The following is a 72,089-nucleotide window of genomic DNA, read 5'->3' as shown; positions in this document are numbered from 1 at the left end:
ATAGAAGGCAGACCTGTGAAAATGTAGCCCATCTATTAGGACATCTGGGGGGAGTTGGCTCCAAATAGGGCTATTCACCAAAGAAAACAATGATCGATGGAGTCAAGGAACTATTTAAACAGTTTTTCATGGAGACACACACTTTGCGGAACAGATTTTGAAATATACACAAAACTTGGGAATTGGAGGCAGACTGATCGGCTTTACTTATCTGGTTTTGCTTTTGTTTGTTTATTTTTTTCTACTTACTACCTGTGTAATCTAGAGTTGGTTACTTAATCCTTGTGAGTCTTAGTTTCTTATTCACAAGATGTGTAAATGAATAATGTGTAAATTAATTCACAAGATGTGTAATATTAATAATATGTACTGTGTTTCATTATTGTATAGATGAAATAATATACTGTATATAGAGATTCAGTTTTTACAGGGATGACACAACGAATACATTAGCAGTTGTGCCCTCTGCCCCTTTGCCCATCTCAAGACAAACCCACTGAATATCTGGCTAAACATTGTCCCCTCACCCCATTGTGATATTGGTTTATTTAAGTTTCTTCTAGACATCTAGTAGAGTCTGAACTCAGTAAATTAGTATCATCCTTACCATCACCTTGTAGATGAATGACCTAAAAACTCAGTGACACTATGTGAGATCAAAGAGTTTGAATTTTCAAAAAGAGTGACTTTTAGTTCTCATCTTTTTAACCCACTGTTCTGTCCATGTTAGCCTCTTGTCTTCTAAGAGCTGAAGGAATTTCTGTTAGTTCTTCCTTATTGGGGATACATTTTGTTCTGTCTCTGGTGGTGCCTGGGCGTTTGTCCATCTTCAAAATATATATGTGAATTTCACAAGAAAAACTCAGAGCATCGTAGGCTCCATCAGGGCTATGTTTACCCCAAGTCAATTTAAGAGTCTATGGGAGAAGCATCTAAGTGATAAAATGCACTAGAAATTCCCATGCCATACTATATCATCCTTACATCAACTAATTATTTTTGTATTTTATTGATTGGTAAAGCAAGTTACACACTTAATATGATGGAGAAAAAAGAGTTGGCCCTAGATCTCTCAGATTACAAAGTTCATAATAGCAGACCATAACTATCACTAAACTGAGTCTGTGCTGGAAAGACAAACTTTATTAATTTCTAATAAATTATAATCAGTACATTCCCCATAAGAAATTCTGTCTGGCTTATCAGAGCTCCTAGTACAGTTAGATAATAAAAATAAAAATAACCATTATATCGTTTCAGTCAGTGCTCAAAGATGTGATTCATGGATTATAAAGATAGAATAGGAATACTATATACATCTACACTCTAGTTTAAATAGATTTTTACACAACTAACTTAAATAGATATCTATATCCATAATTTTATATAGATATCTACACCTCTAAACTTACATAGATATCTACATTCCAACATTTATGTCAATATCTATCTTTCTAACTTTTATCTACTTCCTATGCTCATATAGAATTTATACCTGTAACTTAGATATTTATGCCCTTAACTTAAATAGCTATCTACAACTTTAGCGCTATAAAGCTGTCCACAATCCTAAACCTATATAGATAGCTACACCTCTAAATTTATATAGGTAGCTATGCTCCAAACTTAAATAGATATCAATGCTCTTAATCATATAGATGTCAACATCTAATTTAATTTATAACTCTCTAATTACATAGACATTTATATCTCTAAACTTAAATAAATATCTATATATCTCATTTATGTAAATAGCTGTACCACTAACCTTATATTAATATTTTTCTAATAGAACACTATTTATACAAATTAAAATTGGGAACAAATTCAGTGGCAAGAACTATGTTTCCCTACTATAGTGTTCTTTTATTAGAAGACAGATATTATCATTGAAGGGAGCTATGCTGTCATTAAAAAAAATGAAAAAACAGTCAGGACTTTTTTCCTAAAGCTCATAATTTCTATCTGCACAACTTTAATCCCATTTGCCCATCTGCTTGGTCCAGATGGAATATGTTGCTCTTCTACTACCATCTGTGTTAGAAATTGACTGATATTACTCAGATTAATAATTAGATGAAGATATATAAGAGGTTTTAAAAAATAACCTTGTGAATATGATGGCTTTGTTGGGGATCAGTTTTGATTTGTGACATAATTAAATACAGTACAGACTCTCTATTGAATTTGAGTAATTACTTATCAGAAAAGGAAGATAGAAATGGTTCTGTGTCTCCCAGAAAAGAGGAAGGAATCTCAGGAGGCTCTCCTGGCCATGGAGTTTCCCTCCTTCTCCCCACCTCCCCCTCCTCACCTTCAAAATAAATTTATTGGAAGAAAATTGAATTGCCTTTTCAATCTTAAGAGCCACAGGCTCTAGATCTGTGCATAACTATACAGGTTACTGATAGAGTAAGGGAGTGGGGTAAAAACAGGGATGGGTGGATCATTAATATGCATAATTTGTGCAAAAAGAAGCAGCAAACTAGCTAACTAACTGTCACTTAAAGTCCTGTCTGTGTACTCAATAAAGGTTCCAAAGTTGGCTTTCCCTGGAACATCTCAGTAACTGAGCAATGTCATTAGGAACCCAGGACCCCCCTTGTTGTCATGTGGCCATCAAAGTATGCCTGCTCTTGTTTCTAGGCTGGTGCACTTGTGTCCTCAAAGTGACTGGCTGCAATATCTACTTCAGGTGTTTTCAAACAGCTTTATGTGAGGGAAAGCTATTCTCAACTATTGTTTCCCTGATAATGAGCAAAAATTTTTCCCACAAGCTTGTCAGCAGACTCACCTCACATTTTATTGTCCAGAAGGGGTTGCTTGCTTACTGTCAAGCAGCTTGCTTTTAGCACTGGTGTGATTGGCCTGAGCCAATCATGATTCACCTCAAAAAGTCGAGCCTCCAAGAAAGTCCCTTGGACTGATAACTTGAGTTTGTGGACTATTTGAGAGAGAAAGAGCTTTTTTTTGTGGATAGGCACTATGCCTGTCCCCCCGAATTCACACATTGAAATCTAACCCCCAATGTGATAGTATTAGAAGGTGGGGTCATTGGCAGATGATTAGGTCGTGAGGGTGAAGCCTTTGTGATAGGATTCATGCCATTATAAGAAAAGACAGGCCATCTAAGCACCCAGTAAAAAGGTGACCATCTGCAAACCGTGATACTCATTCTCACCAGGAAGCAGATTGGCTGGCACCTTAATCTTGGACTTCAAAACTGGGAAAAAAGTGATTGTAGTTTAAGTTCCTCAGCCTACGTTATTTTTATTGCAGCAGCTCAAACTAAGATACATGACCAGAACCATCAGAAGGAAGGCTAGATGGTCCCTTCATGTCCTCAGAAGCACATATGTCACTTCCCCCTGAACTCCAACCTTTCCTTTTAGTTCGTACTAAAGTTTTAGTTCTTAAAAGTCCCGTGGTATCTCTGAGGATTGTATCCTGCTATCCCTTACTTACTTCCTGATTAGCCTTCCAAAACCATGCATTCCAGTTCCAACAATGAAGTTAGCATGAGGCCAAGCCACTGAGACAAATTCTAGATCTTAGGTGACAACAGAATTTACACCGTTTTCTTGCATTTTGGACTTTTGTCTTCTTTCCAGGTACCAATATATATGGTAAAGAAAAACCTGTAGATTGGAAGAAGAGAGTAGAAAACCCTCTACAAGTTTCTATGGCAACATAAAGATGTCACATCTTGACTTCATAAATTAAATTACATAGGCTACTGGAAGGTTTGAAAAAGCTCTGTTACTATCACTCGTTTTTCAGATGGTCTCCTATGAAATAAATCAATTTGGTATATTGGAGACAGGTAAAATCAGAGCTAAATAATTTCTGTCTTGAATTATTTTGAGTTTTATTACCAAGACATGACTAAGGGAGACTTTTTTCATTCTTTGGCTGTAGCTCTGGAAGATCCCATCAATAAGTTAGTATTTCATGCCAACAATACATTATTTGGACAGCTGCATACTTCCAATTTCTTCCTATTTAAATATCCTTTCATTAAATCAGAGTGCATCAAGGCAAATGTTTCAATTGAGCACTAAAGATTTTAACAAGAGTGTTCAACACCTGGTAATCTTTTGCAGGAAGAAGGTACACCAAGAAAAAGGCAGTGTGAAAACAGAGAGGAGATGAAAAGTGACGTTGGATTGACACCCGGAAATGACTTTTTTAAGTATCTGAAACTAAATTATTGCACCTGATCTTTATGGAAGACTATATGAATGAATGCATGACTTATAGGACTTATAAGCTTTTGGAGCTGAAGAGATCTGAGAACTCATGTCTTTGATTTCCCTATATTTTATAGATTAATAAATCAAAGCATAGAGTGCTTGAGATAACTTATAAAAGATTATTCACGCATTTTTTGACAGAACCATGTCTAGAACCTTGAAGACTTAATAAGCATGCTTTCCACAATACTATACTACATCTGAATAAGAAAATTGATGAACCACTAAATAGATTTTATTTCTCCCTTGTTAGGATATTCTGCAACACTTGCAGAAATGATGAACTTTTCCACATGGCCCATGCTTAGTCCTTTCTGATGCAACAAGCCCACTCATCTGAAACAGCATTAGTAATTTGAAGATAGTTATAGTTTCTTACTCATTCACCTCTTCTCTGAGCTAAGTCACCCCAATAAATCATTGTCACAGGCAGTGGCTGTATTTCTTCCCTTTTTCATTCCATGAAAACCAGACCTATTATTTTACAGGATCCTAAAATAGGTTCTCCCCTTGCTCAATGCAGTTGGCATCCTGCAGGGCAGAGACTATTTACAACAATGGATTAATAGTAGTATATTTTCTCTTTGTATTCATATCCATCTGTGTTTCGGCTTCCAAATTAAGAGATTCACACCTGTTTTACATTCATAGTTGATGATAAGGACTAAGAATACTCACCCACAGGTGACTAACCTCTCCTTCTTGGCCAAGAAAATACTACACTTCCCCTCCCATTTTCGTTTGGTGTAGCCATGTGACTAATTCCAGCTCGTGAAGTTGAGTGAGCATGTGCTATATCATTTCTGGATGCAAACATTTCACAGCGTATGTATTACCCTTCCACACTGTTTTCCTTTGTCATGTCAACCAGGGGATCATACAGGTTCCAGATGGTAAAGGCACAGGGTAATGGAGTTGCTATCTCCCTGGGTCTCTGAGAAGGTGGATGGTCTAGAGGGCTGCTGCCTTCTGTGGCAGATTTTGCATGAGTGGGAAGTGAAGCTTTGAGATTAGGAAGCTCTTTGTCTCTTCAGCATTATTTAGCTTATCCTGACTAATAAGCTTTAGTCAGATAACAACCTTCTTCCAAGATGCTTTTAATATTCACGTTTGGGAGAGTAAAGTTTGGTCATTCATTTATCTAGTCACACTCATCTATGAAATCTATTTGATTCTAAGAATTTTGCTAAGTACCAGGAACCTTGAGATGAACAGAACCCAAAATTGACCTGTAGTACTTCACAGTTTGGTACAGAAAACAAACAAAAGTATAATGGAGAGATAGATGCTAAAAATGAGGCATGTACTCAGCACCCTTGTTGAACCAAGAACAGATCTAACTCTGCATGGAAAGTCAATGGGGCTTTATCCAAGAGTTGACATTTGAGCTAAAAATGGAATGAACATGAACTCACCTGTTGGGCAAAAGTTGGTTGACGACAAACCACAGAGAGGAAATAGCATGTGCAGTGGCACAGGGTGATAAAACAACATATTTTAGCAAATTTTCATGGCCTGGTTAAAATGAAGGACAATCATTAGAGATGAAGTTAGAACAAGAGGCAAGGGCCAGATCATGGAGGGATTTTGTGTCATTCCATGAGTTTGGGTTTTGGTTCTACAGATCTGTGTTGGTAAACAGGCTTTACCATGTCTGCAATCTACAACAAATTGCAACAGCTCCCTGAAGCTCTGGGCCAAGATGGATTCAGAATGTGTTTATACTTAATTTGTAAAGTCCACCATGGGAGAACAGAGTAGTATCATACATGATCAAATCTTTGCAATGAATTAGCATCAATCCAGTACACATAGGAGTAATTCACTAACTGAAGACCATACAAATACCCAGGGGTTCCATTTTGTTTTTTTGTTTGTTTTGTTTGTTTGTTTGTTTCATGAAAAAAAAAAACAATAACCAAACACACACACACACACACACACACACGCACAGAATTCTGTAACTGTTACATCAATGAGAGTGTGAAATGGAATTCAGAGATGAAATCAGCAGATAGAATACATCTTTCTAAAACCAATAAATAAAAAGAATATAATCCTTTAGGGGTCTGTAAGATGTTTCTCCCTTTTTTTTGGCTGTGCAAAGAGGAAATTATTAATCTCAAAAAATAATAAATTAAAACAGGAAGCTTCAAATAAGAGCATGGGGAAACTACATTGTCTCCAAATTCCAGCATTCAGGAGTAAGTGTCATTAACAATTGGAGGTCTTCATTGTAGATAGCATTCCATGTGTAAACACAGGTAAAAGATTGAGAGATGAATGTTTTGGGAATCAATGTGTTGGGGATGCAAATCTTCTGAGTATGAAATTATATTATTGGCTATTTCATATTTATTTACAGGAAGTGCTACTACTTTATGGGGCATTCTTGGATGGAAAAACCTAATGGCTACCATGGAGGCAAGGAAACTAATTGTCACAGACTGAAGCTGTGGGTTCAGACAATATACCCATAACAGAGTCAAAAATTGTGTTTGTAGGATTTGCTTTTTGTTCAGGGTTACACAGCTGACGGAGACCATAACATATGCTTGACCTACGGTAATGTTGACTGTGTGGTACATATCTTTGTTCTCCCCATTAGTTTGAGGTTTATCTTCACATATAGAGAATTTCTTTCTGAAAGGCAGAAGAAACAGCTGTCTCGGGAAATCATGTCTTTATCAACAGATTGTTAAACCCTAAGAAACTGAGATACCATATTGCTATCATGTGTTTCCCTTTACAAACATAATCTGTAAATATTGATTCTAAAAAAAAAAAATATGAATTACTTGAGTTGACCAATGATTTGATTAGATCACATAATAAGTATACTTCTCTGATTTTTACATTTTGTAAATCGTTTGGGATGTTATTATTCTGATTGCATTCTAATAAATCTTACTGGGTTCTCAGTTTAATCTTGTCTTCATGAAAAGTGAGTTCCAAATCTTCTCATACATCTGGAAATCTGAAACTAGAGTGCACAGAAACTGGGAAGTCAAAAACAGAGATAAAGAAAAAGAGAAGAATGCCCCAGGATCTATCCTGGCAACCAGAAAGCTCAGAGACTGTTGATTTTATATATAAAACTACTATTACAAGAATGGTTCCCACCAGAGCATTACAACACCTGAAGAAAAAAGAAATCCAATGCTTAGAGATTTCAAAGAAAATTATATTTAATTGACAACATTTTCCAAACAATCAATAGCTTACTGTCATAATTTGCTATTAAATCTCATATGGCTCTAAGCAAACCATAGTCAGTTGAGTTATAATGTTGCATAAAGGCTAAATGAAAGCAATTATTATCTATTTTAATATAGAACTATAAAGTCACATAGACTAAAAAACGTTTGATAGTTCATATTCTAAAGAGTGTCAGAGGAAGCATAAGAGCAAAGTGGCTAGAAGGGAGTGTCAGGGTGAATGAAACCGGCTTGCCATGACTTGCTTTTGTGCATTCCCCATAGGCATCTTCCTTTAAAAGGGCCAGGGAAGGAGGTGCCAATCAAAGGCTACATTTCCTTTTGCATATGACATCTTCCCTTAAGAGAATAATTCTGGATTACTTGAAAGAACTATCGGCTAACTAATAAGAGGGACATACTCTATCACATATTTTACCATTTAACACAAAAAGCTGCAAGATTCTTGGCATGGATTTACTGCTGCTAGCATCTCTTATGGTCTACAATATGACACAAATTTACTTTTCCAATGCAACTTGAGTAAATATATGTCTGGTGGGAAATATTTTATCTGATGGGCATCTCAATGAAAAATTTTACTTCTAAAGTGGGAGGAACTTAAAGTGGTCAAGAAATATAGCTATAATAAAATATATATTCTAGGGAAACAGTGAAGAAACAGCCCCAGAAAAGAGAAAATCTAGAATAGAATAATTTATGCTTACAAATAAAAAACATGATGAGAGTCTTAATAGATTTGTTTATTTGGAAGCTATAAATGCCGAGAGGGTTTTTTTTTTCTTTTGGCACTTCTATATTTTTGTTTGAGGATAGAAATATTAACAGTAATGGGGTGAATCACAGAGGCAAGAAAAGCCCACAGTCACAGACCTGTGAACTGTATACAGGCATATAAACTTCACAGTAAAAATTCAAGGAGTGTGCACTCTGAGATGAAAAATGATAAATTTAACCTCAAGGTTTGATTGGCTTCAAATTGATGGTATGAAAGGAAAGAGAAACACCATAACAGAGACTAGATACAAAGTCCTAGCCATCCTAGTGCCTAATCCGTAATTCAGATGGCTGGGAAATTGACTCCCCAGATTCACAGCACTCACTGGAGTGCAATTAATTTATGGTGTGGCCCCACCCTGCTAGGTAGGTGCAGGTGTATGTTCTCCCGAGCCAAATTTCCCATTCAGAGGAATCTTTAAGGTCACAAAAGCTACACTCCTGGACTGAAGAGGAAATTGGGCAAGCACTCAGGGGATAAAAGAAAACCAATGGAGGAAAATAACAGATATCCTTCCAAATGATTGAATTTCCAATCAGTTTCTGCTTGTGCAGCTGTACAATATTCTACTCACATTTTCAAAGACTTTTCACAGAAACACTAGGAATCCAGCTCAGTGTAGCTATTTAAAAAGAATATGATACTAACCATGATGACAATTATGATGACAGAAATTAGTATGATACTACTCAGAATTTTACATTTTAATCAAACTTTTGGCATTCAAGACAGATTTTAAATTATTGTTTTATTTCATTTTACAATAGTCCTATTTGGGAGGTAATCTCCAAACAAATTATTCTAGGAAAATCAACTTACTAAAGGCCAGAAATTAAGTCTTTGAAATCTGAGAGTAGCAAAGCATCCAATGGATTATGCTACATTATGTCTCATCAAAATGGTTCCTATCAGCAGAGCTAGAAAGACAGATTTATCAATTTAAACAAATAATGTATTAACAATCTGGTGTATGCAAGTCACTGTGCCAAGCCATAAATATGTAGGAATACATAAGAAATAGTTCATCTCATCATAGCCAATAGGGAGATAACTATGTAAACAAATGGATTAAAATACAATATTAATTTTTATGATGGCTAAGGTATAAGTTATAGAGGTAATGCAGGAGGGAGTGATGGTCACTCTGTCAGAGTGGAGGAAGACTCACACAACATTTTCTGGGGATAACAGTGCTTTAGAATGCCATTTAATGTTTTGAAATCTTTATAAGCCGTGGAGACTGATAAATTTTCTATCTGATAACTCACTGAAGTTTAGTAAAAGTTACAACGCAACTCAATAAACAAGTATTAAATCCCGCCTTACGCCAGACACTATAAATGCCGCGTGTAGTGCACGCCTCCATGAAGATTATGGAACGGGAGGAGATACAAACGTATAGGAGCAAGTTTTCAAAATATTATGGCAATGCTCTGATAAGGAGTAACACAATGTGCTCAGTTGCTCAGTAACTTTAGTCTATAAACAACTTGACCTGAGAGATCATGCAGAATGGGGGGTAGAGGAGCTTCTGAGAGGATGATATCTGAGCGGAGTACTGACTCTGTAATAGGATATAGCCAGGGAAAGAGAATGGGGTGCTTGGTTGGAAGGGGAAGAAGATGGCAGAGTGTGGTGGTTGTAAAGGAAACACTCCAGACAAGAGAAACATAATGTGCCGGAGGTACAGCAAAACAGAAGCTCTATGGTGTAAATAAGGCTGGAGGAATTAAGGCTTGGTGGGTTATATGGCCAAGGAAGGACACAGTCACCTTAGTGTTTCCAAAAAAGCTCACTTGTTGTTTTTGAAATTTGTTTTGAAAGGAACAATACTTGAAACAGGGCAGCAGAGAGACGTCTATTTTAGAGATCCAGGTAAGAAGCAATGAGGACCTGAGTAAGACAGAAGTAGAAGGCAGTGAGAGGAAGAGCAGGTCCAAGAAATATCTTGATGATAAATTGATAGGATGCCTTTATTGTTGTGGGAAGGTGAGAGTTTATGGCCTAGCTAACTTGATGGTTTCATATGGCAGGAATTTAATGGAACAATAGCATTATTTCCTTGCTTTTTAATGGAACAATAACATTATTTCCTTGCTTTTTAATGGAACAATAGCATCATTTCCTTGCTCCATCTACAGAGCATAATTATAAAGGTGCTGTGTTTCATCTTCTGTAGCCAAAAAATCAATATATGTATGTGTATCTATGACTTTAAACTCTCTCTCTGTATATCTCTCTCTCTTCATATTATCTATTATCTATCTATATCTATCTATCTATCTATCTATCTATCTATCTATCTATCTATCTCCTATCTATATCTATCTATCTCAATCTCTATATCTGCCACTCAAAGCTTTGCTTTATTGCCACTCAAACAAAAAGGCAATTCTAACAGGCATTATTAAGAAGTTTTAAGCACTGGGGCATTAGTCTAAAGGTTTTCACTTCCTTGATAATATAAGGTAATCATAGTTTCAGAAGATTTGCTAGTTTTTGTTTTAGTTATTTGAATATTTCTCCTTTCTCTTTTAAAAACATTCCAGAAGGCTCTGAAAAAGAGGAAAGTCATTTATAAGATAGGAAGTATCCTTGCTCATCATTGATCACTTCAATAATAGTCTCACGCATTTTATTGATATTTATTTAAAAGTTGTGCTAGTTCAGGGGTGCCTGGGTAGCTCAGTCAGTTGAGCATCCAACTTCAGCTCTGGTCATGGTCTCAGAGTTCATGAGTTTGAGCTCCCATATCCTGCTCTGTGCTGACAGCACAGTGCCTGGAGCCTGCTTTGGATTCTGTGTCTGCCTCTCTCCTTGTCCATCTCCCAATTGTTCTCTCTCTGTCAAAAACAAACATTAAAAAAAAGTTGTGCTAGTTCATATTCCCCTGGGAAGCAGATGGTGTGACAGAATTAAGAGTGCAAGAGACTTTCTGGTACAAAACACAGTGAGGAGAAGCATAATTGGGCAAGTGAAGCTTGCGAAATGATGTGCAAAACTACTATCTGTGGAAGAAAAGGATGGTAGGAAATCAGAGGGGGGACCCCACTGTGCAGCAGAAGAGTCCTACTTAGGACAGAAATGGCCAGACTCTCATATCTCCATACTCTCTACTCAAGGGCTGCCCAAGGAGAGTCTTGCTTGAGATATAATGCTGGGGGGATTCTTGCAACATAACAACTGTTCTTTCCTTGAGGGAGCTCCAAATGAAGGATCACTTGACTTCTGTTATCCACCCAACACTAAGTGGTCCACATCTCCAAACACATTTGGGGAGCAAGTTTCCCCAGCTTATCAGTAAGACTTTTTTTCTTTTTCTTTTTTTTTTTTCCCCCTCAGGAGGACTTTGAAAAGAAAAGTTGGTGGGATGAATGACATTCTCAACACTGCACTTGGTCACATGGCCTGAACTTGTACTCTTTCACTCCCTCCCTACACTACACTCTGGACATATTGTCTCTGTTGGTCTTGGAGGCTTGCCTAGTGGTGTGAGCCATACCCTCATCGGGGGGGCAGCCTGAGTCTCTGGTAACCATTCTAGTTTATTTCAGCAACAGAACCACAAGGGGCACTCCAGTGCATAGGTACTGCTTCCTGCCTTCCTAGGGTATCAGCAGCCCTACCTCCGCCCAGGTAATCAGGGTCAATTACCTTGTCATGATGGTGACTCCTCTTCTTACCCAAAAAAATCTGGTGATGTCAACTGGCCATGTCCTTTTGTCTTTCCTCTTTTTTTTCTTGGATAGACTTGCTAGAAGTTGATCAACTTTACTGATCTTTTCAAAGAACCAGATAGTTCATTAATTTTCTCTGTTGTTGTCTTGTTTTTAATTCTATTGATTTCTGATCCTTTTCATTCCCCTTGCTCTGCTTGCTACAGATTAAATTTGCTCTTCGTGTTCTAGTATTCTGAAGTGAAAGCTTAGGATTTTGATTTTAGGTTTTCCTTATTTCTATTATGTACATTTAATACTATCAGTCTCCCTCTAAGTACTACTTTAGATGTATACCACAAATTTTATTCAATTGTATTTTATTTTAATCTAACTCAAAATATTATTTAAATCTCTTCTAAAAATCTTCCTCTACCAATGGATTTAGTGGAGGCATGTCTAATTATCAAATTGTTGGGTATTTTCTAGTTACCTTTCTGTTAGGATTTCTGATTTAATTCCGCTGTGGTCTGAGAACAGACTTTGCTCCATTTCTTCTCTTTTGCCCTTGTTGAAATGTGTTTTGTGGCCCAGAATATGTTCCATGTGAGCTTAGAAGAAGGCGTATTCTGCTGGTTTGGGATGGTCAATTCCAAAGATGTCAATTTAATGTAGTCTATTAATAGTGTTATTCAAATCATCTATTTGCTTTTTATTGAATTTCTGCTTGATTGATCACTTAGTGACAGAGATATATTGAGGTCTTCAATTATTCCTCCTTTCAGTTCTATCTGGTTTTGCCTTGTGTATTTTGATACTTTATTGTGGAGCGCATACATGTTTAGGGTTTTTATGTGTTCTTGGAGACTTGATTTACTTATGTATGATTATGTAATCATTTTCTGTATCTCTTACAGTCTTCCTCGTTCTGAAGCATGCTTTAGATGAAATTAATATAACTGCTTCAGCTTACTTTTGATTAGCATTACTGTGGTATATTTTATCCTTCCTTCTACTTTCACCTTATCTGAGTCTGTATGTTTAAGGCAGTTTATTTCTTGCAGACAACATGTTGTTGATCTTTTTTTTTTTTTCAACGTTTTTTTCTTATTTATTTTTGGGACAGAGAGAGACAGAGCATGAACGGGGGAGGGGCAGAGAGAGAGGGAGACACAGAATCGGAAACAGGCTCCAGGCTCCAAGCCATCAGCCCAGAGTCTGACGCGGGGCTCGAACTCACGGACCGCGAGATCGTGACCTGGCTGAAGTCGGGTGCTTGACCGACTGCGCCACCCAGGCGCCCCGTTGATCTTTTTTAAGTCACTGTGACAATTTGTCTTTTAATTGATAGGTTGCGACATCTGGCATTTAACGTGATTATTTATCTAGTTAGATAATATCTACTGTCTCTGAAACTGTTTCCTATTTGTTGCATTTGTTCCTTCTGAAATGGTTGATAATTATTTTCAAGGGTTAAAATGCAGTATGTCATTTTCTATTGATGAGAATGGTACCCTGCTGCTTTTTCTGTATAAATGCTGTCATAAATGATGATGTTCAAAACTGTTCTTCCTACTCACCTGAAAGCTTCTGATGGTAGGGTGACTGCATTATTGAATATCAGTGATGGCTAGCTGAGTCCCTGTCAATTAGCAAGTTCCTAGTAAGTGTTTATTGGAAAAGAAATGAAAATATAAGTAACAAATTCTGGGAGGATAGCATGAGGAAAGTAACAAAAATATAAAGACGAGATGAGAATCAACATTAGTAACAATAATAATGTTTTAAAATAAAACACTTGCTATATACTATACAATATGATACATGGCATACAAGAATTATCCTTAAGTCACTACAAAAAACCTTAATAAATCATAAAAACATATAAGTGAGGAATGTAAGAGTTTTAAAAATGTTAACCAACCTTCTCAGGAGTTCACAGCTCGTAACTTTCAGGACCAAGACCCTGTCTAAGGTTTTCTAGGCCTCCAAAGATCAAACTATATTTCCACCAAAGACATGCTCCCAGATGCTAACATCAGATTGCTCACAAGGCTGTGATTAACCAGACATCTATCCTTAAACCCCTTACTAACTCCTCAGTTTAAGTGCACAGGTTTTGTAACGAAGCCACAGTTACCAAAGAATAAGCTTCCCATACTAATTCAGGGATTTGCTTTCAAGACAGCTCTCGCCTCTAAGTTTTAGTTGTTTTCCTGAAATCATTCTTTCCTTTATTTGTCACCAGCAACCCGCTTCACCCTCGAGGAGTGACACAATGCACCTCAAATATATTACTGTACATGAAATTCACCCTTCTGATGCTTTTTGGAAAAAAAATGTGTGTGTATAAATATTGGGCCAGGCATAAAATATTTGCTCAGATAGCCAAGTGGGTAGAATATTTATTTCTAGAAGGGGAATAACAGTAGGCAGGAAGAAGACATAGAAGGTGTCTCCCATGAAAGTCTTCATTCATATCACATAAAAGTGGCCAGAAACAGAATAAACTCTTTATAGAAATAAGTAGAGGGAGAAATGTGCTAATATATTTATCTGAGAATTGTAGACTACAGCAATGTGCTGGGATCTTCCTGTCCATCAGCAGATTTTGACTTTCTGTGGGGAAACATATGGATGTGTAACGGTGAGGAACAGACTAGGGGAGAACTTCTGGGCTTGTCTAATCTTGGGATCACATCTGTGGTAAGAAGGGAAGAGAAGAACTGTACTGAATGCAAAAGTATTGGAACTAACATAATTGCCCACACTTATTTGTTGTGGTTTTGGGGCTTGTTACTGCATTTCTTACCACCTCAGAATTTTTCTTACCTGGAATATGGGGAAAACAGCACTTTCAAGGTGGCTGTAAGGGATTATTGAGGTAACGCATGAGAACTGCCTAGCACAGAGATCGGTGCTTTCTGTGCCAGTGTTTTTTCTTCTTAATATTGGGGAACATTTTTTTCAAAACAAAGACTGTATGGTATTAATGCTGGAATAGCACTTATTTTCAATGCACTATCCTTTTGAGTGATTAATATGTACTCTGCAATGTTGTACAGGGAGCCCCAAAGATTTCCCCCAGTGATTCCCAGTTCCTGGTACTCATGCCCTTGCTCAATACCTTCCCAAGGAGGATGGCCTCTATCCAGTGACTGTCATCTAGTGAATGGAACACAGCAAAAATGATGAAATGCCACTTTCAGTGTTAGGTTATAAAAGACTGTGACTTCCATATTGCTTATCCTCCCTCCCTCATTAGCTAGTTGGTTACAAAGGAAGCCAGACGCCATGTTGTGAGCTGCCCTCGGGTGAGGCCTCTGGTCAATAGCCAATGCTGAACTGATGGTCTCCCCCAGTAGTCTGTGGAGAATCAAATCTTTCCAAGGAGGCAAGGAGGCAAGGAAGCAAGGAAGCAAGGAATTCAAGTCAGCAACGAAAAGGATACTTCTTGAAATCTAGTTTTGCAATAACTGAAGTTCCAACCAACACCTTGATTGCAGCTTTGTGAGAGACCCTGAGACAGATTCATTCAGCTAAGCTGTGCCCCAGTTCCTGACCCACAGATGAGTGAGATAACTTATACATGCTCTTTTCAGCCACTACATTTTGGAATATTTTTTTACACAATAATAAATAATTAAGTCAACTCTTCCTGGCATCATGAAGACGTAAGGGAAATTGAAGATCCTAATAAATCAACAGATATGTTCAAATGTCTATCATGACTCTGAAATGTTGCCAGACCACATTTCTAGTCATATATATTCTTTATGCTCCAGATGCTAAAATATACCAGGATCTGAAACTGATGGAGCATCAGTACTCCTGGTAGAAGTATGGCTGGTTGCAATGATAGAAGACACAGTAACATATTATATGTTATATGAAGTTTGGCAATTGACTTTAGATAATTATTATATATTCAATTTCTTTTTGTTTGAAGCCTTCTAAATTATTTTGATTTTGCTGTTTGTTTTATTTTATTTGATGCTTTGCTTTCTTTCCTTTCTTTCTTAATCCCTTCATTGAAAATGATTGACATGTGAAAAGCTGTCTGTAGCTAATGTGCACAACTCAGTGAGTTTGGGAATATGTCTACACCCATGAAAATATCACCAAAATCAAGGTCATAAACATCCATCACCTCCCAACATTTCCTTCCCTTAGCATTATTTTTTGTGTGCCCTGGAAAAACACATAACAAAGTGGTAGCAAATTTTAAGTACATAATAGTATTATTAGTTATAGTCACTAAACCGTATAGTGGATATCCAGAATTTAACTGTCTTTTTTAAAACTTGTCAATAAAAAGTCACCAAAGTTGATCCTACATATAAATATCAAGTCAAAGAATAAAAACACTTTTGACAAAAACGATAGATTCTCATTCAACCCACATAGGCAGATTACTTTGATGGTTTGTATGGGAGTATATGAGTGTGTATGTGTGTGTGTGTGCACGTGTGTGCATGCTTAATTCTGGTGGCAATCACTATGGCTCTAAATAACAATCTTGTATCTCATTTCTTACTTGTTAACATTAGAAAATAACTATTGACTCTTGGATTTAAAAGAAAATTGTTCTCATATAAGATTATTATACAACAGTGCTTTATATTACGTTAGAAAGTATTATTCTTATAATTATTACTTTAGCTGCTTTATTTATTGTCCTTGTCACTTAAAAAAATATGATAACTTAGGGGCGCCTGGGTGGCTCAGTGGGTTGAGCGTCTGACTTCAGCTCAGGTCATGATCTCACTGGGTTTGTGATTTTGAGCCCTGCATCGGGCTCTGTGTAACACCTCAGAGCCTGGAACCTCCTTTGGATTCTGTGTGTCCTCTCTCTGCCCCTCCCATGCTCATGCTCTGTCTCTCTCTGCCTCTCAATAATAAATAAATGTTAAAAAAAATGTTTTAATATGATAACTTACCATTAACCTAGAAAAATACTAAAGATTTCCTTTTTTATAAAACATAAGAGCAGGCTGGGGAAATCCACAGAGAATTAAAGGGTTTCCCAAACAAACAAAAACTATAGAGATTTAGGAGATATATCTTTCACTTTTGGACATTATAAAATAGCTGTGCTAAAGCGATAGTTTTATATCATTCACTTGATTATTTCCTTACTTTTCTTTATAGTTTTTCCACTTATTTGTCCACCTGTCTACCTCTAAATAATATAACTTAGCTTTACAAATGTCTTCACTCCATATAAATACTGTATGTGATTTTTCAAGGCTTGCTTATTTGTTTATTTATTTATTTATTGTAAATGTTTATTTAAAGAGAGAGACTGCATGTGTGCACATGTGCATAAGTGGGAGCAGCGGCAGAGAGAGAGAGGGAGAGAGAGAATCCCAAGCAAGCTCCATGCTGTCAGTGCAGAGCCTGACGCTGGGCTCAATCTCACCAAGTAAGAGATCATGATGTGAGTAGAATTCAACAGTCTGACACTCAGCCAACTGAGCCACCCAGGTGCTTCATCATTGTTGTTGGTTTTTTTTTTTTGCTTTTTGTTTTTTGTTTTTATTTAAAGGGCAAGATCCATCCACGTTGTTGCAAGTAGCTTGGGTTCTTTTTTGTTTTTATTATTTAATTTGTATGTACACACCACAATTTATCCTTTACATTCTTAAAGTACATGTAGATGGATAGTTTCAGGATCTGGATGCTATGCCCCTATCAACATTTTTGCATACGTATCTTGGTGTTCAAAGTCATAAGTTTCAGTAGGATATTACCTAGCAATTGAATTGCTGGCTGATAAAGCATATGTACGTTCAGTCATAATATGTAGTGCCAAACTATAAGTCGTAATGGTTGAATCGATTTACACTCTCACCAGAAGTGCCTAGGAATTTTATTGCTATACAAAACCTCAATAATTGATATTACCAGAATTTATCTTATTATTTAAAAAATATGTTGCCAATCGGTATGCAGTGTTATTTAATTGTAATTGTAATTTTTATTTCTCTAATTATTAATGTGCCTGAACACTTTCCCATGCATTTATTGTCTGCATTACAGAAGTTCACAAAGGGAGCTCTCCCTTTGGCAAATGTCTATTGATACCATTTTAAGTCTTTTGTCCATGTAAACCTCTCTCTATATATATTTTTCTTTCGTAACAACATTCAGAATCATTTTTATTTTGTGTATGCCAGATTATTACTTCTAATGAAGTCTATAATTTATCTATCTTTTCCTTTTTGCTGTATACCACCACTTGGGCATATACACAGTGTTTATGCACATCTGTCTATTCAGGACTCTTCTTCCTGTTGCACTGATTAATTTCTTTATTCCTGTGCCAATACTATTTTCTTTTAATTACTATGGCTTTGCTAGGGATGTTAATATTTGGTAGGGCAATTCATCCATTTTGTTATTTTTCAAGAATATTATGTTTATTTTGGTACCTTGTATTTCAATGTAAATTACAGAATCTGCTTTGCAGATCTACACAGCCACATAAATAAAAAATCCTTATTGCTTTTTATTGGAACTTCATTGAGTCAATAAATCATGAGCAGATAATTGCCTTCTATTCAATAATAATGTATGCAATCTACCAACAATGCACATCTCTCACTTATTTAGATTATATTTAATATTTGATATTCACTATCACTCATGTTTCTCTCAGTCATATTGTTATTTTTAATGAAATATTGCTTAGTACTTGACATTTTTATGCTATTATAGGTGATACACACATATCTAAATGTTTATTATCTAACTTATAAAGGCTATGTATAAAATTACTTTTTACACTTTGATTTTTATTTATTCGAACAACTAAACTCTGCTTGATTTTAATAATGTAACCATTATTCCTTTGGACTTACTACATATGGTAAATTACTTTATATGCAAATAAAAATAGTTTTTTTTTTTCTTTACTGACATTTACCTTTTGTCTTTTTCATCTATCTATCTATCTATCTGTCATCTATCTATCATCTATCTGTTTTATTCAAAATACATACCCTTTGGGCATTCCAATTGAATCTGTATAGGATATTTCATTGCTTATTACATATATATATATATATATATATATATACATATGTACATTTATATACGTATATACATATGTATATACATATATACACATACACACATATACATATATATATACATACATACATATATACATATATATGTATATATATATAAACACACACATATGGGAGAGAATATATTGTCTAGCTACAGTTGACCCTTGAATAAATGTTTAAACTGTGTGGGTCCACTTCTATTTTTTTTTTTTTTTGGTTTGTTTATACAGTATTTACAATACAGTAAATGCATTTTCTTTTCCTTATGATTTTCTTAATACCATTTTCTTTTCTTTAGCTTACTTTATTAAAAGAATACAACATATAATACATAGACCATGCAAGGTATGTGTTAATTGACTACTTCTATTATTGGTAAGGCTCCCAGTTAACACTAAAGTGTTAGTAGTTAAGTTTTGGGGAACTCAAAAAATCTACTGTGGATTTTGGACTGCATGAGGGTCGTTGCCACTAAACCCCATGTTGTTCAAGGTTCAATGTATTTTTATTTAATTATTTCTTATGTTCTTGCTCCCTATTCTCTAAATGCCTTAAGGTATTTACAAATGTATGTCTCTTTATGTATCTTCATTTTGTCTTATTTCCTATGACAGTTTTTCCTTCTGCTAGCCTCCTATTTCCTTTTTCCTCAAGTCCAACACCACCTTTGTCCCCATTGCTTTTACTTTCTCTTTCACACACACTTTCTGATACTTCTGCGTGATTGTGATTTCAATGAACTTGTATGTTTATAGAAATTTCTCCGCACTAACGTTCATCCTTTGCTTAATTTTGCAATGCTTTCACATTTTTAAGTATAATACCTTTGTATTGATACTTTACAAAATATTGTCAAAGGAATATTTTCAATTATTTGGAGTTTGCACCATCAGTGCTCTGCAGCCCATTTCGGTGCTTTGGGGGTCAGGGCACCCTATGGATTTCACAGCCCTGAAGATCTCCCTTCTGCCTGACACCAGACTCATTCCTCCAACACAGCACCTCAGTGAGATTTCAGCAGTAATCTGTGGTTTCATATTGTGTCCATGAGGGTTTCTGCCACACTACTTTCCTCACCCACGAAGCCACTGCCCACTTCAAATAGGACATGCAGCCAGTAACTTCAAGGACACTTCCAGCCCTCAGAGTGTACTCTTGCCAACTGCTACATCTTCTAGAGGCTTTCATTAGGGCTCTTCTAGTCTTCCCCTTCCCTAAACTTGTCCCTTGTGTCTCCTGCTGGATTTCTAAATTGCTAATTCTTGCCTTGGTTCCAGTTATCTTAGGCATGATGTTGTGTTTCAGTGTGAGCCCTCCTTTAGGGTTTTCATGCCGGGTTCTTAGCTGTTCTTGTCCTTTCTTTGGTTTCTGCAAACCCCACTCTGCAACTTGCCACTAAAAATAGGGTGGGTGTTATTTTTAATTCTCTATCTATCTATCTATCTATCATCTTTTGTTTGAATTTTGGTCACATTCCCAGGAAGAGAAACATAGACAGGCTACATGCTGCTTCCACCTTTATACCACAGTTGTGATTTAATAACAAAAAAACCCAAAACTCACAATTTCTCTTGTTTTTCTTGATATGTTTGCATTCCTCTAAGTCATTTTTATGACACAGTGTTTTTCAAGTACTTTACAAAATCGCACTGTGGATCCTCACAAATGGCTTTATTGTCTTTCATCAAATCTTTTCAGTATTAGTGGTATTCAGGACAATTTCACATCCTGTTTCATTTTCTTCCTCATCTCTATTTTTTCTAACTCTTCACCCTTGTGGGCAAGATTGTCACCACATCCTTTTCTTTCTTTTTTTCTTTCTTTATTTCTTTTCTTTTCTTTTTTTATTTTGAGAGAGAGAGAGAGAGAGAGAGAGAGAGAGACCACATGATCGGAGGAGAGGCAGAGGAAAAGAGAATCTTTTTTTTTTTAATGTATTTCTTTAAGTATTTTGAGAAACAGAAGCAGAGACAGAGGGAGAGAGACAGTCCCAAGCAGGCTCTGCACTGGAATCATGAACTCATGACCCTGGGATCATGACCTGAGCTGAAATCAAGAGTCATACTCACCCAACTGAGCCACCCAGGCACCCCTCTCTGACTTTCTTTATCCTGTCTGTCCTGCTCCTCATGACTCCCTGTAACTTCAGTATATTTTCCTAGAGGAGGTGTAGGTGAAGGGAAACCGGGTCACTGCAATAAATAGATTAGAACATTCATATTCATCCAATTTGTTTCTGTTTTACAGTCGATGCTTAGTGAATCAGGCAATGACAATCATTAAGGACATGCTAATGTGTAGCTCCTTGTTCATTCTGGTCTCCATTATCTAATGACAGTATTCAAAAGGAGGTCTTGGCATATCCAAATGTATTTAATAAGCAGATTAAAGGCAAAGATTCAGGTTGTGATTTATTTATTATTTTTTTAAATGTCTTTGCTATACTAGATTGGTAGCTCATGAGGCAGCTTTAGCCTCTTCTAGAATATATTTAGAAGAGGAGTGCCTGGGTGGCTCTTCCCATTAAGCGTCCAACTTTGGTTCAGGTCATGAAGTCAAGGTTCCTGGGTTTGAGCCCCACATCCGCTTCTGTGCTGACAGCTCAGAGCATGGAGCCTGCTTAGGATTCTGTGTCTCCCTTTCTCTCTACCACCCCCCACTCACACATGCTCTGTCTCTGTCTGTCAAAAATGAATGAATGTTTTTTTTTAAAAAAGAATATTTTTAGAAGAGAACATCTGCTCCCTTCATGGCCTTCCTGTCTTTAAAAGACCCAAGACTGAAACAACTTTTACCAACAAGAATTTAATTACAAATGCTGAATTCTAAGAAACCCCAGGCCTATTTTTGTTTTTTTTTTTATTTTTATTCTCCTAAGTTTGTTTAACCCAGTCCTTCAGAGCCATCATGTGTACTTTTGCAGTCTTCTGGGTTCCTTCACACTCTCAATTTGATCTCTTCAGCTTTTTGAACGCCTTAAATATTTCTCGCTCCATCGGTATTCTTCCCTTTTCCACCAGTGCTGCCTCACCTGCTTGGATGGACCAACTCCCATAAGATTCCACAGAATCTAATCCCCTTTCCTCTCTTTATTATATTATAATTTCTGTTCATCTTTTGTTTTTTGCCTGTATATCATGGTATAGCTCCAATCATATAAAATCCATAGAAACTGCCTTAGCTTAGAAAGCTCCATCTATTTTTTTAAAGTTTTTATTTAATTTCCCAACTAGTTAACTTACAGTGGAATCTTAGTTTCAAGTGTAAAATTTAGTGATTTATCACTTACATATAACACCCAGTGCTCAACACAAGTGCCCTCTTTTTTTTTTTTTTTTTTTTTTTAGGATGTTTTCTTTATTTATTTTGAAAGAGACAGAAAAAGAGAGCGAACGGGGAGAGAGAGAATCCCAACTAGACTCCATTCTCTCAGCACAGAGCTCAACGTGGGGTTCCACCTCACAAACTGAGATGATGCCCTGAGCCAAGTTCAAGAAGCTTAACCAACTGAGGCACCCAGGCACCAACAAGTGCTCTCCTTGATCTTCATCACCCATCTAGCACATTCCCTGCCCACCTCCCTTCCAGTAACCATCAATTTGTTCTTTGTAGTTAAGAGTCTGTATTATGATTTCCCTCTCTTTTCTTTCCCTCACCATATTCATTTGTTTCTTAAATTCCACTTATTAATGAAATCATATGGTATTTGTCTTTCTCTGACTTAAATTGCTTAGCATACTACACTCTAGCTCCATCCATATTGTTGCAAATGGCAAGACTTCATTCTTTTTTATGGTTGAGTAATATTTCATAATCTATCTATCTATCTATCTATCTATCATCTATGTCTATATCTATCTCTATCTCTATCTCTATGTATATCTATCTTTATGTATATGTATATCTATATCATCTATATCTGTACCCATATCTATATCTATGTATCTATGTATCTAGAAGAAATATCCAATTTCTTCTTTGTCCATTTATCAGTCAATGGACATTTGACATTTGTGCTCCTTCCATAATTTGATTATTGTTGATAATAAAAGATGAACAGAAATTACAATATAATAAAGAGAGGAAAAGGCATTAGATTCTATACAATCTTATGGCAGTTGGCCCAGCCAAGAAGGTGAGGCAGCATTGGTGGAAAAAGGAAGACTATCTATGGAGGCAGAAATAGTTAAGGGGTTCAAAAGCTGAAGAGATCAACTTGAGAGTGTGAAGGAACCCAGAAGACTGCAAAAGTACACAAAATGACTCTGAAGGGCTGGGGTGCATGTATCAATTTGAATTGGTATTTTGTATCCTTTGGGTAAATACCCTAGTAGTTCAATTGCAGGGCTATAGGGTAGTTCTATTTTTGACTTTTTGAAGAACCTCAATACTATTTTCCAGAAGGGATGGGCCAGTTTGCATTCCCACCCACAGTGTAAGATGGTTCCCCTTTCTCCACATCCTTGCCAATGCTTATTGCTTCCTGTGTTGTTGATTTTAGCTGTTCTGAAAGGTGTGAGGTGCTACTGTAGTTTTGATTTCTACTTACCAGATAATGAATGATGTTGAGTATCTTTCCATGTCTCTGTTAGCCATCTGTACATCTTCTTTGTAAAAACATCTATTCATGTCTTTTGCCCATTTTTTGTAACTGGATGATCTGTTTTTTTTGGTTTTGACTTTTAAAAACTCTATTTTTACATACATGAATACTTGTAACCTCCTAATCACTGCATGGTTGCTCCCCAGTCTGAAGATCCAACTCACTTGTGTTTGGAATAATGCTGTTGATGCTTGCTTGTATTTTTGGAGCAGTTCAAGAAATTGTTTTCTTGAGATAGGCCTGGATTGCAATGTATTGTCCTCTCAGGACTGCCTTCGCTGCATCCCAAAGCATTTGGATTGTTGTATTTTCATTTTCCTTTGTTTCCATATATATTTTTTTAATTTCTTCTCTAATTGCCTGGTTGACCCATTCATTCTTTAGTAGGGTGTTCTTTAACCTCCATGCTTTTGGAGTTTTTCCAGACTTTCCCTTGTGGTTAATTCCAAGTTTCATAGCATTGTGGTCTGAAAGTGTGCATGGTATGATCTCAATTCTTTTATACTTATGAAGGGCTGTTTTGTAACCCAATATATGATCTATCTTGGAGAAAGCTCCATGTGCACTCGAAAAGAAAGTATATTCTGTTGCTTTGGGATGCAGAGTTCTAAATATATCAGTCAGGTCCATCTGATCCAATGTGTCATTCAGGGCCCTTGTTTCTTATTGATCCTGTGTTTGGATGATCTATCCATTGCTGTCAGTGGGGTTTTAAAGTCTCCTGAAATTACCAAATTCTTATAAATAAGGTTGCTTATGTTTGTGATTAATTGTTTTATATATTTTGGGGTTCCCGTATTCGGTGCATAGACATTTATAATTGTTAGCTCTTCCTGATGGATATGCCCTGTAATTATTATATAATTCCCTTCTTCATCTCTTGTAACAGCGTTTAATTCAAAGTCTAGTTTCTCTGATATAAGTAGGGCTACTGCAGATTTCTTTTGACTTCCAGTAGCATGATAGATAGTTCTCCATCCCCTCACTTTCAATCTGATGCTGTCCTCAAGAAACAAGAAAAATCCCAAATACAAAATCTAACAGCACACATAAAGGAAATAGCAGCAGAACAGCAAAGACACCCCAAACCTAGCAGAAGAAGAAAAATAATAAAGATCAGCACAGAAATAAACAACATAGACTCTAAGGAAACTGTAGAGCAGATCAGTGAAACAAAGAGTTGCTTTTTGAAAAAATAAAATTGATAAACCTCTAGCCAGGCTTTTCAAAAAGAAAAGGGAGATGACCCAAATAGATAAAATTATGAATGAAAAATGGAATTATTACAAACAATCCCTCAGAAATGCAAGCAATTATCAGAGAATACTATGAAAAATTATATGCCAACAAACTGGACAACATGGAAGAAATGAACAAATTCCTAAGCATCCACACACTTCCAAAACTCAGACAGGAAGAAATAGAAAACTTAAACAGACCAACAACTAGCCAAGAAATTGAATCAGTTATCAAAAATCTCCCAACAAATAAGAGTCCAGGACCAGATGGCTTCCCAGGAGAATTCTACCAGACATTTAAAGCAGAGATACTACCTACTTCCTCAAGCTGTTACAAAAAATAGAAAGGGAAAGAAAACTTCCAGATTCATTCTATGAAGCCAGCATTCCTGGCTTCCTAAGCCAGGACAGACACCCAGAAAAAAAAGAGAACTATAGGCCAATACCCTTGATGAATATGGATGCAAACATTCTCAATAAGATACTAGCAAATCGAATTCAACAGCATATAAAAAGAATTATTCACCATGATCGAGTGGGATTCATTCATGGGCTGCAGGGCTGGTTCAACATTCACAAATCAATCAATGTGATACATCACATTAATAAAAGAAAAGATAAGAATCATATGATCCTGTCAACGATGCAGAAAATGCATTTGACAAAATTCAGCATCCTTTCTTAATAAAAACCCTTGAGAAAGTTGGGATAGAAGGAACATAGAAGCCATTTATGTAAAGCCCACAGCTAATATCATTCTCAATGGGGAAAAACTGAGAGCTTTCCCCCTGAGATCAGGAACACGACAGGGATGTCCACTCTCACAGCTGTTGTTTAACATAGTGTTGGAAGTTCTAGCATCAGCAATCAGACAATAAAAGGAAATCAAAGGCATCAAAATGGCAAAGATGAAGTCAAGCTTTCACTTTTTGCAGAAGACATGATATTATACATGGAAAACTCAATAGACTTCACCAAAAGTCTGCTAGAACTGATACATGAATTCAGCAAAGTCACAGGATACAAAATCAATGTACAGAAATCAGTTGCATTCTTACACACTAATGATGAAGCAACAGGAAGACAAATAAAGAAACTGATCCCATTCACAATTGCACCAAGAAGCATAAAATACCTAGGAATAAACCTAACCAAAGATGTAAAAGATCTGTATGCTGAAAACTATAGAAAGCTTATGAGGGAAATTGAAGAAGATGCATTGGAAAATGGAGAAATGGAAAAACATTCCCTGCTCATGGATTGGAAGAATAAATATTGTTAAAATGCCAATACTTCCCGGGGTGCCTGGGTGGCTCAGTCAGCTAAGCGTCTGACTTCGGCTCAGGTCATGATCTCGCAGTTCGTGAGTTCGAGCCCCGCATTGGGCTCTGTGCTGACTGTTCAGAGCCTGGAGCCTGTTTCAGATTCTGTGTCTCCCCCTCTCTCTCTGATCCTCCCCCTTTCATGCTCTGTCTCTCTCTGTCTCAAAAGTAAATAAACGTTAAAAAAAATTTTAAAAAAATGCCAATACTTCCCAAAGCAATCTATACATTCAATGCAATCCCAATCAAAACTGCACCAGCATTCTTCTCGAAGCTAGAACAAACAATCTTGAAATTTGTATGGAACCACAAAAGACCCCGAATAGCCAAAGTAATATTGAAGAAGAAGACCAAAGCAGGAGGCATCACAATCCCAGACTTTGGCCTCTACTACAAAGCTGTAATCATCAAGACAGCATGGTATTGGCACAAAAACAGACACATAGACCAATGGAATAGAATAGACACATCAGAATTGGACCCACAAAAGTATGGCAACTAATCTTTGACCAAGCAGGAAAAAATATCCAATGGGAAAAAGACAGTCTCTTTAACAAATGGTGCGGGGAGAACTGGACAACAACATGCAGAAGAATGAAACTAGACCACTTTCTCACACCATTCACAAAAATAAACTCAAAATGGGTGAAGGACCTGAATGTGAGACAGGAAACCATCAAAACCCTAGAGGAGAAAGCAGGAAAAAGCCTCTCTGACCTCAGCCGCAGCAATTTCTTACTTGACTCATCTCCAAAGGCAAGGGAATTAAATGCAAAAATGAACTATTGGGACCTGATGAAGATAAAAAGCTTCTGCACAGCAAAGGAAACAACCAACAAAACTAAAAGGCAATAGACGGAATGGGTAAAGATATTTGCAAATGACCTATCAGACAAAGGGCTAGTATCCAAAATCTGTAAATAATTCACCAAACTCCACACCTGAAAAACAAATAATACAGTCAAGAAATGGGCAGAAAACACGAATAGACCCTTCTCTAAAGAAGACATCCAGATGGGCAACAAGCACATGAAAAGATGCACAACATGGCTCCTCATCAGGGAAATACAAATCAAAACCACACTGAGATACAACCTCACACCAGTCAGAGTGGCTAAAATGAACAAATCAGGAGACTATAGATGCTGAAGAGGATGTAGAGAAATCGGAACCCTCTTGCACTGTTGGTGGGAATGCAAACTGGTGCAGCTGCTCTGGAAAACAGTGTGGAGGTTCCTCAAAAAATTAAAAATAGATCTACCCTATGACCCACCAATAGCACTGCTAGGAATTTACCCAAGGGATACAGGACTGCTGATGCACAGGGGCACTTGTCCCCCAATGTTTATAGCAGCACTTTCAACGATAGCCAATTTATGGAAAGAGCCTAAATGTCCATCAACTGATGAATGGATAAAGAAATTGTGGTGTATATACACAATGGAGTACTATGTGGCAATGAGAAAGAATGAAATATGGCCCTTTGTAGCAACGTGGATGGAACTGGAGAGTGTTATGCTAAGGGAAATAAGTCATACAGAGAAAGACAGATACCATATGTTTTCACTCTTATGTGGATCCTGAGAAATTTAACAGAAGACCATTGGGGAGGGAAAGGAAAAAAAAAGGTAGAGAGGGAGAGAACCAAACCATAAGAGACTCTTAAAAACTGAGAATAAACTGAGGGTTGATGAGGAATGGGAGGGTGGGGAGGGTGGGTGATGGGCATTGAGGAGGGCACCTGTTGGGATGAGCACTGGGTGTTGTATGGAAACCAATTTGACAATAAATTTCATATTTAAAAAAAAGAAACATGTTTTCATACTTTGTAGATGTTGACCACTTAATCCACCAAGGTGACCATTGACAGTTTTCTTAAAAAATTACCATTTTAGGGGTGGAGACAGCCACTTTGAATATCAAGGACTCATTTAGTTACAGTAAACTCATCTAAATGTGACTTAGATAAAAATGGGAATTTAATGAGTTACTTAATTAAAAGTTCCAGGATCTTTACAGGGTCCCAAATGATGGCATCAGAAATTTCTTTTTGTTTTTTAATTTTTTTAACATTTATTCATTTTTGAAAGGCAGAGAGAGACAGAACACGAATGGGGGAGGGGTTGAGACACAGGGAGACACAGAAACAGAAGCAGGCTCCAGGCTCCGAGCTATCAGCACAGAGCACGATGTGGTGCTTGAACTCAAGGACCACGAGATCCTGACCTGAGCCAAAGTCGGCTGCTTAACCAACTCAGCCACTCAGGTGCCTGCATCAGAAATTTCTTTATCAAAATCAATATCAGGGTGTTTAAGTGTAGTAATCAGTATTAACTGTTGGCTTCCCAAGTGATTCTGACAGAAATAGTTCAAACTTTACAGAAGTTTTCAGACCAGCCTTTGGAAACAGTTGAACTAAAAAAGTATATATCTAAAGCCCTTGTGTTTGTACTTGTGTTTTTATCTAGGCTGATCATGTTATCATTGTTTTTAGACTGAAAGTGCTTTAATGTTAGTAGTGGTGTCTTATAATTCTATATATTAGGCAGTTCACAACATTGGGCACCAAAAGAGGAGCTCAGTGAATATTTGATCTATTTTCCAATGTCTCCATAGCATACTGTTAAGGATAATTGAGCAAACTGATAGGCTGAGGTGTCAAAACTGGGGTGCCTGGGTGGCTCAGTTTATTAAGCACCCAACTGAAGCTCAGCCCATGATCTCACGGTTCATGAGTTCAAGCCTTCCATTATGCACTGTGCTAACAGTGCAGAACCTGCTTGGATCCTCTGTCTCCTTCTCTCTTTGCCCAACCCCCCAAATAAATAAACATTAAAAATAAATTTTTATAAGTGTCAAAATAAAAAGCCACTCCTGTTTCTTTATTAGTGTGGGTCCTTCCTGGGGTTGGTGGGAGAATACACATTTCCTGAGGAGCATTTAGTGGTAATGTTCAAACTTTGAGCAATGAGTATATAGTGTCTAAGAAAAAAGATCTGATCTGTAAATGGGTGGAATTATTCTTCTTTTACATCTGTCTCCCAGTTAGTTTCACAGTTTTTCACATTTAAGTAAATTTCTTTCAATCATCTAAATAAAGTCTTGATAGATGTGAATTTCAAATTGAATATTGCATATAGCCTCCATTAGCACTTAAAAAATGTGTCAGCAGAACTATAGTAAGTATTTACTTCCCCCAACCCTTTTTTCCCCAGGTTTTCAGAGTACTTTCTAAGCACTAGGCTGAACACTCTGGGTTTATGAGAGGAAGATGGTGACATGGGGATTTCTTTTCTCTTGTAACTCCATAGAAATGAGTGGCATTCCAAGAATCTAATTATAACTTGAGTCTTTCGAAATGCTTTATCACTATTGTTTTGAGTGTGAAGCTATAAAATAAAGGGAGTAAACAAGGATGTATTGAGGTCATATCATGTGTCAAGCCATTCTCATAAATTATTTTGTTTAATTTAAGGAATCTGAGATCTAATATCTTTAGATACAGCTTATCTTAAGTCTTGCTGTTTATAGTCCAAATGAAACTTTTTCACGAGTTATCATTTTTTATACATTGTATTTTTATGCTTTGTCTTCTATAATAGTAAAAAAAGGGGGGAGGGAACTGATGTAGAAATTAATAATGAAAGAAATGACTCTCAACAATTATCCTAGATAATGACCCTAGATAACTGTTTTAGTATTTGGTATATATATTCTATGCACAAGATACTTGCACAATTAATACAATGTTACATGTATGATTTTCTATCCTTATAATTAACATTATGTCACCAGCATTATTTTATGCAAAATGATGCTATGTGTGCTATCAATCTACATGTCTGTCCTAACTCATGGTCAAGAACTGGTATCTAGTTGAAATTTGAAATACAACTGTCCTTTATCTTCATAACATGGAGCTGAGACAGAAATTCCAAAATATTTCTCTTCAAGTTAATACTAATTTGTATAGATGGATCTGTTGTTAAATCAATCTATCCTCTTGAATGGGGTACACAGAGAGTACAAATCTTAGAATGAAGCCATATATAGAAACCAGAGAAGAGAATCGATTAGATTACCAGTGGATCAGGGGCAGATCCTATTTTCTTTCTTCTAACCAACTATGTGACCATCTGTCATTTAAGAAAATGCTGAACTAAACATTGGATGTTTAATTCATTTAATTCCTGAGATTTTATATTAGATGATCATGATTATGATGATTTTTAAAGCATATGAGTGATATGTATTTAATATAGGAACGTGATAACATGAGATCTTTGAAATAATTTGGGGGTTGGAAGAGATTAAATTAATGTCTTATTTTCCATGCAATTGTCTACGAACTCTTTTTAATACTTTTGTAAGTTGCTTCTAATAAGATGCTTGTATTCTTTGGTACTTACTATAGTTTTCATTCCTGTTGGAACTGGAGAATTTAAAAATGATGCAGTATTTGAAAAATAAATGTTAGCAAGCACTTAGCAAATAATTCCTATCTACTTACCTACTCCACTAGGCCCGTAGGCTGTTACCTTACTTTATCATCGGGCCCTAACATTAAGCCAAATTGAAGTGCCCACTGTTTGCACTCTTGAGTTTCCTGAAAATAAGTCCTCAGCAGCTATGTGGTTCTCAGAAGCAGATCCCTCATTGACCAGTCTGCATCACCCCTACTTGGTCCCAGTTTGTCCACTGTCATGTCTCCAGAGTGCAAATTATTGGTTCTCCAGCCTGGGCTGTGACCTCTGCTTTGTCCCCTTTGGATTTGCTGTCATTCTGACCTGCCCTAGACACTTGTGTATTGCACTGGGAGTTTTTCTATTTCCCAAATGTCATGTGTCTCCTTGTCCCAGTGGAGGTTCTTCTGTGAGTATTGAGGCCTCTGGGTCCCATCCTTGCAGCAGCTACCACAACCCCTCCATGAAAGATTTCGAGGAAATATTATGGATCTCCCATGTAGATTAATAAAAATAATCAATGCAAATATATTTTTTTTCTAATCTCTTTGGCTAGCAGTTGGTCAGGTTCATTACTTTCCTTCTGCAGTTACACTTAAAGTCCCCTGAAATCACACAGCAGCAACTCTTTGCCTTGCACAGATCATAATGTCATAACTTCCCAAATATAATCCTCCCAAGGCACAATTTGCCAGATCAAATATATCTACAGATCTTCCTTCCTGATTAATTATAAGTTTCAGTTCAGCTCCTGATGTCCTTAAGGAACTTTGATTCTGTTCTATCGAATTCTCCTCATATGGCTTATGATGAATATCCCTATTCTTCCTCAAGGTGGCCTTTTAAAGTCTCATCATATGACCTCCATGACAAGGTGACAAGGTGCAGAAGGGAGGTCACTCTGGATCTGCATGAATGCACAGCAGAGCCTGACAGACTGGCTCTTCCTCAACATCCTCCCCTACTCAGTCCAGCCCAGGGGAGGCACAAGGGAAGCATCACATATCATCTTGCCTGGACACATTTGTGATGATGAAAATAGCCAATAACATTTTCTGGACACTTGAGAATAAGTTTCCAGAAGGTGCCTCATCTCTGACATTAGAGATTTCACTTTCTTGTGGATACCGTGATCCTTGGGAACATAGCACCTCTGTCCTTGAAGCATTTTAACCACCTGCCAGCTTTGCTACAGATCCTACCAAAAGAGTTTGGGATTACCCTTCTTATGTTGTGCTTTCCACCTTGGGGACTTGGGAATTGAGAGTGGATGTTGATATGCTGAAAAAAAAGTGATCATTAGAAATGCCCCAAGACATAGTTTTTTTTTGTTTTGTTTTGTTTTTTTTTAGTCATGATTGTTAAACTTGATATCTTGGACCTTTTCCAACTTGAGTAATTATATTTTGACAAGTCCAATCTCCCCATGCCTCTTTTTAAATTGAGGATTTATCTTTTCTTTTCCTCTTAAAACCCACTCAAGATGGTTTGTGTGTTTTTTTGTGGTTTTTTTTTTTTTGTTTTGTTTTTTAATTTTAGCAAGGCAGATGGGACATGGTGTCCCAAGGCATCCCCACCTGATTGGTGAGGCAGTCAACATTCTGAGAAGATGGTCCGTTCTTGAGCATAGTAGTGGGGCTTTGAAGGAGGAGTGGTTAAGCAAAGTTCATTTGGGTATTTTTGCCAATCGTTACCTGATGTTGGTGATGCCAACAAGAATCAAAGATTTGAGAAGAAAATGAAAATATATTTAACATGAAGAAAAAAATTGCATTATTTGCATACAGTAGACGAGCCCCAAAATGACCAGCTCTGTAATATAGCTGAACAGCGGAAATATAAACCATAACTTTTTCTCAAATGCTTATCACAGGTTACAGTTCACAGGGTAAATGGAATTAGCCTATTTGTGTGTGTCTGCCACAGTGTCAATGTAATCTCATATACATAAAGCTTTAGTAGGCCTTATAATAATACACTCTTATTTGTACTAACATTTGTTTCAGGAGATTGAATGATCTATAGATTGGCTAGATTAACTACATTATTCTCTTCCTTTTTGTTTCACTTCTACTATCAATGCCTTCTTTATAATGAACAACTTCATAATTATGATGACAATAACAATTATAACATCACCAGTTTGGCAGTTATTTTACTGTATTCTAGAATTGACCCAGAAATATTAAATATATTATCTAATTTGATCCACACAGAAACCCTCTGCAATTATCACCATTATTCTGATTCTGTATGGAGAGAAAATGAAGCTTCAAAGGGAAGATAACATACTCAAAGTTACTCAATTTCTGGGTGTTAGATCAAGATTTCAGAGTGTATCAGACTTTAACCTGTGCCCATAACTGCCATAATTCTTGCTTCTCTTCCAAAGCCAGAGGTACAGTTAGATCAGAGCTTTATAAAGCCCACAGACAAGGAAAAAAAAAAAAGAGCCAAGACGATGAACTATCTGCTCATACCGGATTGGGGAGTTTAGTTAGAATGCTTGCTTGGAGCTACCACAATGCCTTTTGGAAAAGTTGCTCAAGCTTGAAAACTGTAAACTCTGATGTGTTTATTTTTATATTTATAAAATAGCAAGGCTCTAGGTGACTGTCTTTATAAATTCTCAACACTCTGAAACTAGACATTCATCTTATGAGGATTCTTTGGGACGATTAATCACAGTCAAGAGGCTTAGGTACAGCCTCTGTCTAGCTTGAAAAAAAGTGGGGGGGAGTTCACTCAGAGGCCACCTTAGGAGGAGCATTTACCCCAGTTCCCCATTCTTAAGGCAGAGAATTATAGGGCAGCAACCACTCAGTGCATCTTTCATCTTTCATTGCCTTTGTGATAATTAATAAAATGGGTATTTATATATCCCCTACAAAGAGTTCCTTAATTCATTATCTTCATTGGATAATAGGATCTGACACAGGACATAATGAGTGAGAAAAACTCAGATTTTTATGTTTTCAAGGAGAAAAATAATTTTTTTTTAATTTTTAGTAAGCCATACCACATAAACCTGTGAGGAACAAAATGACTATAATGACTATGTAAGTAGATCACAAAAACACCAATAAGGAAAATAGTCAAAATACCCCTGGGGGAAATATGGCGTCCTGACCAGGAGCCTTTCCAGTAGACCATGCCTGGTTTCTCAGTACCCTATGATGCATTTCAAAGTGAGCTTCTCAATGTCACCAGTGATGTCTTTGAGAACAATACTGAGCCAGCTGGGAGCAAGTCTGCCTTACAGGCCTAGGGGACATCAAGTCCTGTGTTACTGACACCTACCAACTTTATTTTCCTGATAACCACTCAAATTTCCAACTATTCTCATCATCAACAGATGAGAAGCCTGAGGTTCTAAGAGATTAAATGACCTTCCCGAGGTCATACAGAACAGTCAGAACCCCTTCGGTCAGGTCACCTTATCTCTATCTCGCCAAAATGTAGCATCGACAAACTGGTGGTATTCTACTTAATGAAGAGAGGCAATTGTGATCGAGCATTGCATGTGTTTTAGGAATTATACCAGCAACCACGTATGTGCATAATCTCATTTAATCTTGTAGCCAACTGGTGAGGTAAATATCACTATTGTAACTTTACGAAAACAGAAAAATAAGAGGGAGAAAGAACAAACTGCCCCAAAAGACCATCCTGCTTGTGTCAGCACAAGATTTGAACTGAGGTTAAGTTCTCTGCAAAGCCCAACTTGACTTTCCTAATTTCTTGAAGGAAGACATTTTATAAATGGTCCTTATTGTCATCACAAAATGTCTTTTATTGTCTTCAATGGTTAATGTTCCACAAAACATACTGATAATCCACAATGGCAGAATTTCCCCAACAATAAAATGCAATTACTTTCCTACTAAATTATTGCCTTTAGAAGATATTCTGAAGAAGGACGCTCAGAGCAATTGGGCTCACTCACTTCTGCAATTTCAAAGGAAGAATGAAATTTAATTGTTCATTAAGTCAAGAAGGATTCCAGGTAGAATAATTTCCTAATATCTCACTTCAATATATTGGGCTTCAAGCCTATCTCAGCTCTTCGAGGATTGTCAGCTTACTGCTCTGGGTAAAGGGAATGAGATGATTTCCCTCCTAATTTCCAACTTCATTTAAGTAGTGCTCATTCTGCAAAACTCTGCTGATCTCCTAAGGCTGAACCAGAAAATACAGCACGGTTGGAATTCTGCAAATGAAAGATCCATGCTAATATAAATTCTTTCAGATCTGGAAAAGCACAAAGCAGGGAAATATCACCCCATGATTTTTATGGTTTTTTTTATTTTTTATTTTTTATTTTACTTATTTGGAATTCTGCCTTTGGCTGTGAGAAGCTCCACAAATATTTACTGAGCAGTGTTTCTGTGTCAGACCCTGACACAGTATATGGAGTATATGCTGGGAGTATATGCTGGGAAACAAATAAATAAGGTGCAGTCTTATTGCACCCTCTTATAAAGCCCTCTACACACTTGTCCCATGCAAGATGTGAGGCACAGTCATGTACTTGGGTATCTCCCAAGGCTCTGCTTCAGGGACTGGGATGTCTTCATCAAGTGCCGTCACAGCCCTGGTCCTCAAGGACACTTTGAACTTCTTGGTGGCAAAGTAGATCATTAAATACATGAAAAAAAAAAAAAAAAAAAAAAAAACAGGACCCTCTACATACAATCTATCATTCCATGAAACTCATCCCCAGGAGTGCACCTGGACGCTTCTGCTTTTAAGATGTGACTGCAAAGAGTAGGAGGAAGTACTTGGCTCCGGGACATGGTTTGAACTCCAGCTCTGATACTTACACATTGTATAATCATAAACCAATTAAAGTCTCTAAACCATGAGGTTCTCATTTGAGTAATGCATAGCTACCACTTCACAAGATTATTGAGACACTCTAGAGAAGTGAAGTATGGAATGTCAATGCAGAGGACAGCTTCATTAGTTGGTAGCTTCTTTATATTAAAAACACAAACAAAAACAAAATGGTCTTCTGGGAAACCTATCAGCTAATTTCCAAGTATGAGATCCTGTGATTAAAGGAAACGCAGGCTTTTCTGGAGATTTACATTTATTGGTGTCACATCTAGATACATTCCGTAAAAGCTATGTTTCCCTTTTTTCATTTGAGTCAAAACAAATGTCCTTTTTTATATTTATCCACTGATCTTCATTTAAAACACAAACAACTAATTCTTTATTTCATCAGGAAGTATTGAAATATCTAAAAATAGTTTCAGATGGAGTCACTTATATGCCCCCATCTTAAGAAATCTTACTTCATCCATATGTGGGTAGGGTAAGTAAACTTCCTATCTTCCTGGATGTTTGAATGAAACTTTATATTTGTAAATAAAAGTCACTGGCATTGTTGTGTTTGTGATACTCATGTTCTAGAGATAAAATATTTTTCCACATTGAGACAGAAAGGAAAATGTGGATAATTTTGACAGAAGAGGAATGGTTTGCAGTCACACTAAAGAGGGACCTAATGCTATCAGATCCTTCTGCCCTAAGGAAATTTTCTGGTAAGTACAGGGGGAGAATGGGTGCCTCTGTGCACTGAGAGAAAGCAGGATGCCCATGATCCTGAGTGTGAAACATCTGAGGATGGGATGGGAGACAGGTGGGGTAAAGGAATTCTTAAAGGATTCTTAGCTAACTGGAGAGTTTCACCAAAGGCTAATTCTGACCATAAGGAGCTTAAAAGTGGGTATCTCACGGCACCCGTGTGGCTCGGTTAGTTGGGCATCTGGCTTCAGCTCAGGTCATGATTTTGCAGTTTGTGAGTTTGAACCCCACATCAGGCTCGCTGCTGTTAGCCCATCAGCACAGAGGCTGCTTTGGATCCTCTGTCCCCCTCTGTCTGTCCCTACCTCACTTGTGCTCTCCCAAAAATAAATAATAAAAAAATGGATATCTCGTTGCATTTAAAAAGAAGGAAATAAACATTGAAACAATTGTAATACGAAAAAGGCTTAAAGGGTCGTCTGTCCAGTAAAGTCCACATTTAACTGATAATCTGAACCACTGGGGGAGTCTTTTCAGAGTACAAGTTCCTGAATTCCACCTTAAACTTTCTTGAGCTGGGCAAAAGAATATTTATGAATCAAGTGTGATTCTTTATTCCAAGTGATTTGACATCCCAAACTGACCTGAGCTGACTTTAGCAAAAGGAAAGTATTGAAAGCATTATGGGGAGGCTCTTAGGTTGAACGAAGCTTAGATAGAACCAAGCTTGGGGAGCACGCAGTGACACAGAGCAGAAAAGTAACCAGGACCACCAGGAACCTAGCCAGCCTGGCAGACAGGACTCCTGAACCTCCAATGGTCCTGCAGGTACCACTGCCCTCAAATGGGGCAGACACAGCTGCCGCCAGCACCAATGACCCATGAGATCCCCCCCACCTGCTTCTTTGTGCCAGTATCCCCAGGTTCAAGATCCAAGTGGCTGTATCTGGTTGGCCGAGACTAGCTCCTGTGTCCATGTCCCACTAGCTGGGGAAGCTGGAAAAGTGATTATCTGCCCTTCTCTGACTCTGTAGACAGAATTAAGCTCCTATAGCAGAATTCTGGAATAGATTTAAATTGAGAAACAAAGAGAGTGGATGATGTCAAACAGAAGCTGGATGTAGGATCCAGGCTTGGTGCAGCGATTGTCTCTATTTTATTATTCTCCCATCCTCAGCCTCTTAGCTTGTCACCTCTTAGTCATAATATGCCTGCTACGCTCTAGGCAACTTCTTCCCACACCAATAGCAATTTGAGACAGGTAGAAAAATGGCTTAGATTTTCTCTTCAGAAGACTTCAGTTTTTTTCTGGAAAGAAAATAGTTCCCAGATCATTCTCCCACCACACTCCCAATCCAAAACATTTACCTTACATTTTATTGCCCAGAACTACTTGCTTGCCATTTCCTAACTCAATTACAATCCAAACATAATGGAATTGTCATGGTGGTGATCGATTTGTAATTGTTTCTGGGTTTAGGATTAGCACCTGCCTTAAGATCGAAGGAACCACTGTCTTAGGCAAAGCCAGTCTGAGTAGGTTGAGACAAAGGCAAAGAATTGGCCCAGTGGTAGGCAATGAATGACCTCACCATTCACAGATAACAGATAACACATAACAGCAGACACTGCACCATGATCATCTTCACCAAACCTATATATAGCTGAATTATTTGGATTTTGTTCTGTGCTTGAGAGCTACCAGAGCAGATGAGGTGATTATTAAATGATCGATGGCAACATGGTAGACTTCCAGTGAATATTGACCCTCATACACGTTCCCCATAAACCTCTGTCTCTCCCCAGTGCAAACTAACCCAGTTTGGGTTAGGCATTATAGAATTTAGATGCAGGTGAATATCAAAAGGAGAATAAATTTTCTTGTGTAAATAGAATTACATATTTTAGCCCAGTCATGTAAATTTAACAATGTCTTTGTTTTACAAACACAAAGTCATATGAGTCATATAGAAGAAATAAGAAAATAAAAAGGATTTCATAATAAGTGGGCACTTAATTATGCTTGTTATTATAGCACTCTCAGAAAAAGGCATACATAATTTTCTTCTCCCTCTTTGCTCTCCTTTATCAAGTGCATATTTAAATTCATTATGAAAAAAGGGGAGAAAGTTCATAGCGTTTTTGTGATCAAACACCTTTTCTAATTAATCTTGGCATCTCAATGTAATGACATTGAATATTATTAAATTAACTTTTTATGCCCTATTAGGGGCATCTTTATAAAAAATGTGTCATTTGTGGAAGTATTTTTTTAGATCAAAAGATACAACTCACCTTCAAAAGTCTTTGAATTAAGGAATACTAGAAAATCATTTATTTTATTATATTTTATCTTTCCTTTATTTATATTTATATTTGCTAATTCAGATGACAAACATGGTATATGTAATATATAATAAAAATATAATTTTACAAGAGCACTTCTACAGAAATAACCCAAATGATCTTTTACCTTATTTCTCCCAAAATGAAGAACCACAATTTACCTTCATCATTCAACTTCAATCCTTCCACATTCATGGCCAGAAGATGTTCAATAATGCTAAGTATATGAAAACTTGGATGTAACTATGGGATTTCTACAGAGGTTTTCTTGGGGTCTTTGTTCTATTGTCTCCTTTGAGAAGCCTTTGGCAAAGCAAATGTTAAAATCTCTTTATTTTCTCATTAAAGGCTTGGGTGCAAAAAAAAAAAAAAGGTAGAATATAAACTGCTCCCTAAAATGAAGCAGGAAGGAGAAGACAGTTTGGAAGGACCTAATCAAAATCGTGTGAATTCTGTTCATAAGGGCCATGATTATACACATAAGTTTTTTTTTTTTTTTTGGACTCTACTTCCCATGGCAACAAGTGTTAGCCTTGGGAGAAGTGAGGGGTTCACCGAGGACTGCTTCAGGGACGACTGAAGTCACTTAACGCTATACTCTTTCCTATAATACTGAGCTTCTCAAAGGTACGATTTGTTGTTTCTCGCTCATTTTGTGTCTTGAGCACTCAATCACAGCACCCAGTAGAAAGTAGATCAGGGTACATTTTGATTCAACTGAATGGAATTGGCTTCTTTAATTAGGTCCAAGGAGGATCTATGGATGCCTGACAATCTACTTCCACTGGCCAGATGGTATGTTCTTTTTGGTTTATAATCCTTCAGTCAAACACTTGACGAAACAGGCATTGCCAAGTGTTCTTAGTACCTGTTCTCTAGTAATCCATAATGTCTGGGGAAGTGAATGAACCATTTTAAATTATCCAGCACTCCTTCCTCCATTCTTAATTCCCCAATGAGAAAAGTTGAAGGCAGTTAAAGATCAAAAGAAGGAAAATCCAAGGATGTCACAGGTGGAACTTTAGATTAATACAACTTGTCTGTATTCATTAATGCCCTTAATCAGGTAATGTTTCTGGAAGAGTCACCCAACCTCGCTCGAGAAATGAGGCATATATGCTGAGAAAATTCAGTTACAGTTTGAAATCAAAGCCAATGCTATCTTTTATTGGTGCTATGACTCTGGATAAATCAGGTAAGTCTAAGGAGCTCATCCTCTTCATGTTTAAAACAGGGGCAATGATAATTGATACAGAGGATTATTATGAGAAACATGTAAATAAAATAATGGATATGAAAGAATATCCTGTTGTGTGCAGACTTCTAAATACTCCTCCTCACCAATGTTCCCATCTCCTTGTATTCTCGGCCATGTAAAACCCCCTCATGTTGAGTAACTTGTTTCTAGCTAATAGAATGTGGTAAGAGTAAGAGAATGATTATTTTGTGACTAGGTTAAAAACACTATATGGAGGTGCCTGTGTGTCTCAGTGGGTTAAGCACCCGACTTCAACTCAGGTCATGATGTCACAGTTCCTGAGCTTGAGCCCTGCATCAGGCTTTCTGCTGTCATCACAGAGTCTGCTTCAGATCCTTTGCCACCTCTCTCTCTGCCTCTTCCCCACTCACTCTGTCTCTCTCTCTCTCTCTCTCTCTCTCAAAAATAAGCAAACATTAAAAAGAATAAGGATATTTTATTTTATGACTCTCTTTCTCTTGCTAGCTTTGAGAAAGTCAACTGTCATGTTGGAGAGACCCACATGGGGAAAGCACTAAGGGTGATTTCCAGTCAAGAGCCAGCAGGGAACTGAGGTCCACAGTCCAACATCCTGCAAAAAGTTGAATCTTGCCAACAGCACCATGAATGAACTTAATATCCTTGGCCAGTTGAGACCAGACCTGAGACCATAGCCCTGTCTGATACCTTAATTGTAGCCCGGGAGAGATCTTGAAGTAGAGGACCCAGTTAAGCCACGACCAGATAAGAGACCTCAAAAACAAATGTGAGAAGATGAGTGCTTGCTGTTTGAAGACACTAAGTTTTTGATATGTTAAGCAATAATTGATAATTAATAAAAATAAAAGCTAAATATATATACACATATGTGTATATATGCACACACATATGTGTATTATACATATATGTGCATATATACACTTTCATATGTATGTACATATGTACATGACACACAATAGTTTTATGTAATGTAATATATATGTAATACAAAACACGTAACTATGCTCATATAAATATGCTGTCCCTTAACTGCATTATTTTTCTTTAACCACAATGAGAGCAGCAGCATGAGATAACAATATGTCTTGCTACTAAGTCAAAAACTTTGCAGTAAACTTTCGACAAATGATGAGTATCACTAGGAAAATGCTGGCTGGTCAAGGGCCACTATGTGTCACAGAGAAGCTGTCTGGCCCTTTGTCTCGCAGGTGTAGAAACTTGATTCAAAAGTGTCTTTAAATGGAGTGGATTTGAAGGCTGTTTCATGCAAAAGAAACACACAGGAGATAAATCTAAATGTAAAAGAAATGGATAAGTCGTAATGAAAACTGTCAGGTTCCGTGAACTAGAAAGCTTGGGGCAGGATCTAGAGCCTTCTCTCTCTGAAGGCTCTCTGGCACACCTGTCAGCCTGCCATTTCTATCTCTTCATGTATCCCTGTAAGGCTGGGAAGGAATGGAACTTTAGTCAAAAGACCAACCTTCCTGGAAACTTCTGGAAAGGAAGTGCTGATACTGGTGTCTCTGCTATTCCTTTCAGAAATTTCTGTTGCTTAACTGCCCTTATGACTGGCAAAGCCTTTCCTAGGAGGATTATGACCTTGTTCACCCAACTGTGCACCCAGGGAATATTTTGTCTCCCAGATGACTTTTGTCCCTCTGTGCTTATTAACCGTGTGTTAATTGCACACTTAGCTTTCCCTATCTGCGCTTCCATATGTGTGTGTGTAAATGGTGCGACGCGTGCTCTCCTGCATGGCCCATGTCATAGAATCTCTAACATCGTTATGTCACAAAAGCATGCTTTCGCAATATTTATTGCTTCATGGATTTATGTAAGAGCAACCAGGAAGTGCGTACCGCGGCGAGCCAAGCTCCGGCTTCCAGTATCTCTCACAGCTTAATCTCCCTTTTCCTCACCTCCAACAAATTAGGTATTTATCTAAACTTCAGGTACTCCCTTCCATAGCTGACATAATATTTCCTACTTTATACTTTTAATATGAGGGCTCAAGAAATAAAAACAAACAAAAACAAAAATGAAGCAAAACAAAAACAAAGAAGAAAACAGTCATTAAAACTTCCAAACTTTTGGCTAAGACCTGTATAGAGACATTGATTTGGGTCATTAAAACTGTAAGATAGGAATAATTGTTATTCTAATTTTATTGACACGACAAGGCTCAGCTAAGTTAAACAATTTGTCCTAGGTTATTGAATTTATAAGTAATGGAGCTTAGAGTGGAGCCTGTGTTGTCTTCTCTTAGAAAGTCTATTTATTCAACTGCTCAAGCAGTTGGTGGTATTTCTTAGCCTGCCATTGCCTCTCTGCAGTCTATTCCTTCCATAACAGAAAATCTATGTTAAAATAAAATAATTAATATGTTAATTATTGAAATCATTTGATAACATATTAAATAAATAACATTCTGGTAATTAAATTATAAATAAATTACATATAGAAATTAATAAATTAAGTTAAATCTGTTTGTGTAGAGAACCCAGAATAGTTCCCAGCACATAGTAGTAGGCAATATATGATACATAACAAATATTTAATTCTTAACTAAGATCGTTAAGATCCATTTTTTTTTAATGATTATTTATTCTTGAGAGAGAGACACATTCTTGTGTGTGAGTAGGGGAGGGGCAGAGAGAGAGGGAGACACAGAATCCAAAGCAGGCTCCAGGCTCTGAGCTGTCACCACAGAGCCCAACACAAGGCTCGAACCCACAAATTATGATATCATGACCTGAGCCAAAGTCAGATGCTTAACCGACTGAGCCACCCAGGTGCCCCAAGATCCATTGCTGGACATACATCATTTAATTTCAACCTTTATCCTTAGTCACATGTATGATACTAAGCTTTGTGCCTCTGACTTCTTTTGTTCTGGAAAATTTCAAGGGATTAGCCTAAAGGGATGTAGATGAAAACATTTCACTCCCTCCTGCTTTATTGTCCAACTTCTTTCCTTCCTTCCGTCCTTCCCTCCTTCCTATTCATTCAAAGAATACTTATTGTATGCCTGCCATGTGACAGATTCTAGTTACCGCAGATGCAGACCATGATGAAGGTTGGATTGAGGTAAAGAGTCTATAACAAATCAGCACGAAGCCATGAAGGTTTATGTCCAATCCATGTGATGTGTCCATCTCAAGTCAACAAGATGGTCTCTGCTCTATGCTGTCTTCACTCAGGGCCCTGGATGGTGGATACCCACCTATGTGCTACCATGACAGCTGAGACAAGAAAAAAAGGAATGTGGTAGCTATGCATTATTAATAGTGACATATATCACTTCCATGAATTTCTTCTGGGCCATGGAGTCCCATGGCCACACCTAACTTGAAGGAAAAGCATAATTTTCTCTTTTCCCAGACAGCAAACCTGGTAAACAGCATAGAAACCTTGAAGGACAACTCCAGCTATTTGTCTCTCACCTCACTTACAGAAAGTTCGAGGAGGTGTATATATAGACAGTAATCGTTCACTGTCTTATTCCTAATTAATCAGTTTATTCTCTTTCCATTTCTTTGCATTCAGCCATCCAATCATGTATTGAATGTAATAGTACATGTTAGGCAGTATATACAACAAATAATAATTTTTTTTAAAAAAAAGAAAGACATGCTGTGCTTCTGTCACATATGTTGGAAAAGATAAAAAGTAAGTAAAATATTTAATATGTCAAAGGATGATTATGGTTGTATACTAAGGAGAAGTAAAAGCAGGGAAGTTGGGGGGATTATGTAAAGACAGAAGATGTGTGAGAAAAATGTAATTAGGACCAGTCTTGCCGAAATTGATGTTTCAATATGGAATTCATAAGTAAAGCTTCTACATCTAAACAAGTCTAGAAGCAACTTCAAGCACTTGCTTATAAGAACTGTTTGGTGACCTGTGAAAATCATTGATTTGGAATTATATACCTGCACCTCAACAATAACAATAAAAATCATTGGATCCAAAAAAAAAAAAAAAGGACACCAAATTAAACGAAATGCAAACAAACATAAACAAAAACAATTTTCAAAAATGAAAAAGGAAATCTGAACTCAAGAATGGGGTGGTGTAAGCTATAAAGTAGATGAATTGTAGATTTTCTTAAAAAATTCAGAGCCATATTTTCTATCTTTTGGATAAAGGACAATAATTTTCCAATTCTAAAATAATAAACATGCATGTGTACCCAAAATATATTTAAAAAGAGAACGAATAAGGAAATATATTTTTAAAATATTTTTGTTGCTATTGTGAATTTATGTTTTCATAATGCACAACTGTAATCACTTAGCATACAAAACCTTTTTCTTTCATTTAATATTAGCAGTTTTTAATGGCATGTTGTTATCTTTATGTAAATCTTATCTAGTGTTTTTTTTTTAATTTTTAATGTTATTTATTTTTGAGAGAGAGAGAGAGAGAGAGAGAGACAGAATGAGTGGGGGAGGGGCAGATAGAGAGGAAGACACAGAATCAGAAGCAGGCTCCAGGCTCTGAGCTGTTAGCACAGAGCCGACCCGGGGCTTGAACTCATGAACTGTGAGATCATAACTTGAGCGGACAGTGGAGGCTTAACTGACTGAGCCACCCAGGCACCCCTCCAGTGGTTTATAATATGCCATTGTTTTGCTTAGTTACATTTTTGTAAGGTATTTATTTCCCAGTATTTCAATGTGCAGCTTATAAAAATCATTTTGTCTATTAAATATTTGGCAGAGTGAAATAGGACTTGAGAAAATAAACACATAGATTAATAGGATCATCCTTTCAAAGTAAACATGGGGAGCGCCTGAGTGGCTCATTCTGTTAACTGTCGGACGCTTTGTTTCAGCTCAGGTCATGATCTCATCATTCCTGAGATTGAACCCTGTGTCAGGTTCTGCACTGATACTGAGAAGCCTGCTCGGGATTCTCTCTTTCCCTCTCTCTGCCCTTTCCCTGCTTATGTACTCTTTCTCTCTGAAAACAAATACATATTTAATAAAAATAAAGGTAAATCATGGGATTTCTAAGAGATGCAGAAATTGGTAGCTCTACTTTGGCACCCAGTTGTGAAGAACGAGCCTGTTCACCTCCAACCCCCTCAGGAATAACCATAGAGTCTTTATAAGGTGCAATATATCATAGATATTTCAGCTTCATTCTCCATCAGCCAAAACTTTGAGAGACAACATCAAGTCACACTTCAGCATGGAACATCCATAAACAGACCTGTGACACTTGTACCATTCAAGTGCAGTGATAAGCCATGTTAATTCATAAAACAGACATTGATGTGTATTTGGCATTTTATTTTGGAAGATGAAATTCTTTGATACGTGAGTATGGAAGTGTTGGGCTATTACATGGTTTCAGCCAGGGCTCTGTAATTTGTCTATCCACCTTTTTTTTTAACTCCAATATAGTTAGTATACAGTGTTATATGAATTTCAGGGGTATAATATAGTGACTGAACAATTCTATATATTACTCAATATTCATCAATCGTGGTAAGTGTACTCTTAATCCCCATCACCTGTTTCCCCCAGACCCCCACCCACCTCCCCTCTAGTAACCATCTGTTTGCTGTCTATGGTTAAGAGTCTGTTGGCTTGGTTTGTCTCTCTCTCTCTTTGTCCCTTTGTCCCTTTGTTTTGTTTCTTAAATTCCACATGTGAGTGAAATCATACGGCATTTTTCTTTCTCTGACTGACTTATTTCACTCAGCATGATATTCTCCAACTCCATCAATTTGTTGCAAATGGCAAGATCACATTCTTCTTTATGGATGAATAATATCAATCTATATCTACATCATCTATATTTGTATCTATCTATAGACATATCTATATATACCACATCATCTTTATTCATTCATCTGTCTATACATCCTTTAAAGTCAGCTCTTGAGACTTTTCTGTAGAACTGAAAAGAAAGACCACCCTACAATGAAGAGACTTTCCAGTCCTTTGATCTCAGTGGTGTGATTTTTTCCTACATACTCTTCATTCACTTACCATTTAAATAAATAAATTCCCCTGACTTTATAAAATTAACACACTATTCTATAGTTAATGATGATTCTTTTTGTCTGTTCTTTTTGTTAATGGATAAGGAAGAATATCCAAGATAAAATTACACCCAGAACATTCACTGTACCTATCTCTTCGACACAGAACAGTGCTAAGCACCATGGAGAAGAGAACAAAAGAAGCAGACATGTGCCCTAGTGAAATTAATCTCTATCAGGTGTGTGAATATGCCACAGATAATATTCTGTATGGAAATGTACTTATTTTGGTTTTGTGACATTTGGGCAATGAGTCCTCATGTTACAATTACTTTTGAGCTCACCCCTTAATTCCTCCAAGCTTTCTCCAGGGACAGGAAACATCTCCAGCCTAATGAAGCTTCTTTGAGAGGAAGAAGGCATGACCATCAACTGACCATTTACAGTGTTCTCTCTATACCACATAGTAGGATTGGATAACACATTATTTACCAGTTTTCCTCTCAACTATCTGCTGGGATTGCAAAGTGTTTTTCCAGTGCAGATGAAAATATTGAAACTCCAAGATACTTAAATAAATCTTGTTCAAGGCAGGTAAGAGTAATTATATAAATATGGTCTTGTGTATTAGTTGGAAAGTATCAAGACAAACACTAGTATCTGATTGTGCAACATGGTCAGAACAAAGTACTTATGTGCTTTCCTACTAAATACCAACAATTGTTCATTACTTCTAATATGACTGTGGTGATAGGTGTAAATCATAGAAATAACCACTTACACAAGTCAACCAACGGAAGGCAGGAAAAAGAACTCCATCACATGATAAAACCTATAAATATTCCTAAATTAACTAATAATTCTTGATAAGATCTAGAATACTCTTAAGCCTACAAGATATTACTGAGACAGGTACATCTGAATGGCTCAGTCGGTTAAGCATCCGACTTCGGCTCAGGTCATGATCTCACAGTTTGTGAGTTTGAACCCCACTTCGGGCTTTGCGCTGACAGCTCAGAGCTGGGAGCCTGCTTTGGATTCTGTGTCTCCCTCTCTCTCTGCCCCTCCCCTGCTTGAGCTCTGTCTCTCTAAAAAAATAAATTAACATAAAAAATTGTAAAAACAATATGTTACTTACTAAGACAACAAAGAAAAGAGTTACTCTTATTGCATTTATTGTTTTTAATAAATTAATATATTAATAAAAGCAATTACATAGATGTCATAAAAAGAAATAATCAGGACTCAGTTCTGCCATTAGTCTGCCAAGTCATTGTAAGCCAGCTAGTTTATGACTTTCAGCCTCAAATTCCTTATTTATAAAATTCTGGTATTGGTACAGGTTGGAATTCCTCTAATCAGCAAAACACTGTTTCTATTCCTGCAGCAGACAAAGGAGAGCATATAACTTTGTATCTTCCATCAAGGGTGATCTGCAAAAAAAAGAATAGAGTAGGAGGTAAAAGGGTAGAAATAGAACCATTGGCTTCTACTATGTGCAAGGCAGTGTGTAGGGTGCTTTACATAGAACACCAAAATAGATCTCACCAAAACTCTCTTAAACCAGGACTTCTATCTGCACTTAATAGAGAAAAATATGCTATAAAATATGGTTGGGTCAGAATTTTAACTATGCTACAAAGTAGAAAGAAACAACTAGATAATAGAGGCAGACAGGGAATTTTGAGATGACAGAAGAATGAATAATTCCTTTTCAGAAGACTCTTTTTTTTTTTTTTTTTTTGATGTCACTGAATCTAGGAAAGTTTAGGTTGCAAACACTAGAACTTTTCCAAGTCCCTTACTTGAGGTTGGAAGTGAAAGAGCCAAGAATGTATCACGGTAATAAAGATTAAGAAATTGATTCTTGTTCTAAATATCTTTGCTCATTTGGCTGCAAACTTTCAATGCTTCCTTGGAACTAAAAATATAAATCTAGGCAGTCATGGCTCATTCTTTATAGTAAAACTTCTTTGAATTCATCTTGCTGAGAGTCAATTAAGAATTGAATGTTAGTCCTCAAGTTTTCCTACATGTCTGTTTGGGCCCTCTCTTTTTTCTAAGCTAATGAGGTCTCCACTTTCACTTTGACCTTATCATGCTCATATTTGCACTTCACATTTTTCCAGGTGAGAAATATCACTTTGCTGGTACCCATCATCTTCCTGCTTTGGAAAGAATCTCCTGCCCATCTTTTCTTGGGTTCATGTGTATTAAACTGTATACCGTTGTCTCACATATGGGGATTGAACTGCTATTCTTAAAAGGGCAATTAAGTGACATGATCAGAAAAACACTGAAGACATTGCTTGAAGCTGATAAATCCATCACTGCCCAATAATTTTCAACAAATACATGATTATAAAATATAGACAATTCTATAGTCCAATGGTAAACTTAGGACTCCCTTTAACGTAAAATGAAATGTAACCACTAGTTAGACGTTTAAAACTATTTGAAGAAAAAATTAGCCCCTTTTGGTTACCTGAGCTACAGGGTGCTCTGAGAGGCATCTTGATAAATGAAGCTCCATAACTATTTATTGGTAGAGGTTTCCAGAATATCTTTAAAGTGGTTTGTGGGAACAAAAATGAAATGCGCCTTCAACAAAGTTTAGAAGTAAGAACACCACTCAAGATAAAACCACAAAGTTGTTGTCTGGTTCTGGAATATTGAATTTGAAGCTATCTGGGAATACACAATGGAGAGATAAGGAATGTCTATAGCAGGAAGAGCCTTAAAGGCCACGCAAAGGGGCTTCACCTTTCTGTGAAAGCACTAGAGAGTCAGGAAGTTATTTTTTAAGGAGGTGAGACACTGGAGTCAAGGATTTCATTCATTCATTAACTCTTTCTATTTCTATCATCTAGCTATTCCTCCCAGTTGGGGACCTCTTTTCTATTATGTATAGTATTCAAGGAAGCTACTGCCCACATCGTGCAATAGAAGTAATGCACGCAGAGAAATCCTTTTTGGCTTGACCAAATGAACACTCCAAACTGGGGTTTTAAGTATCAATAACAACATTGAGGTGTTAGGGATTCACAGCCACTAGGTCACTAATATTGATGGCCGCTGGTTAGTACAATAGCAATGATGATTTACTGGCTAGAATACTGACATACAAGCTACTAGAAATGCAGCCAGCAAAAGCCCCAAAAACATCCTGAATGAATCCCCAAAGGACATGTAGACGGTTACTTGTCAGACAGCTGTGCCAACCCAAGACCTCAGCAGTGGTGACCTGGGCACAGAGACAGAGTTCACTGACACAACTCTGGATCTGTTTCTCTTGCTGCTAATGGAACAGAGGAGATAACTATGTGTAGAAAATACGCAGAAATTCTTCATTTTAATTTTGGTATTCTGATTCAGAAGTGGCTAGAGGTGCAAGTGGCCGATCTAACATGTCTGGAGTATAGTGCCTCTGGCTTCTTTAGGAGTCCATCTGGCATGGTGGAATTTTGTGTAAGTATCCACAGTCTATAAGAACCCAGGAACAGAAGGTGGCTTCTGAGACATAGTCTTTGCAAAGCCTGATGGGGGTTCTACCAGATGTTATAGTAAAAATTCCTAGAGTGGACAAATGTTGGCTGAGCTGCAGTCTAATTCTGGAGTCTCTACTGCAACCCCTCATCAACAAGCATTTGATTTACTGCCTTTAGGATGTAATCCTGGGATTCTCAGATAACAGTACCTCTGTTGAGGGATCTACCATGATCACATCAGTCTCAGGTACTCCGGGGTAAGAGGATGGATGTCTCCCCTTAGCCATAGATGAGAAATGGTTGGGAAAGGAGAACTACTTTGCTACTGAGAGACCAGTTGGGAAGCCTGTGCCCTCTGGAACTGGGTTTATCTCAGAAGTTCTGCTTGGGGTCTCCATGGAAATCTTCTTCCCAGTTCTACTCCATTTGTAGCAGGAGATAGGGCAATGTATGTGCCAATAGCATGCATACCTATTTCTATACCTGTAAAAAGAGTATATATGGCATTGTCTGCTTCTTGTCTTGCAGAATAGCTTTGGCTTACACCCATTATCCTATCCATATTATTTCAATCTCTCCCATTTATTCTGTTATGTATCTAATACTTATAGTCAATTATTTGGTGTTCAAGCTAGCCAGATTCATGCAACTAGGAACTCTGCATGATTGAAGAGTTTTGAGCAGAGGAATGACCAAGTTTGCATTTAAGGTTTTACACTTAGGGCTGAACTTGAATAGACTGAGACTGAATCAGATTTATGACAGGAGCACATAGGCAGTGGCACTTAGGAAGGAGGAAACAAATAATTTTTGTGTGATTATGTAACAATGCTTCCCCAAAAAGTTCTATTGGATTTTGAACTGGGAAACATTCTTAACCATCTCCCATCAACTGTATCCAGTCAGAGACAAAGCATGTGGTGCAATATGTTGCACATTTAGGCAATTGCTTAAAAAATTTTTGACAAACTTTTATTGGGTCACTAGTTTAATGAGAACCCACACATTATTGCTATACAGTTTGTGAAGCCATGGCCTAAAATGTATGATATAATAATAAGGATGTCTCTATAATTTTAGGGACTTAGGTTTAAGTTTCCTTTTAAGAGAGGTGTGTGTGTGTGTGTGTGTGTGTGTGTGTGTGTGTGTGTTTACTAATAACATTCTGTGGATATAGAAGAATATGAAGAGAAAATATCTTTCAAGGACCTAAGAGTAGTGATGTGTAAATGATTCTGTTCTTAAGAAGCAAGATAAAACCATAAAGTCTGAAAATTTCCTTACCAAGAATATCCTTACATTTTTTTTGTACACTAAAGAAATGCATTTTTCAAACTTTTAGTATATATGTTGATCGTATGGGATGTTGCTAGAAACCAGAGTCTTAATTGGGCTTTTTTTGTGTATGACACATAGGGAATGATAAGCAAATGTGAGACCCTCATCTATGGACATTTCCAAGTTTATGGACTACATCCCATAACTGGCTATAACTCATCCTCAAGGAAACCACATCTAAGTATACATTCCTGAGAGTGACATCATTATGAAGAAAACTTACTAATTTAGTTAGTCCATTTTTTATAAAAATTATATATTCATCTGTTATTTAAATGAAGCATATTTTTTAATAATAAAAAAGTGATAGTACCATTTCCAAACCTCTACATCCTCAAACGCTGTGTCTAAAGTCAACTTCATTCAAATACCTAATATTGGTTTATTCTTTTCTACTTCCTCCGCTATAATTCCAATAGTAATTTGGTAGGATTATATGACAAAATCCTACATCTTGATCATAATTCTCTTACTTTTTGATTGAATCATCAAACATGTCAGCATGTTAACTGTTGTTAGCAATGAAAGTTTGTAATTCATCTGTAAGTTATTTACACTAACAGGTTCTGAGTCCAGCTTTGAAAACTGACAACGTGCCAAGTGGAGACTGCTGCTTAGATCCCCTTATTTTGGGATAGCCCGCATTATTAGAATAAGTCCCCTAGATCATATAACCAGACGTTCCCAATGAACCCATACACTCTCTATGCCCCATACACTATGATCTGTATTACTTCCCATCCTCTACTTGTGATTTTTCTCCCCACTTTGACATACTAACCTTTATTTCACTAAGCAAGCTGTCCATTCAAGGCCCAAATGAAACTATCTCTTCCATGTAACATCATTTGAGTAAAAAGATATACTATAAACTTTCCTTTTTACTACATTAATTTAGCAATAATATTAATGAAGTCAATATTTATCACCACAGTTACTCCTGGGGTCTCCCTTACCCTTTTCTCTTCCCAACGATCTGTGAAAGCAGATTAGTGATGTGATGCATAGATCCAACGTATAGGGAACCGAGGCATGAAGAGATTTTAAAACCTTCTCTGGGCTCCATAGTTCTGTGATTCTAGCGCTGCGATTTGACTGCAGCTTAAACTAAACTCAAAATGAACAGTGGATACATTTAATCATCCTTTGCTGATGCTAATTTCCCTCAACTTCTGTGTTGCCTTTTCCACCACACTAAACTTGCTGACGAATTCATACTCTGACTTCTGATAAATTGTTTATGTTTCTCAACTTCTCGTGTGTGTCTTCCAACCACTGCCTTGAAGGCAATGTATCCTATCAAATGATTAATCCATAGAAGGGAGCTCAAGAAATAGCTGTTGAATAAATATCTGTGCACATTATGGAGATCATTCCCTGTTGGCTGATACGCAAGATCAAGGCTCTATTGATTCTAGACTAAAGTGACTGAGAAAAATGCAAAATTGTAATAGGCATCAAAATAGGCCAAACAAGTCTAATAAAGCTGTTTGTTTGTTTTGTTTTGTTTTGTTTTGTTCGGGCTTAGTTTGGTTTGGTTGTTGTGTAGTTCCTGAATTTACTCAGCAATAGAGTCAAGATAGCTAATAATGTCAGTGATGGTAGGAATCTAGTGCCTAGAATCCTGTAGAGCCTGTACTGAGGATTTTATTCTAAGCTTTCCCTTTCTTTGTGATTCCCAGTTTCTGAAGAGTGCTTTATTTAGCATAACTTGGTAGGATTTGAGATATTATATTCTTATAAAGGGGAAAAATGAGGTGTTTCAAAGTATCTATAAATATTATTCACTTGGTCTTTAAGAAGATTTTGCATCAGTTTGGGGTCTAAAAATAGAAGAAAGAAATCTCTTTTACAACATAAACACACAGGAGCCAAAGTCCCTTTCAGCAGAGAAAGCTCTGTGGTTACTGGAGTGTATACAATTATAAACTCAATTGTTAAATCAAAACACATCCCAATCACCCTAGCATGTCGCTTTTAATGGGCAATACATTCCCAAGAAGGCAAGTTCTCTGCTAACAATATTGAACCAAATCATCAAAATTCAAAGACGGGTCTATAAAATGTGAAATTCCATCAACAAAGTGCGCAGTGGGCCACAGTGTGTAGATTAATGGGCAGCCTGTCAAGTATTTAATGTATGCTTCAATCGTTGAAACACATGTGATGATTAGTAAAGTATTTGGCCCAAGCAATAAAAGATATAAAATAAATTAAAATCATGACACCTTCTGAATTAATAAAGCCTTTGGTTAGGCTGTATTGATAAATCACAAGCACAGATTAAAAAGCCCCCATAACTAGATACATCCCCACCCACCCACCCCCACCCCCCTGGGGCACGCTGAGATCTCACACTGGCCTCTTCCAATGGCATCTTCCTAAGTGAGGATCTCTGTTAAAAGGTGAATACTATGTCTCTGAAGAATCTTAGAATATGACTACTCATTGGTTTAAGCCTTGAATATAAGCCATCATCTATACCTAACATCACTCACTCACATTTCTTTTGGCTTCCAAAAATTAGATTTCTTTTTCCTAAGCTCTTAATGTCAACTTTGCCCAACAGGGGCACTCATAATTTGGAGGGGTGAGAGAAAATCTTCATCATTAAATACTGCCTTTTGTAGGTAGGCTATTCCAGAAGGTAAGGCACATTACTGTTATTGAAGGATTAAATTGTATTCATGGTTTGCTTTCCTCAGTTTGCTATTCATTTCAAAAGTCCATTAGATCCAGCACCAGAAGTTGAAACACATGTGAAGTATTTTTGCACCAAAAATATAAAAGCCAAAGTATTTTTGCACAAAAAAAAAAAAAAAAAAAAGATTCACGGTCATTGCTCTTTAGGACCTCACAGTTCAAAAACTGAAAGTTACTTACAATAAAAATACAACGTGGAAAATTCTATGAAAAGAGTAACAGCGGGATGTGATGTGAGTAATTTATGTGGGACCTAACTGAATCGGGGTGTTGCAAGAACATCAGGGAACTTTCCTCAGGGAGTCAGTACAAGAGGGTCATCTTGGACAATGATAATGAAGATATTTCTGGATGAGGATATGAAATGAAGAAAGTATTCTTCCATGCAGTGGAAGATATTTAGCTTGGACAGGAGGAGACACTCAGGGTGACAAATGGGAAAGAGTTGCCTCACATCTCTTTTCAATTATTTGACATTGGATTAACCTTTTCCCAATAATCAAAAGACAAGAAATCTATCAGGAGATAAATTTAGCTCTTTCTTTCTTGAACAGCTTTCAAAAAAATAAAACGAACTATTTCTGAAGGCAACAAGCTCCCCATTGATAAAGTGGCTCAGATGTTGAGTGACAGTGTGGCAGCATTGTGGAAGGTTTCAGCCTTGGTGGTCTATATCCCTGTGAAATGAGTCAGATGTTTCAAAGGGGAGAGCTAGCCTCTGAAAGTCATTTTCAGGGCAGTGTACTCATGATAACTCAAAGTTGCCTTTTAGCATAGAGTTTTGCAAGAAATAGGTAAACATCTTGTCATATACTTACACTTCTTGCCGGATATGTAAATACCTTGTCTTCGGCCCAGATAATGAAATGTACGTTTACACTTCTGTCCCTGTTTCTCCTGTACTTTAGTAAAATTTCTTTAGGTTATGTAAATTGGTAAACTGTTTTAGTTGGTTAATGGTTTGGGCAAAACAAACTTTGGGATGAAAAATAAGAGAGTTAACAGCTATCATACCCATGGAAAGTAAAAATGTACGTGTGTGCATTTTTAATGATGGAAACAGAGATAAATGGCCACTGCAGAAAATACTGGAAAATAGGAAAAGTAAAATGCACACAAAAATATGTTTTTAAAAGTCTCAGCTATTGGTTACCTTTTTCCCAGGATATGCATTTTAATTTGGAATCACTATTTTGTATATTGTTTATATATCATTTTTTAGTGTTTATTCATTTATTTTGAGGGAGAGAGAGAAAAAGAGAGAGAGAGAGAAGAGAGAGAGAGAGAATGCATGCAGGGGAGGTGCAGAGAGGGAGGGAGAGAGGACAAATCCCAAACAGGTTCCATGTTGTCAGCACAGAGCTTGACATGGGACTCCATCCCACAAACCGTGAGATCATGACCTGAGCTGAAATCAAGAGCCAGATTCTTAACCAACTGAGCCACCCAGGTGCCCCTATATAGCTTTTTAATTCTCTATTATATAATGAGCAACTTATATATGATTAAGCACTATTGAAACTTTTTAAAGCTGTACAATAGTATATCCTACATTTGTACCATAATTCATTTAATTGATCCCCATTGTTAACTTGACCTATTATCTACAATATGACAAAACTTGTATTTCAAACAGTATTTTTAAGCTCAACCAATTAAAAATATTTTTGTATTTCATTTTTCTTAAAAATGTAGAAGCAATAAAGGACTATGTTCTTATTTTTAAAATGTTGAGATAACTAGAAAGAAATTCTATGACCCTTCCTAGAAGTAAGAATTATTAGAAATTGAGGGACCACATGTCCCAATTTGTACCTGCTGATCTAGTATAGTTGTTAATGTAGTGGAGATATTTTCAATTCATAAAAATATCCCAGTTGGAATGACAAATCATATAATCACCTTAGTTAAGAGTTTGTAGGGTGTATGTGTATTTCTTTTACATATTTGTAACTATATAACTTCTTTTATATTTATATATATAAATTTGTTGTCAAGTTAGCTAACATACAGTGTATATACTGTGTGCTCCTGGTTTTGGGGGTAGATTCCCATGATTCATTACTTACATACAACACACAGTGCTCATCCCAACAAGTGCCCTCCTCACTGCCCATCACCCATTTTCCCCTCCCCTTGCCCCCCATCAACCTTCAGTTTGTTCTCTATATTTAAGAGTCTCTTATGGTTTTCCTCCCTCTCTGAAACTATTTTTCCCCTTTCCTTCCCCCATGGTCTTCTGTTAGGTTTCTCAAGTTCCACATATACAAATTTTAAAATAGAGTTATTGCATATATTTTAGCAACTTAGTTAATAATAATATTTCTCAGAGAACTTTCCATAACGAAATATGTGGCTCAGACTGACTTCTTTTAGCTTTGTGATATTCCTGAATATAAATGTACAAAATGGTATTAATTCAGATGATAATTGTTTCTAATTATGATGTCAAAGGATGATTTTTAAAAGGCAATATGATGACTTTTACACGGATATAAAATGAAAACTTGTCAGATTTCTTTAACTTATCAACGAATGAAACTAATGAGATGCTAAAACTGGTTCAAAGAATTTAACACAGAGACAAATAAATATACAAAATGAATCTATAGATACATTCAAAATTGGTCAATATTTACAGCTCCAATGGATATAATTCAGTTGTATTTAAACGTAGATACACTATTAACATTATTATTAGTTTTCTACAATTTTCTACAATTTTTCAAAGAAAATGACAGGCAGAGGTAATTTGGAGGGTGTGCTAGAGGACCTCTAATAGAATTTTATATTCTATTCATATATTTGTCATTGTTAAGACTGCTACAAGGGACATTTTTATATGTAATATTTTCTCATGTGAACAAATATGAGATACTTACCTGGAACCACTGGGTCAAAGTGTCAAATTCCATCCTTCTTCCCTTCCTTTCCTCTCCCTTGCCTTCCGTTGCCTTCCCTTCCCTTGCCTTCCCTTGCCTTCCCTTCCCTTCTCTTCTCTTCCTTTCTCTTCCTTTCCCTTCCCTCCCTTTCTTCTTCCTCTTTCTTTCTTTCAATATTTTTTTGTTTATTTCACTTTATTTTACTGCCAGCTGCCTTAAAAGTACTATTCCAATGTATATGCTACCATGAACTATCTATAAATGTATCATTTCTCCTACAAATAAAGTCTCCTTAAAATTTCTGGAGTTACATTTCTCCTTAAAAATACTGGAGTTACTCTTTTATTTTATTCTTTAATCTGATCATTGTTTTGATTCCCATTGCCTCAATTACTAATAAAATTGAGGATCTTTTCATATATTTTTTGACTTTTGATGTTTTTCTAATTTAAATTAATTATCCATATGCCTTTTCCCTTTTAAGTTTTGTTCATCATTCATATAAGAGAACTGCTTATATATTTTTGATAGTTATTACCTTGTATATAAGTTGAAAATGTTTTTGCAATTTCTTAGTTGTCTTTTAAAAATATTTCTCTACAATCTATAATCTATCTATCTATCTATCTATCATCTATCTATAATATTTATCATTTGAAGAATTTGTGACAGTAGAATTTGGTGCCATTAAATACATTTACAATGTTGTGCAACCATCATGGTTATCTATTCCCTGCATTGCCTAAATGGGGTTTCTCTTAATTGGATGGGGGCTCCCAAATGTGGGGCGACTATTGGGTGCAAGCGTGTGGTGGGGGAGGTGACAAAATTCACCTGATGTCAAACAAAGGAGATAGAAGTTTGTTGAATACATTGCCAAGGGAGTGGGGGCAGGACAGCCGAAAAAGCCTGTCTGCAATGAGGTAGTGGGAGAGGGCTGCTTTTAAGGAAGGAAAGTGAGAAGGTATGGCGATGCATGAAATTTTCCCTTTTTTGGTAACTATGCCTAGTTTTAAGTAGTCCATTGGGTAGTTAGGGCCTAGGGACTTTTTTAACTTTATTTATTTATTTTGAGAGAGAGAGAGAGAGCAGGAGCAGAGGAGGGTCAAGGAGAGGAAGAGAATCCCAAGCAGAATCTGCACTGTCAGCTCAGAACCATATGCAGGACCTCAAGTCACAAACTGCAAGATCATGACATGAGCTGAAAACCAAGAGGCAGAGGCTTAACCAACTAAGCCACCCAGGCATCCTGGGGCCTATGGATATTTTGAGGTGTGTTGCCTGGTTGGCCTGTTTGCATTCAGCCAGGTGGTTGCTGCGGGCCCTTTGCACATTCCATTGCTCAAGCCTGTTTGCCTGAAAGCGGCCTCCACGTACCCCCTCTTTTTTATCATCCTCAATAGAGACTTCACCACATCAACAATAATTCCCCATCTTTCCCTTCCCCCTCTCCCAACCTCTATTCTACTGTCTGGTTGTCTAGGTATCTCGTATATGTGCAATCAGACAAGATGTGTCCTTGTTTGTCTGGCTTATATCACTTAGACTGATTCCAAGGCTATTTATGTTGCAACATATACCAAAATGTATTTTCTTTTTATGGTCAGTAATAATACATTTTTATTGTACTGTATGCCACATTTTGTTTATGCATGTATCTGTTGATGGACATTGGATTGCTTCTACCTTTTGGATATTGTGAATAATGTTATTATGAACATTGGTATAAAATTTATGTTTGAATCCCTGCTTTCAATTCTTTTGGATATATATGTAGGGCTGGCATTGCTGGATGATAGGGTAATTCTCTGTATGACTTTTTGAGGAATTGACAGTTTTCCACAGCACGTGCACCATTTTACATTCCCACCTTCAATGCACATGCCCCAATTTCTCTACATACTCCTCAATGATTATTGTTTATTTTTTTATCTTTTTATCCTCCTTTTTCTTCTCTTTTTGAATTTTTGTTCAAATTCTAGTTAACATACAGTGCAATATTAGTTTCAGGCATAGAATTTAGTAATCCATTACTTACATATAACACCCAGTGCTCGTCCAACAAGTGTCCTCCTTAAATTCCAGTAATAGTCATGCCAATGGGTATAAAATGGCATTCCATTATAATTTTATTTGCATTTCCCCATGACTAATGATGTGGAGTATCTTTTCCTATCCCTAGTGACCATTTGTAGGTCTCTCCTTCCTTTGTACATTTTTAGATGGAGTTTTCTTTCTTATTAAGTTTGAAGAGTTTTCATAAATTCTACATACCAGACTCATCATTTCCTCACTCCCATTTTCTGGGTACTTCCTTTGATGCACAAAAGTTTCTATTTTTGATGAAGTTCAATTTATTTACTTTTCTTTGTTGTTGTTGCCTAAGATTTTGCTGTCACATCTATGAAATTGTTCCAAATGCAATATCTTGAATGTTTTCTTCACTGTTTTCTTCTAAGAATTTTATAATTTTAGTTCTTCCATATTTCCCATTTCTGCAAAAAAAGGCTGTTAGAATTTTAATTGTAGACCACTCTAAGGATCTTTATTGACATCATTATTTATTATTTGTTACTTTTATCAGCCCCCCAAAATTATATATATACACATACACACACATCTAGATAGATAGATAGATAGATAGATAGATAAATATATGTAATTTGGGAACGCACATATTACTTTTTACTTATTGTTGTCTGGATTTTGTATTATGCTCATGATGTCCTTCATTAACCCCTTCCTTATAGTAATAAGTCCATATTATATAATTTCTTATACTTAAAAATGTAATGTTCTTTATAACGTTTAATTTTTTTTAAATATAATTAATATAGGCATACTTAATTTTATTGTGCTTTAGTTTATTATGTTTTGCAGATACTGTGTTTTTGATACATTGAAGGTTTTTGGCAGCCCTTGATCAAGCTAGTCTATTGGCACCATTTTTCCAACAGCATTTACATACTTCATGTCTCTGTGTCATATTTTGGTAATTTTTGCAATATTTCAAGCTTTTTCATTATTATTATATTTCTTATGGTGATCAGTGACTCTGTGAAAGCTCACCTGATGGTTAGCATTTTTAGCAATAAATTAATTTATAATTAAGGTATAATTAATGCTTTTTTAGACATAATGCTACTTCACACTTAATAGACTCCAGTACAGTGTAAATATTACTTTTATATGCACTGAGAAACCAAAAACAAATCATTTGACTTTCTTTATTATGATATTTGCTTTATTACAGTGACCTTGAACTGAACCTGTCTGTGTATGGATCTGACTTAATTTTTCTTCAATTCCACACTAATTGCTCTAGGAATAACACTTTTCTCAAAGAGTAAGCTCTGAATAAGGTCAGAAAGTCACAACACTCTGAGAATAAGATTTTTTGAGAGAGTTGTAAAACATTTTGATCTTTTTGAGGAGTTCCAAAACCCATTCACTCATCAACAATGCTGCTGATTCTCAAGACTGCCAAGAGTCTGGAAAAGGGTCAGGGCATTGGTAGTAATGCATTTCTTTCTGTAAAGAATATATATATATATATATATATATATATATATATGCCTTTTCCAGCATCTATAAGCCGTCTTTATCCTTTGTTCCATCACCACATCTTCCATCTTGGAAACTAGTAAAGGTGAGTCCATTTCTTCACATATTGCACCTTTTCTTCTGTTTCCCCTTCACTTTGAACACATGTGGATAACTGTCTATTACCTATCTTAAGATCAGCTGATTAATAGCTTCAATTCCATCCACAATATTAATTCCCTTGGCCATGTATCATAACACATAAATACGTGCCAGAAATTAGAGCATAGATATCTTTGGAATTATTATTCTTTTTATTCTTTTATTTTATTTTATTATTTTATATTTTTTATATTTTTATATATTTTATATTTTATTATTCTTTTTATTATTACTATTATTCTTCCATAGTCACACTCTGGCCCTTCCAAACTTTTGTATGCCAGGGTGGATGGGTCTTTTCACCATGTCTTCATATTTAAAGTCTTTAATTGTCTTCACTTTGCACCAAATCTCTCTCAGAAAAAAAAAAATTGCATGAATATTTTATATTTCAGAATACATTGTCTAACTACACTGCTTTATTCTATTTATGTTTTCTTTCATGCTTGATCACTTAACTTTGAATTAAATTCTAGATTCAAAATTATTTTAGTTCAGAAATTAAGTCACTTGCTCTACTCTATTTTGAAATTAATTATAGCTGATAATATTTAATGAGACCATTGTGGTGATTATTTGAAATTAATCAAACTTTCTTTGGAATTGCTCTTAGAGTTTCTATTTGGCCTGAGTTTGACAACAGAAATAACCAGATTGATTAGACCCAAGTGATAAACTAACAAAAAAACCTGTGCTTGTTAAGTTCAAGAAAATAAAGCCAAACTTACAAGCCATATTGGTTTTTTACTGCTGACCCAGAATGACCATTGACCCGGAGGTTTCAAACAACATTCATTATCTCACACTTTTGTACTTCAGGAGTCAAAGTTGGTATCTTTGCTCAGGGTCTCATGAGGCCAAAATCAAAGTATTGGCAGGTTGCTTTCTCATCCAGAACTTAAGATATTCTTCTAAAGTAATCTATGTCATTGGAAGACTTTATTTCATTGTTGTTGTTGATGTATGAGGGTTTTTGCTTCTTTCATTGGCTGTTAGCCAGATGCCACTTTCAATTCCTTATAGGCCTGTCCTGGGTTCCTTTCATGTGGACTCCTCCAACTGTAATGCCAGTGGGAGATAGTCCCGAGTGCTAAATCCCTGTTATGCCTCATGTCTTTTATGACTTCCTTACCTCTACACCCAGATATAAAGGACTAATGTGATTCGTCAGACCCACTTGCCTAATCTCTTTCTCTTAAAATCACCAGTATCCAGGGGCGCCTGAGTGGCTCTGTTGGTTGAGAGTCCGACTTCGGCTCAAGCCATGATCTCACGGTTCCTGAGTTCGAGCCCTGCATTGGGCTCTGTGCTGACAGCTCAGAGTCTGGAACCTGCTTCCAATTCTGTGTCTCCCTCTCTCTCTCTGCCCCTCCCCCACTCACACTCTGTCTCTCTCCCCTCCAAAAATAAATAAACGTTAATTTTTTTTTTTAAATCACCAGTGTCCACCCACATAACCTAGTCACAAGTAAAATCCACCCTATTCACAATCCCAGGGATTATGAAGTACGTGTACTCAAGAGGTCAGGATCTTGGAAGCATCCTTAGGAATCTAACACAATTGCAAGTCTATGAGGAAATTGGAATCTTGAAATTAAAAATCAATGTTGTAGAACCAAAAATGTAAAATAACCCAAATTAAGGGCTAAATAATCAAATTTGTTAATTGCTTAGTCACAATTCAAGAGATAATTAGAAACCTATTATAAATGAGAAGAAAGCATTTATAATAACTCAAGGAGGGACAAAAATATATCAAATACAAGTGATAAAATGGAGATAAAGTGAAATACATCAGAGAAAGACAAAAACTGTATGATCTCACTTATAGTTGGAATCTAAACAAACGACCCTGAGCTTATAGGAACAGAGAACAGATTGGTGGTTGCCAGAACTTGGAGAAGGAGTGGTAGTGATGGGTGAAGGTGGTCCAAGGGTATAAACATTCAGTTAGAAGTTAAATAAGTTCAGGGTATGTAATGCACATGATGATGACTGCAGTTAACAAAATGATATCCTATATTTTAAAGTTTATAAGACAGTAGATCTTAAAAGTTGACATCACAAAAAAAATTGTAACTATGTGAGGTGATGGAATGTAACTAAAGTTACTGTAGTCGTCCTCTGCATTATATACATCTATCAAATAATTATGTTAACACCTTAAACTGCCACAATGTAATATGTTAATTGTATCTCAGTAAAACTGGGAAGACAGAAAATCTAATATAGGTTAAACTGGAGTCACAGAAATAGAAATAGAAAAATTAGAATTAGAATTTACTACAAACATCCATACTAAAGACACCATAAAGGATGTTCTTTTGGAAGAAACAAAATAATCCCACGACAAAGGTAATAATTGCAGTATGGAATAAAGATAAAAAAAATAAATAAATATGTGGGTAAATTTAAATAAACAATGACATAACGGCAAGAATAACAATAATAATAATATTTATTTCTACAAATAATGTATCTGTGATGAATAAAAATATAATCATATAATTCTAGAAGTAAATTAATTTAATTACTAATTAAATTAATCAATTAATAAAGATTGAACGTTTTAAGGTTTTTACATGATCTGAGATGAGAAAAAATGTAGTAGATAATGTTGGATGTTGATAAGGCACTTTCAGGGTTTTATGCTTTAATTCTTAAAATAATCAACAAAAGAGTAGGGAACTAAGGGCCTACATTCTAAATTTATGGAAACAAAATGGTTTAATGAGAATAACATTCAAAAAGTGATAAAAGGCCAATAAAATATCATGAAAAGGCTTCCGTGTAGAAAGCTTATGATATAACTATATATTTAAATCCAAGTATATTAGTATTATATTCAATATTAATTGACCAAATACTATAACTAAAAGGCAAATGTTTTGAAACTGAATTTATTATTTTTTTTAATATATGAAATTTATTGTCAAATTGGTTTCCATACAACACCCAGTGCTCATCCCAAAAGGCGCCCTCCTCAATACCCATCACCCACCCTCCCCTCCCTCCCACCCCCCATCAACCCTCAGTTTGTTCTCAGTTTTTAACAGTCTCTTATGCTTTGGCTCTCTCCCACTCTAACCTCTTTTTTTTTTTTTTCCTTCCCCTCCCCCATGGGTTTCTGTTATGTTTCTCAGGATCCACATAAGAGTGAAACCATATGGTATCTGTCTTTCTCTGTATGGCTTATTTCACTTAGCATCACACTCTCCAGTTCCATCCACGTTGCTACAAAGGGCCATATTTCGTTCTTTCTCATTGCCATGTAGTACTCCATTGTGTATCTAAACCACAATTTTTTTATCCATTCATCAGTTGATGGACATTTAGGCTCTTTCCATCATTTGGCTATTGTTGAGAGTGCTGCTATAAACGTTGGGGTACAAGTGCCCCTATGCATCAGTACTCCTGTATCCCTTGGATAAATTCCTAGCAGTGCTATTGCTGGGTCATAGGGTAGGTCTATTTTTAATTTTCTGAGGAACCTCCACACTGCTTTCCAGAGCAGCTGCACCAATTTGCATTCCCACCAACAGTGCAAGAGGGTTCCCGTTTCTCCACATCCTCTCCAGCATCTATAGTCTCCTGATTTGTTCATTTGGGCCACTCTGACTGGCGTGAGGTGATATCTGAGTGTGGTTTTGATTTGTATTTCCCTGATAAGGAGCGACGTTGAACATCTTTTCATGTGCCTGTTGGCCATCCGGATGTCTTCTTTAGAGAAGTGTCTATTCATGTTTTCTGCCCATTTCTTCACTGGGTTATTTGTTTTTCAGGTGTGGAGTTTGGTGAGCTCTTTATAGATTTTGGATACTAGCCCTTTGTCCGATATGTCATTTGCAAATATCTTTTCCCATTCCGTTGGTTGCCTTTTAGTTTTGTTGGTTGTTTCCTTTGCTGTGCAGAAGCTTTTTATCTTCATAAGGTCCCAGTAATACACTTTTGCTTTTAATTCCCTTGCCTTTGGGGATGTGTCGAGTAAGAGATTGCTACGGCTGAGGTCAGAGAGGTCTTTTCCTGCTTTCTCCTCTAAGGTTTTGATGGTTTCCTGTCTCACATTCAGGTCCTTTATCCATTTTGAGTTTATTTTTGTGAATGGTGTGAGAAAGTGGTCTAGTTTCAACCTTCTGCATGTTGCTGTCCAGTTCTCCCAGCACCATTTGTTAAAGAGACTGTCTTTTTTCCATTGGATGTTCTTTCCTGCTTTGTCAAAGATTAGTTGGCCATACGTTTGTGGGTCTAGTTCTGGGGTTTCTATTCTATTCCATTGGTCTATGTGTCTGTTTTTGTGCCAATACCATGCTGTCTTGATGATTACAGCTTTGTAGTAGAGGCTAAAGTCTGGGATTGTGATGCTTCCTGCTTTGGTCTTCTTCTTCAAAATTACTTTGGCTATTCGGTGCCTTTTGTGGTTCCATATGAATTTTAGAATTGCTTGTTCTAGTTTCGAGAAGAATACTGGTGCAATTTTGATTGGGATTGCATTGAATGTGTAGATAGCTTTGGGTAGTATTGACATTTTGACAATATTTATTCTTCCAATCCATGAGCAGGGAATGTCTTTCCATTTCTTTATATCTTCTTCAATTTCCTTCATAAGCTTTCGATAGTTTTCAGCATACAGATCTTGTACATCTTTGGTTAGATTTATTCCTAGGTATTTTATGCTTCTTGGTGCAATTGTGAATGGGACGAGTTTCTTTATTTGTCTTTCTGTTGCTTCATTGTTAGTGTATAAGAATGCAACTGATTTCTGTACATTGATTTTGTATCCTGCAACTTTGCTGAATTCATGTATCAGCTCTAGCAGACTTTTGGTGGAGTCTATCGGATTTTCCATGTATAATATCATGTCATCTGCAAAAAGCGAAAGCTTGACTTCATCTTTGCCAATTTGGATGCCTTTGATTTCCTTTTGTTGTCTGATTGCTGATGCTAGAACTTCCAGCACTATGTTAAACAACAGCGGTGAGAGTGGGCATCCCTGTCGTGTTCCTGATCTCAGGGAAAAACCTCTCAGTTTTTGCTGAGGATGATGTTAGCTGTGGGCTTTTCATAAATGGCCTTTATGATCTTATGGATCATATGGTTCTTCTCTTTTTTTTTGTTAATGTGATGTATCACGTTGATCGATTTGCGAATGTTGAACCAGCCCTGCATCCCAGGAATGAATCCCACTTGATCATGGTGAATAATTCTTTTTATATGCCGTTGAATTCGATTTGCTAGTATCTTATTGAGAATTATTGCATCCATATTCATCAGGGATATTGGCTTGTAGTTCTCTTTTTTTACTGGGTCTCTGTCTGGTTTAGGAATCAAAGGAATACTGGCTTCATAGAATGAGTCTGGAAGTTTTCCTTCCCTTTCTATTTCTTGGAATAGCTTGAGAAGGATAGGTATTATCTCTGCTTTAAACGTCTGGTAGAACTCCCCTGGGAAGCCATCTGGTCCTGGACTATTATTTGTTGGGAGATTTTTGATAACCAATTCAATTTCTTTGTTGGTTATGGGTCTGTTCAAGTTTTCTATTTCCTCTTGATTGAGTTTTGGAAGAGTGTGGGTGTTTAGGAATTTGTCCATTTCTTCCAGGTTGTCCAATTTGTTGGCATATAATTTTTCACAGTATTCCCTGATAATTGTTTGTATCTCTGAGGGATTGGTTGTAATCATTCCATTTTCATTCATGATTTTATCTATTTGGGTCATCTCCCTTTTCTTTTTGAGAAGCCTGGCTAGAGGTTTGTCTATTTTGTTTATTTTCTCAAAAAACCAACTCTTGGTTTCGTTGATCTGCTCTACAGTTTTTTTAGATTCTATATTGTTTATTTCTGCTCTGATCTTTATTATTTCTCTTCTTCTGCTGGGTTTAGGCTGCCTTTGCTGTTCTGCTTTTATTTCCTTTAGGTGTGCTGTTAGATTTTGTATTTGGGATTTTTCTTGTTTCTTGAGATAGGCCTGGATTGCAATGTATTTTCCTCTCAGGACTGCCTTCACTGCGTCCTAAAGCATTTGGATTGTTGTATTTTCATTTTCGTTTGTTTCCATATATTTTTTAATTTCTTCTCTAATTGCCTGGTTGACCCACTCATTCGTTAGTAGGGTGTTCTTTAACCTCCATGCTTTTGGAGGTTTTCCAGACTTTTTCCTGTGGTTGATTCAAGCTTCATAGCATTGTGGTCTGAAAGTATGCATGGTATAATTTCAATTCTTGTAAACTTATGAAGGGCTGTTTTGTGACCCAGTATATGATCTATCTTGGAGAATGTTCCATGTGCACTCGAGAAGAAAGTATATTCTGTTGCTTTGGGATGCAGAGTTCTAAATATATCTGTCAAGTCCATCTGATCCAATGTATCATTCAGGGCCCTTGTTTCTTTATTGACCGTGTGTCTAGATGATCTATCCATTTCTGTAAGTGGGGTGTTAAAGTCCCCTGCAATTACCACATTCTTATCAATAAGGTTGCTTATGTTTATGAGTAATTGTTTTATATATTTCGGGGCTCCAGTATTCGGCGCATAGACATTTATAATTGTTAGCACTTCCTGATGGATAGACCCTGTAATTATTATACAATGTCTTTGTTCATCTCTTGTTACAGCCTTTAATTTAAAGTCTAGTTTGTCTGATATAAGTATGGCTACTCCAGCTTTCTTTTGGCTTCCAGGAGCATGATAAATAGTTCTCCATCCCCTCACTCTCAATCTAAAGGTGTCCTCAGATCTATAATGAGTCTCTTGTAGACAGCAAATAGATGGGTCTTGTTTTTTTATCCATTCTGATACCCTATGTCTTTTAGTTGGCGCATTTAATCCATTTACATTCAGTGTTATTATAGAAAGATATGGGTTTAGAGTCATTGTGATGTCTGTATGATTTATGCTTGTAGTGATGTCTCTGGTACTTTGTCTCACAGGATCCCCCTTAGGATCTCTTGTAGGGCTGGTTTAGTGGTGACAAATTCCTTCAGTTTTTATTTGTTTGGGAAGACCTTTATCTGTCCTTCTATTCTAAATGACAGATTTGCTGGATAAAGGATTCTCGGCTGCATATTTTTTCTGTTTAGCACACTGAAGATATCGTGCCAATCCTTTCTGGCCTGCCAAGTTTCAAAAGAGAGATCAGTCACGAGTCTTATAGGTCTCCCTTTATATGTGAGGGCACGTTTATCCCTTGCTGCTTTCAGAATTTTCTCTTTATCCTTGTATTTTGCCAGTTTCACTATGATATGTCGTGCAGAAGATCGATTCAAGTTACGTCTGAAGGGAGTTCTCTGTCCTTCTTGGATTTCAATGCCTTTTTCCTTCCCCAGTTCAGGGAAGTTCTCAGCTATAATTTCTTCAAGTACCCCTTCAGCACCTTTCCCTCTCTCTTCCTCCTCTGGGATACCAATTATGCATATATTATTTCTTTTTAGTGTATCACTTAGTTCTCTAATTTTCCCCTCATACTCCTGGATTTTTTTATCTCTCTTTCAGCTTCCTCTTTTTCCATAACTTTATCTTCTAGTTCACCTATTCTCTCCTCTGCCTCATCAATCCGAGCTGTTGTCGTTTCCATTTTGTTTTGCATTTTGTTTAAAGCGCTTTTCAGCTCCTCGTGACTGTTCCTTAGTCCCTTGATCTCTGTAGCAAGAGATTCTCTGCTGTCCTGTATACTGTTTTCAAGCCCAGCGATTAATTTTATGACTATTATTCTAAATTCACTTTCTGTTGTATTATTTAAATCCTTTTTGATCAGTTCATTAGCTGTTGTTATTTCCTGGAGATTCTTCTGAGGGGAATTCTTCCGTTTGGTCATTTTGGATAGTCCCTGGAGTGGTGAGGACCTGCAGGGCACTTCCCCTGTGCTGTGGTGTATAACTGGAGTTGGTGGTTGGGGCCGCAGTCAGTCCTGATGTCTGCCCCCAGCCCACCGCTGGGGCCACAGTCAGACTGGTGTGTGCTTTCTCTTCCCCTCTCCTAGGGGCGAGATTCACTGTGGGGTGGCGTGTCCCGTCTGGGCTACTTGCACACTGCCAGGCTTGTGGTGCTGGGGATCTGGCGTATTAGCTGGGGTGGGTAGGCAAGGTGCACGGGGGCAGGAGGGGCAGGCTTAGCTCGCTTCTCCTAGGTGATCCACTTCAGGAGGGGCCCTGTGGCAGTGGGAGGGAATCAGATCCACTGCCAGAGGTTTGGCTCCGCAGAAGCACAGAGTTGGGTGTTTGCGCGGAGCGAGCAAGTTCCCTGGCAGGAACTGGTTCTCTTTGGGATTTTGGCTGGGGGATGGGCGAGGGAGATGGCGCTGGCGAGCGTCTTTGTTCCCCACCAAGCTGAGCTCTGCTGTCCGGGAGCTCAGCAGCTCTCCCTCCCTTTGTCCTCCAGCCTTCCCGCTTTCTGAGCAGAGCTGTTAACTTATGACCTCCCAGACGCTAAGTCGCGCTTGCTGTCGGAACACAGTCCGTCAGGCCCCTCCGCTTTTGCCTGCCAGACTCGGGGGCTCTGCTTGGCCGGGGAGCCGCCCCTCCGCCCCAGCTCCCTCCCACCAGTCCGGGGAGTGCGCACCGCCTCGCTGCCCTTCCTACCCTCTTCCGTGGGCCTTTTGTCTGCGCTTGGCTCCAGAGACTCCATTCTGCTAATCCTCTGGCGGTTTTCTGCGTTATTTAGGCAGGTGTAGGTGGAATGTAAATGATCAGCAGGACGCTCAGTGAGCCCAGCGTCCTCCTATGCCGCCATCTTCCTGTTCTCTGAAACTGAATTTAAATAAAATAATTATATATTGCTAAGAAAGACCTCTGAAGAAAAATTTACAAGAAGAATGAACAAATATTTGTATAAACAAATATACCTAAGAACCTATATCCATCATGGAGCAAAGAGATTCCGAGGCATAAGCTTTATGATAGATATAGTAGTTGATCCCACAAAAATCAAGTGTTTCAGTTTAGCGAGAGATACTACATTTCTAAATATGCACACCTTTAACAGCATAGCTCCACAATAGATTAAATTCAAAAAATACTGTAAACCTTGCTTTAAGTTGGGCTTCTTTGGATAAAGGTCATGAGAAGTATACTCAAGTAAAAGTAGTGTATTAGGGAGATGGTTTGAAGAGGTGGGAGAGGGAACCCAAATGGGGAGAAAGCCAACAAAGTTTGTGTCAGTTCCTTCCTTGGGCTTCTGCGACTTCATACCCCTGGTGAACTCCATCAACAATTTAGCTCACAACAATTACATCTGAGAGATAAGGAAACTGTGAGATTTAGTTTGTATTATCAGCTTCAGGCATTTCTAGTGGCTTTAAATACCCTGGTCATTATATCTTGCTGCTCAAGCAGGCCAAGGTCAAACTCCAGCCAGAGACTGCCAGGTGTTTACTGTCCTCAGCTGGGCTGTTCTGTGGATGAGGGACTCTGTGAGGCAACATTCATTCACAATCAGAGTCGGAGATTTGAAGAAATCCCTCTCTGAAACTAATAAAACAAGCAGGAAAAAAATAACCAATAAGGAATCAAGAATAAAATGGGACATATTATAAATTCTTACCAACATCAAAAAGATCACGAGAACATATAATGAACACAATTATGTAAATAAATCTGAATATTTAGAAGACAAGGTTGTAGAGTGAAAAAGAAAACATGAGTAGTCTTATTCCTACCAAAAAATTGTTCAAGTTTTTTTTTTCTTTCATTTCCAATTCCAGAAATCATTACCAGTGCAGTTTTCACCAAATATTTCAGGAAGAAATTTTCTTTCCAACTCATAGGTCTAGCAGAACCTTGATACCAAAACCTGAACAATTTATTTTAACAAATTGAAGTTATAGACTACATATATTCAGATTAAAATTAAATCCTAAAAAAATTAATAAAATGAATCAGCAATAAATACATACGGATAATATAATATAAATAAGTTGAAAACTAAAATGGTCATTCAAATTGAATTAATATAATTTACTATACTAACACAATGGAGAGAAAATAAGTAATATTAATAAACTTAGAAAATATCTATACAATTTAATATGCATTTATTTTTAAAAAACAAACTTGGCAAAGATGAAGTCAAGCTTTCACTTTTTGCAGATGACATGATATTATACATGAAAAACCCAATAGACTCCACCAAAAGTCTGCTAGAACTGATACATGAATTCAGCAATGTTGCAGGATACAAAATCAATGTACAGAAATCAGTTGCATTCTTCTACACTAATAATGAAGCAACAGAAAGACAAATAAAGAAACTGATCCCATTCACAATTGCACCAAGGAGCATAAAATACCTAAAAATAAACTTAACCAAAGATGTAAAAGATCTGTATGCTGAAAATTATAGAAAGCTTATGAAGGAAATTGAAAAAGATATAAAGAAATGGAAAAATGTTCTGTGCTCATGGACTGAAAGAGTAAATATTGTTAAAATGTCAATACTACCCAAAGCTATCTACATATTCAAAGTAATCCCAATCAAAATTGCACCAGCATTCTTCTCGAAGCTAGAACAAACAATCCTGAAATTTCTATGGAACCACAAAAGACCCTGAATAGCCAAAGTAATATGGAAGAAGACCAAAGCAGGAGGCATCACAATCCCAGACTTTAGCCTCTACTACAAAGCTGTAATCATCAAGACAGCATGGTATTGGCACAAAAACAGACACATAGACCAATGGAATAGAATAGACACTCCAGAATTGGACCCACAAAAGTATGGCCAACTAATCTTTGACAAAGCAGGAAAGAATATCCAATGGAAAAAAGACAGTCTCCTTAATAAATGGTGCTGGGAGAACTGTACAGCAACATGCAGCAGAATGAAACTAGACCACTTTCTTACACCATTCACAAAAATAAACTCAAAATGGGTGAAGGACCTGAATGTGAGACAGGAAACCATCAATACTCTACAGAAGAAAGCAGGAAAAAAACCTTTCTGACCTAGCTGCAGCAATTTCTTACTTGACACATCCCCAAAGGCAAGGGAATTAAATGCAAAAATGAACTATTGGGACATCATGAAGATAAAAGTCTTCTGAATTGCAAAGGAAACAATCAACAAAGCTAAAAGGCAACCAACAGAATGGGAAAAGATATTTGCAAATGATATATTGGACAAAGGGCTCGTATCCAAAATCTATAAAGAGCTCACCAAACTCCACACCCAAAAAACAAATAATCCAGTCAAGAAATGGGCAGAAAACATGAATAGAGACTTCTGTAAAGAAGACATCCTGATGGCCAACAGGCATATGAAAAGATGCTCAACGTTGCTCCTCATCAGGGAAATACAAATCAAAACCACACTCAGATACCACCTCACGCCAGTCAAAGTGGCTAAAATGAACAAATCAGGAGACTATAGGATGTGGAGAGGTTGTGGAGAATCGGGAAACAGGGAACCCTTCCCTGTTGGTGGGAATGTAAACTGGTGCAGCCACTCTGGAAAACACTGTGGAGGTTCCTTAAAAAATTAAAAATATATCTACCCTATGACCCAGCAATAGCACTGCTAGGAATTTACCCAAGGGATACAGGAGTGCTGATACATAGGGGCACTTGTACCCCAATGTTTATAGCAGCACTTTCAATGATAGCCAAATTATGGAAAGATCCTAAAGGTCCATCAACAGATGAATGGATAAAGAAATTGTGGTTTATATACACAATGGAATACTACATGGCAATGGGAAAGAATGAAATATGGCCTTTTGTAGCAACAAGGATGGAACTGGAGAGTGTTATGCTAAGTGAAATAAGTCATACAGAGAAAGACAGATACAATATGTTTTCACTCTTATGTGGACCCTGAGAAACTTACCAGAAGACCATGGGGGAGGGGAAGGAAAAATAAAAATAAAAAATAAAGAAAGGTTAGAGAGAGAGGGAGCCAAACCATAAGAGACTCTTAAAAACTGAGAACAAACTGAGGGTTAATGAGGGGTGGGAGGGAGGGAGGTGGGTGATGAGCATTGAGGAGGGTACCTGTTGGGATGAGCACTGGGTGTTGTATGGAAACCAATTTGACAATAAATTTTCATATTAAAAAAAAAAACTTGGAATAGAAGGGAACTTCCAAATAAATAGAAAAGAACTATGCTCAGTATGTTAGGGGTAAATAATTTTGTAAGATGTTTGCAACAATAGATAATAATATAGGTGTAAAACAAATAAAATGCAAAGCAGACTAAACTATCAAATAAGGGCAATTAAAATAAATGAGCATATATACTTAAAAGAGGAATAAAAGTTATTGAACACTAC

General features: G+C 36.9%; 1 long non-coding RNA gene and 1 pseudogene across 1 annotated transcript; both read left to right on the top strand.

Annotated features, from left to right (window-relative positions):
* Positions 1-41,582: 41,582 nt before the first annotated feature.
* Positions 41,583-43,331, top strand: LOC144617065 (uncharacterized). Its single transcript, XR_013557082.1, has 2 exons — positions 41,583-41,655; positions 42,765-43,331. It is a non-coding gene; the product is annotated as an uncharacterized LOC144617065 (long non-coding RNA).
* Positions 43,332-45,899: 2,568 nt separating this feature from the next.
* LOC132670949 (sorting nexin-19 pseudogene) lies at positions 45,900-49,466 on the top strand (annotated as a pseudogene).
* The last annotated feature ends 22,623 nt before the right edge of the window (positions 49,467-72,089 follow it).

The sequence above is a fragment of the Panthera onca genome, chromosome C1, assembly GCF_046562875.1.
Source record: "Panthera onca isolate mPanOnc1 chromosome C1, mPanOnc1 haplotype 2, whole genome shotgun sequence".
NCBI classification, from domain to species: domain Eukaryota; kingdom Metazoa; phylum Chordata; class Mammalia; order Carnivora; family Felidae; genus Panthera; species Panthera onca.
This window is presented reverse-complemented; position numbering and strand designations above follow the sequence as displayed.